This window comes from Vanessa atalanta, chromosome Z (assembly GCF_905147765.1).
Source record: "Vanessa atalanta chromosome Z, ilVanAtal1.2, whole genome shotgun sequence".
Taxonomy (NCBI): domain Eukaryota; kingdom Metazoa; phylum Arthropoda; class Insecta; order Lepidoptera; family Nymphalidae; genus Vanessa; species Vanessa atalanta.
In genome coordinates, this window is record NC_061902.1 from 4,075,323 (window position 1) to 4,138,457 (window position 63,135).

General features: G+C 30.8%; 4 protein-coding genes across 4 annotated transcripts in view; 1 reads left to right on the forward strand and 3 right to left on the reverse strand.

Moving 5' to 3' along the window:
* Positions 1–6,559: 6,559 nt before the first annotated feature.
* LOC125076155 (retinaldehyde-binding protein 1) lies at positions 6,560–38,944 on the reverse strand. The gene is made up of 7 exons (XM_047688142.1): positions 38,854–38,944; positions 15,902–16,129; positions 14,692–14,851; positions 14,171–14,232; positions 13,629–13,822; positions 9,836–9,952; positions 6,560–7,768 (listed from the first exon to the last, which is right to left on the reverse strand). Exons 2-7 carry the CDS (start codon positions 16,113–16,115, stop codon positions 7,508–7,510), a joined length of 1,008 nt encoding a protein of 335 aa, XP_047544098.1. The 5' UTR covers positions 16,116–16,129; positions 38,854–38,944; the 3' UTR covers positions 6,560–7,507.
* LOC125076227 lies at positions 24,988–25,800 on the reverse strand. Its single transcript, XM_047688290.1, has one exon. It carries the CDS (start codon positions 25,798–25,800, stop codon positions 24,988–24,990), a length of 813 nt encoding a protein of 270 aa, XP_047544246.1.
* A 13,229-nt stretch (positions 38,945–52,173) lies between the features above and the next one.
* Positions 52,174–53,905, reverse strand: LOC125075892 (transmembrane protein 208). The gene is made up of 4 exons (XM_047687733.1): positions 53,643–53,905; positions 53,194–53,352; positions 52,887–53,023; positions 52,174–52,797 (listed from the first exon to the last, which is right to left on the reverse strand). The coding sequence occupies exons 1-4, from the start codon at positions 53,649–53,651 to the stop codon at positions 52,575–52,577; spliced, it is 528 nt and encodes a 175-aa protein (XP_047543689.1). The 5' UTR covers positions 53,652–53,905; the 3' UTR covers positions 52,174–52,574.
* A 1,219-nt stretch (positions 53,906–55,124) lies between these two features.
* Positions 55,125–63,135, forward strand: part of LOC125075828 (palmitoyltransferase ZDHHC3) — an 11,299-nt gene continuing 3,288 nt past the window's right edge. Inside the window, exons 1-5 of the mRNA XM_047687616.1 lie at positions 55,125–55,332; positions 56,692–56,847; positions 61,925–62,116; positions 62,452–62,673; positions 62,823–63,035. Coding sequence (XP_047543572.1) covers positions 56,707–56,847; positions 61,925–62,116; positions 62,452–62,673; positions 62,823–63,035 — 768 coding nt within the window. The 5' untranslated portion in view covers positions 55,125–55,332; positions 56,692–56,706. The remainder of the gene's footprint in view (positions 55,333–56,691; positions 56,848–61,924; positions 62,117–62,451; positions 62,674–62,822; positions 63,036–63,135) is intronic.

Sequence of the window (63,135 nt, forward strand, 5' to 3'; positions counted from 1 at the left end):
AAGTGTGTCTTAGTTTGCCCTCCGTGACGGAGCACCTCGCACGTCGGATCCGCCCTAAACGTGACAAGTACTTGACATGCTTGAAGCTGTCGGGGACTGCGAGCGTGCGCGCACTAGATTCGGTTCAAAAAATTTGGGTGCGCGGCGCTCCGTCACTCAGCACGCACAGTTTGTGTACCACGGAACTAACAAAACTTTATCTGTAACGAAACTATGATTTACCAATAACTGATGGTTATTAACAGATTCCAAATGTAAACCCCACAGTTGATGTAGTTATTATTGTTATAATTTGAGGTAACTATAACCGAGGGTTAATTCACTTGTCAATTTAAAATATAATAATATTGTGGTGAATAAAACTGTTTTACTTATCACATCTTCAATATCCCATTTCTTAGTGTATCCTTGGATGGTAAGGCGCCAGTGTTTTGGTTGTTCGCGGTCGTTTGAACTAATAAATTATCAATAACGAATTATAATAAAAAGAACCGGAAGAAAAACAACGTCTCTCTGAAATACTTCCGACTTATCGTTCGTTTAGAAATGTCTAATTTTTATATAATTAATGGTAATGGTATGTTCATGATAATTTTGTATTTATCATAATTTATTTTGTTTTAGTCTAAACCATTTTGAAAAAACTTACCTTTCGAACCATTTTTCTCTTATTTTAGGGATGTTCAGTTTCGATGAAAATTCATTTTTATGGTCATCACAACACGATTCTATGCCTAGGATTGGTTCCAGGATATGGAGAAAGGAACTCCTCAACGTTTAACAGCATAGACACGAAATACATACATTCAGACGCGATACAAACGCGAGTTTGATCGCGTTCGAAAGTCATATGCAGTGTTGTCTCAATCGAAGCCATTGCCTTGCCTTCGAGCACGTTAGCAATTATAAACACAAACTAAGCACATTTTAGTGAAATTGTAAACACAACAAAACATTTGACTAATCGCTAAGTACCGATGTCCAGGCACTATTTATTACTGGACCTGCGCCTGAAGTCTTTCCGGAAGTGTCGGAGTTGTCGTCCCATCGGTTTGTAAGAGTGACGGAATAGAGAGAGCGCCTGTGAGTATGTTTGCGCACTTACTTGTGCACAAAATATTATTATTAAAGACATTATTATTATTGTTACAATAGGTACCGATAGCCAGTAAATAAATAAATTTATAAATATTGGACAACATCACATACATTACTCTGATCCCAATGTAAGTATCTAAAGCATTTGTGTTATGGAAAATCAGAAGTAACGACGGTACCACAAACACCCAGACCCAGGACAACATAGAAAACTAATGAATTTTTTTTACATCTACTCGGCCGAGAATCGAACCCGCGACCTCGGAGTGACGTACCCATGAAAACCAGTGTACATACTACTCGACCACGGATGTCGTAAATGTTTAGTAAAAGTTTCTATTAAAGGTAATAAGATTTTTCAATGGTGAAATTATTCAATGTCTATTTATCATATAAAATTCCTTTAACAATGGTAATCTCTTGTCATACAGAGTATATTATTATAGCTACTAAAATTACACAAAAAATATGTAAAGCGTGTTATCGAACAAGGATATCTATCGATTAATTATGAAATCGCTTCAATAATTCAACCCGATAGTATTTGAGCTATCACCATAACAAGTTTCATTAATTTGATTTACAGTCACAGCCTTGATTTGAGTTCTGGATAAAAATTATTCATGAATCTCTGTCTATTTATTGCGTTACAAGAAATGACAAGTAATATTAATATTTTTTTAATAAAATAAACTTAATTTATTTTTTAAATTCTACTCTTAATCGCTTAACCCACACTAAGACATCATGTGATCACTAGCGTCACTCACTACCACTAATGACAATAATATTCGTGAGTGAATAAATATAGTTGACTTTTTGTTTCTTTTATATTTATGTTATAATTATTGTATAGTTTTTAGTCTAAGTGTTGACAACGAATTCCGATGTACGGATAAATCCAATGGGGTTTTTGTTACATCGTCGTCAATAAAAAAAAATAGATCTATTCCGACTTAAAAGTTTTGTCCATAACAGATGCAAACCAGTACTAATACTAATTTTATAATAAGCATCAGGTTTCTGTAAGAACACTGCGTATTTGAATATGCGTATTGAAGTGATATATTATATTTAGCGTACAGGTTTGAAATAGATTAAAAAAAAAAAAAGAATTTAAAATACTTAAAACAATTTACTCGTAAATCAATAATAGTTCTAACTTCGAATTTATCTTAATTCTTAACATAAATAAATTACCAAATCATACATATTGAAGTATCAAACTACTTACTCAGTTAAGCTTACAAGTCCAAAATAAAACACAACGAACACTTAACAAATTATAAGTCACGCCAATGTCGACCTTGCTGACCGCGCCCAAAAAGAAAAATAATAGCGGTTTAATTCAGTTTCGCGCGCTTTTGATTTTTTCTTATTTGGTCTAGCCAGTTGTATGGATAAATAAATCTCCTAAATTTATAGTTAATTAATTAAAAGGATAGTATATTAAGAATACATTTACTTGATGGTTGGGCATTGTGCAAGCCCATGTAGGTAAAGTTAAGCTCGCCAAACAGTAATATTTTGTATGTGTTCCGGTTTGAAGGATGAGTAAACCAGTGTAACTACAGGCACTAGGGACATAACAACTTAGTTCCTAAGAATGGTTAAAACATCTCACGGCGCCTGTGTTTATGGACCGTGGCTACCACTTATCAGGTGGTCCATTTGCCATTGCACAATTTGCAAAAACAGGAAATTAAGAAACTGGAAAGATAAGATCAAACTAATAAAACAGCTAAATCAAATGGTCACTTGTAACACAAATATTTGATTGCACGTTTACGTAAAGTACACATATCAAGATCGCCTACATAATAATATCAACACGTCATATTAAGCTCACGCAATATATTTGAGAAAAAAAATTACAAAATAGGGAAAGCGGTGAATGGTAAGTCGACGTTGTCAAGAGAGTAATTAATTTAGACGTGTTTTACGTCTTAGCCGAGTAAGAACATTACAAACACTACGTGGAAATAATAAGAACTGATAAATGTTTAACAATTTCATAGCTGTGGTCCGCCATATAGCTTATATTGTTTTGAGGCTTTTTATGAATATTCAGTGATATTTATTAAAATAAAAATGTATATAAACATATTTTTAATTCTTTAACATGGCAATCTGTGTTAATACAATAAGCCATTGAGATGAAGTATCTCGATCTGTGTCTTGTTACCAGAAGAAATTCCTTTGAATCCCTTTCATGTAGTGTCACCAAATATCATGGTCATATCAAGTGTAGAGACACGATGCCGTTTCAATCTGGAATCTGTACTACTTCCTGTGACTTTAATTTGAATACCAGTTCTATAGATGTCATGTTTTGAAATCTTTCACGAATCTCTATGTTGCTATTGCTACCAGAACCTAACAGCTGGATTCCGTAAGTTTAAATTGGTTTAAGAATGATCTTGTAAATAGCTATCACGTGACAGGCTTTATTTGTGACCTATCAGCCAGTATATTGATCTGACTTTACATCCACTGTTTACGCTTGGTCCAGATATGCTTTCTCCAGGTGAGTTTTCGATCCAGATGCATACCCAAATATCTGGCATCATCAGCTTGAGGAATTCCTTCATAGTTAAGTCTTATTCCGGGCAAGGGAATTCTCAGGGTGAAGGTCACATGGACAGATTTTCCTTGGTTAACCTTAATACGCCATTTATGTAGCCACCCTTCCATTTCATGGATGTAGATTGTATGTTTGTATTGCCCCCGCATAGGGGGCAGTTATAGTATCAGCGTACGTTAAGGTCTTAGGTAAAAAGAAAGTATAGGATGGGCCCTAGTAAAATTCCTTGTGATAATACTGGTGGAGAGAATTTCGTTTAAAGAAGTAACTTCATTATTAAATTTAACTTCAAAACATCTAATGTGTAGGTACAATCGTAAAATCAGGAAGAAGGAGCGAGGCAGCAGATTTTTAAGTCTGAAGAGAAGTCCTTCATGTCAAACTCTGTATGCGTAATACGGTGTATCTGTTAAATAGTTCCATGTTCTCCTCGGAAACCAAAATGATGAAAAGGAATAACTTTGGAACTTATTCCAATATCGATTGTTCGAATGTGAGTGAATTTTACTTAAAACATGCAAGTTTAAACATGTAATTTAATATCCATGTACATTAACTGCGGCGCTACCTCGGTCACCAGAAAAAATATTGCTGTTCATAATTATATTTCGATACTAATAAGTTCGAATAATAAAGACACGTATCGCATGTCTAATGAACTGAGTTTAATTTCTCGCTTTCCAAATAAATACTACAGACGACTTTCGATGTTCAACACCTAGGTCTAACAATTTCTCGGCCAGGAGTATACTGGCTGGAGTATATATGGTCCAGTTCAGTATGAGTTATTGTGTGTAGTGTATAGTCATTTTTTGTTAACGTATTAACATAAAAAAAACCTTAGAATATAAAAAATGTTTCACACTCATGTTGCAAATACCGTCTTCAATTAAAACACGATTGATTGCCATGATTGCGTGTAACCGAGGATTAATAATTTCAACTTGTTAAATTAAGCACTGTTCGACATTTTTTTACTTTTAATTATAATTGATACTAATATATTTCTAAGTCAAGTTAAAATACCAAATAGCAATTGTCATTTATTTTTTATATATAAATTAATATCATAAATGCGAAAGTTTGAAAGGATGGAGTATTAAATCATTTCAGAATGGCTGAACGGATCTGAATAAATGACTGGTATATATAATTGTCTGGAAAACAGGTTACATTTAGATCAAAGATCACCTTTTAATTAATATTTTATTTGCTTATGGGTAATATTAAGTGTATTTCGTTGGTGATTCATATATAAATAAATTAATTTGTTAATTATTTATTGTGTCCGACAAAATTCATCCAAATGTCTTGGTGGCATTGAAACTGGCTTTAAGCAAGTCCATCTGGATATGTAACTCCCACTCATCACGTATTTACTGCTAAATAGTAATGCTTAGCATTGTCGTGTTTTGCTTTAAAGGATGTGTTTCTTTGTCGTAGCTACATCCTACAGGCACAAAGGACATTAAATCTTAGCTTTTAAGGTTGGTGGTGCATTTACGTTATTAGAGGGTAAATATTGCTCACAATGCCAATGTCTCTGGGCGGAACTGACCCGCTCAGCATCAGGAGGGTTTTCCAATCTGCCTGCTATGAAAAAATATGTCGTGGAATTATCTCCTAAACTCTATTTAATATGTGAAATTATTGGTTTGGATATAATTAAAGTAAGCAGCTGCTACTTTTAAATTAAAATTGTCAAATTATTTCATTCACAAAGAGAGACGATTATAACAAACTCTTTTTACTTTTTAAATGTATATGAATATTTATCTAGAATTGCGTTTGAAAGTAGATTATTAGTTAATTGAGATATAGGTAGTATTTAAATATTCATGGACCTATCACAACTTTGAAGCGTTGAGCCGTGAAAAATTAACTCATACTATACGTAAAATTAAAACATAACAGTGCATTGTTGGCCTAATTGCTGCTGCTAATTCAGACCTGTTTATAAAACATATCTGGACTTCCTGATCTCCATTCTCCCCTGTGAAACTTAAGCTTACTATTATATTTTATTAATAATTTAATACTTATACCCATTGAATGTATACGAGACAATAATCCTTATTCGTTAATTAAATAATATAATAACATCAATCATTATACATAAAACAAAATCAGAACTATTTTGTGAACCATTAAACGTTTGGTTATATTTTCTTATTTTAGTCGAATATTTTTCTTAAACAATCTCATCAACGGAGCACTTATCCCCTTTGTTTTTAAGACTATTTGGTTCGTTCAAAAACAATATCGGCCAGGTGAAGTAATAATAATGAATTTGTGTTTCAAGTTAAAGTAGGTAATAAAAAAGTAGGTAATTTTATGTAATCATTTCGTGCAATTTCCTAGTGAACTGTGACCAGCTATAAGTCAAGTATTGCACGTTACTTCACATAATATAATTTGATTTCAAGTGTTATTTTCAAAGGTTGTTGTTTAGTTCAGTAAGCGTAAATTTTTTCATTTTAATAAAGTTGTTTTGTTTGGCTAATGGATGGCCGAATTGGTCAAGTATGTAAAATATGTGACTTTGCAAACAAAATTGGTGGTACAGATCCCGGCACCACTGAGTTTGTTTATTTAATTTGTTTTCATAATACAGGTCTAAAATACATTGTGGAAACTTCCGCCAAAAAATAACAAGTGGAATAAATTCCAAGCCTTTTGTCACGAAATGAGTGAATTTACTCGTACTGTACTTAGTTCGCCTTAACATAATACATTTTTAATGAATTATATAATAAAGGTGATGAAATAACAGAAACGATTTATTTTAAAATTTAATTAATAACATGAAAATACAATAAGATATTTGTAGCGTCTAACACCATCTAAACAATTATGATGCTTTTATCAATGAAACAAGTCGTTACTGTTTTTTTCATTAATTAAAATGACATTTAATATTTAATCATTTGTTTTATAGTAATTTAATCATTAAATTATATATAAAAGTTTTATCACATACCCAAAGATTATTTGAACGCTGAATGTTCAAAACACAAACGACTACATAGCCACGATATCTATAAAGTCATTTGGATATCAATATTAAAACTAACTACATTTTTGAAACAATGAAATTTTCTCAAATACAATCTTAAGATAATTAATAGAAATTTTAAATGTATTTACCTACTATGAATTCGATACATCAAAACGAAAATTTCAAAATAGATATATTCTAATGTATTACAAAGACGTGGCGTTTTCCTAACCAGAGAGACATTTCACTTAAATTATATTCGTATTTGTAAACGTTATTTCACAGTTCAATTAAAAATCGAGTTATCTCGTTCTGTCACAATTGATTTCACAGTAGAAAGAAGAACATACATCATTATAATAAATCACTAAAGACGAATATTATTTTTTTATTTTGGAATGAGAGCAACAAATTATTATCTAGTTTTATTACGCTGCCTATATTGTGTTTTTTAATTAAATTACAGCTGATTATTTCGCTAATTTATTATATTTAAATATTATTTTTAAGGTGGAGTGATTAGATGAACAATCTTTTTACAATAAATGATAATCACTGTTCGAAGTTTATAAGTGAGGCCGTTATTGTACAAATTGCAAATTTAATAATCGTTACATTTTCTGCCTTTAGCTAATTATACCATTACTTATTCTCAAACTCATAGTCGATGACTGATAAGAAAGAATACTCTTATCACTCGTAGCTACCACCAATGACACCACATGACTATTATTACGATATTAATATTTAGATCCTGTATTTTCTTAACCTATTTACAATACGTAAATGCTTAGAAGGTCTACTTTAATCTAAATCATACATCACAGTTAATCTATTTCTAATTTTCTAAAGCTGCCTTCGACGGACACGCTGCCGCCTTTTATAATCTTCGATGGGTTTCGTGAAGATATTATTCCAGATGCGTTTATTATTTCCATCTCGTCTAGAGCGAGTAGCGTCTGTCTTTTCTCCATCATCAGATCTCTCGTGTATTTGACCATATCCTGTAAGGGTATGTGACCACCATAATTCGTTGGTAAGCAGGATACATCTACTTCATTTTGAAGATTCTTGATATTTGTGTGGATCTAAAAACAATTAGGAATATTATTACGTGCATTATTATAGTGGCAGTCAAAATTCTACCTATTTTTTGTTCATCTTGGCACAGCATCCGTTGGTTCACTATTCAAGTATTTATAAAATAATACGACAGTTCGCCGTTCAGCTAATATCATATATATTTAATTTATTAATCATACATCTGACATATTATGAGTTCATCTTTTTAGTAGGTATCATGATTAAAATTGTAACATTCGGTTAGTGTAACAATAATAACAGTGGAAATGAAATTATCACCCAGAACTCAATATTTAAATGAAAATTTAAATAAACTCAAATATATATGAATGATATGAATGTATGTTACGTACATTTTACTTTGTCATATTTCCAATTTTTTTATCGATACGAAAGCAATAGCAAACAGAAAAACAAAGAAAAGGGTTTTATCTAATAATGGATAAACGAAAGAAAATCTGGCTATTTTAAATTAAACCATCTCAATTACTTTTAACACAAAATTAAATTGAAGTCACCACACAGTGTAACCTTCGGTATTTCTAAAATCATGAAATATAACTGTTTTATTAAATGGCGTAAAACAGCAACGTAATCGATAATTTTAATCATTGATATAATTCGGTTTGAAGGGTTAGTGGGCCCGTGTTATAAGTTATCCCGCAAGATTGACGATGTAAAATATAATAAAAGTTAAATATAAATATTTAAAAAAATATTGGACAACATCACATACATTACTCTGATCGCAATGTAAGTAGCTAAAGCACTTGTGTTATGGAAAATCAGATGTTGCGACGGTACCACAAACACCCAGACCCAAGACAACATAGAAAACTAATGAACTTTTTCTACATCGACTTGACCGTGAATCGAACCCGGGACCTCGAAATTGCGTACCCATGAAAACCGGTGTACACTTTACTCGACCACGGAGGTCGAACGTCAATATTTATGGTCGGTGGGGTCCACGTATCATCAGTTTACCTACATATTGAAAAAATACAATTTCATAATATCTGAAAGCTACTTCCTGAAGTCGACCTGACTCATCGTATCCGCATTGATAATAAAACGCGGTTATTATCATAAACATCGGACTATCATTACCGGCATACATTTGATTACCCTTTAATAGTGTGAAAACCAGGAAATGACAAATGGCAGCCGTTTTATGCAGCCAGGATACCCTTTAAGTGGAACTAATGAGAACGAACAAGTTTGACTTTAAAATAAAATAAAAATATGGTGTAAATTTTATGCCTTTAAATGTTCTATTTATTCTTATTAGGCTAAAGACTCGAATAAATTTATAAGATCAGGAATGAACGAGACTATGTATTTGATACAATAATATTTGTTGAAATGTAATACTAGAATACTTGTTATATTCTTGCAAGAGATTATTACAAATAAATAATCAGTCTAGTAGGAAAATAAGTTTCTTGTTGATTCTTCTATTTTTATATATTTTTGTATTATCATTGTACTATGTTTTTGTTTAGATTAATTTTGTTATAAACATAATATAATTAATTTTAATTAATTACGTACCAATTTATGAGCTTATTGTTTAGAAATATTCACGGAGAATTGGATGAAAAAAACGATTTTAATTTAGTGAAATAAAATGTGTACAATGAAACAAAAAAATAAGTGACCGAAGAAAAACAATTAAAAAATAAATTATAAATAAAAAGTAATTTAAAAAATGAAACCTTATTTCACAATTAATAAAAATAAACTGACATTGAAAATTAATCTTAATTCAACGTCCTTACATTGTGTGTCGAATAAGGATTTACTTATTTTTATTATTAAGATCGACATTACAAACCGATGGATACACCTACCTTGGTGAAGAATTGAAGAAATTATATAAAACGAATCAAATATTAAGACTACTTAAATTAAAGTATTGTAATTTTTCAATAACATCTTAAGGTCATTTATCGTAGTCGAGGTCAATGAATGCTTTAATTCCTTGTAAACAAAATGAAACGCTTATATTATCGTGTTTTCTATCCGTCTATCACAGACATATTATTTTTTAATAATTTTAATTGTCTTACGTGTAATCTTTCGTTCATTTTGGTGGAGACTTTGCTTTTCGCAAAGTCGATTATGTACTTGAGGGCGACCGGAATGTTGATGAGCTGGAACTCTTTATGACGCATTGGAATTGATTGCTGAAACAACATAATATGATATATATAAGATATATATTTTTAAATTTTATAAATAGTTTATTAACTTAGTCTCTTAGCTTTTTTATCTTAATTTAATAATATATATTATAATTAACACGTTGTTAAGTTTTCACGTCTTAAATATTCCGTTTGGGTGGTATAATCATCATGAAATTTTGCATACCAGTTATCAGAGGTATTGAAAAGCAAATAGAGTACCTACCTGCGAGTGAGCGGCGAGCGGAAAGTAGTTCTAGATAATTCAATAAGATTGAATTATTTTGATATGAACATAATTACGATTTATATGATTATTAATTTTCATTAATATGTAGTTTTTTAAAATATATTTAAGCTAAAAAATAAAAAAAAACCAGTTAATATATACCAACACAATAATGTATTAAAATTCGCATAAATACTATAAATCGTTTCTTCACAGACATCTGCGTCAATGATGTTTTTTATTCCTTCCGTTCGTTGCGAATTCAAGAGTTTAATTCGAATAAATATAGTCTAATATCATTTTGTTTAATTTTTTTACATTAATTTTATGAAGATATAATTATTGTACGCTGGCAACATTACCTCTCCGAATCGCGAGGCTCATTCTTTGAGAAAAGTAAGCACCAGCTCTTGGTTCACTAGAAGTGTGGATCGGTTTATAAGAAAAGGCTACATTTTAATTAAAGTATTTAATTAATAAAAATAAATACTAGGAATCCCGTGACATTATACAACACCTAGGATTCAGTGATATTCTCGAAAACAACAATGCCTGCGTTCCATAGGATAATTTTGATCTTATTCTTGTCATATGCTACTGCTAACTATATCTTAGTTACAAGTAGCATATGTCATCAAAATAATAACTCTGTACGTTTTATACTATTAGCTTCAGTCAAAAATTTTGTTTAATAATTAAAGAGAACTTTGCACTGCACTTTAAGCCGCAAAGAATATGGATTACGATCTGGTTATATCTGCAATTCATATGTAATTTATAGCCAAACGCAGTTTTTCAGATTGATTGACGCTATACCTAATATTTATTAATAGCTTAAATATTATTTCGCAAACGAAATATTTAATATTAAAAGAATTATTCAAATCGGTTTCGTATCTTTGAAAATTAGCTGATTCAAACAATAGACAGTTAGTCGAATAGAACTAACTGCGATGCGCGGATAATATTTATATATTATCCGCGCGATATTTTCAAGTACTTAGTACGTTATTGTTCTGTACCTTATTTCCTGTCATTGGAATGTTCAACAAGAGGTTTTTTTTAACTTTCATTTTCAAAAATATCAAGGCCTTTTCTGGTTCTATAACTCGTTAAAGAACACTTTTACGAGTGACCTTGTGATCAAACTTCGATATTCATGTTGCAATTTTTTGTATGATATTTTACATAAAATTCATATAACCGATATGATTATTCGTCTATTATATATGTTTTTGAAATATTTGATTGTACATCGTACCTACTTTTTGTTGTATTGATTACTGGCTATACGATTTACCAATAGTAAATTTTGATTACGGATGCTTATTTGTTTTTCGTCTATGGTTTGTCAATTTGTTTTTCGTCTATAGTTACTATCTGTTTCTTCTTCCGTTTAATTAAATAGTCTATAACCTTCCGCAGTAAGCGGACTATCTAACGCATACAGAATTAGTAATATCGGATTCGCAGTTCCTCAGTACAATTAACGTGTTTAAAATTTAATTATTGAAAATCGCAATTACAAAATATCACCGCAACTTATGTACATAATACGGCTTCTGTCAATGTCAAACTGAACGTCGGCTTCAGTTGTCAAAATCAATATAATGATATCGCTGTCTGTTCGAAAATTAAATGAAAAATTTTAGTATAATATATTAGGAATAATGCCGTACAGTATAAGTGTCACCGTTGACTACACAAATCATAAAAAAAAAAATGTTACATCAATAATAAGCTTACACCAATACAACAATTTGTCTCACCGTATCGATTATTATTATTTCTGGTTTTAATTAGAATTATTTATCACTCTATAATCTGCACAGTTCGTATATAAAATTTCATATAAGTGCAACCCAACACGGGCCACAGTAGTGCCGATATATGCTAATTTATCTAATAGCCAAGAATTATAAATTGTTCTTTAATTTTTTTGTTGTTACATTTTTTTTAAACAAAACGCTTTAGAGATTCAAATACCAAAAATTTTTTTTTTTAAATTATTAATTCTTTTAATGACCATGAAATGTTTCCATATTTTAGCCACGTCCGCCTATTATTTATAATTATCATTTTATCTAAATTTACCTGGTGAATACATATTTATGCGCAATATATGTAATTCTTATTCATTTTGTCAACATAATAATAATGTCTTTATTCTGTTTATTCCCGATTTTTAACTAACTAGATTTTCATAGAAGGAAAAAATGACGCGAATTGGCAAAAGTTGTACTATGATATAATAAATTAAAACAATTAAAAACCCGCCATTAATGTATATATATATATATATACTTTACTTGGATTACGCTTGTAAACACATCGTATGTATAATATATTTGTAACAGTTTTAAGAGTTAATTTATGTTTTCTTTTCTATACCTACATAAAATATTTGGGCAACGTATTTCCAAGAGAGCAGTAGTTTCTGAAATTATTACGTTTTCTATACTATTAATTGAATAGACTTATTGAGTTAAGTTAGAAGAAGCTAGATAGCTGTTATCAGTCTTAGTCGCTGATTCAAAAGAGAAAATGCTATCAAGAATCATAATTCTACTTGTTTATGGCATTGTACTTTCTTGAACTATAGTTGGTTAAATATAATTTTTAATGTTTATTGTAACCCTGAGACCAGCACTTATTAAATAATTAAATTCGATTGCATATTTATTTTATTTTATTCCATATTTATGATATTAATAAATCAATTACTAGTCTGAACAAAAATTATTTTAAAATTTTATATTTAAGCGTAAGCGCTGAATGAAAATGACGCCAAACTTTACATTAATATTATAACTAATAATTGTGTAAAATCTTATTACGTGTTTAAGGTTAATTATTGTAAAAAAAAAAACAATAAAAATGTTGACCACTGGCTCTGCCGCAGATCTTCTCTCAAAGAGTAAAACGAGGTGAAGGTTGTACACTTATAAGGGAAAAGATGACATCGATTCATCTCGTCTCTCATCTTCAGGTCGTTGTAAGAACGGGTTTTACGAAAGCGTAATATCAATAATTAAATACATGAACCTTATTCGACATTGTGTCGTAAGTGAGGTATTTTTTTATGGTTTATTGCCCTGCAATCAATCGCGTATATTTTTAACACTATATTATGTTCAAATAATTAGGCAATCACAGGCACAAGGGACATAACATCTTAGTTCCCAAGGTTGGTGGCGCATTGGTGATGTAAGGAATGGTTAATATTTCTTACAGCGCCTTTGTCTATGGGCGGTGACCACTTACCATCAGGTGGCCCATATGCTCGTCCGCCAACCAATGCCATAAAAAAAGAACAATATCAAAGATAAAAACAATGAACATTAAAATACGCTCGCTCGTGTATCGTAACCCTGACAACGTGTATGCAAAATTTCTTTATAATTTTATTTAGGGCGTAGATAATAAAATAGTAAATTTGAATATACTTACTTCACCCCACTTTATAAGACGCGCAAAGTCTATGGGATTCCAAGTGGTCACGTGAGCAGTCGTCGATCCGTTACCATCGCCCACGTGTGTGAAACCGAAAATCTGGTCCGTCGGGTCTTCCATCAAGGTTTCATAAACTACAATATGAGCGCGGCACATGTCCCAACAGCCGAATTTCGTCGCGTCGAATTTGCCTGCAGATAAAATTATCCTAACGTTCTAAATGTATATTAAAAATTAAAAAATATTATTAGAGAGATGTATAACAAGATCTTTTAATTTTAATCTTGAAAGACGGGTTCTTACTTAACACTAACAAAGGATGTAACGCTTCAGTTTCCGTGTGAAAGTCGTCAATAGTATTTATGTATGAATGAAAATGTGTAATGTCAAATGTTAAGTCGCGCGTTAAGAATGTGTCAAAGTCAATAACATCGCAGGTCGCAAATATAAAAGTCGCACGTGCTCTATCACAAACAAAGCAAATCGCACAGCACATTATGTAACTATTTATCGTCTAATGTCAATGTACTATATCTTACCCATGTTGTAAACGATGACCCGACGACCCTTGCTGTCTCGAAGCGGCGAAACAACTATGTACCTTGAAATTAAGTAATTATTTTGTAACGTCAAACAATTATGGCATCCACGTAAATTGCATTTATATAACTTGTTCGCAATGCTAAGAGTTCAAGGCTTCGCTTGGGAACTTTCAAATAACTGATGATACATATCTCCCACAGGCCTATATTCTAAACACAACCGTTATACCTTAAGTTGCTAGAAATAGAGTCGATATTTGATCGAAAAAGTTTTACATGTTCGTGAACAACGATATGCCGTTTATAATTAAAAAGTATAAATTGTGCAAGTATCTTGCATAATACTTGCCTTGTTTTGTAACCATGTTAGTAGGTTTATTTTTTTTGCAAATTGAGGCCAATATCGTGTTTGATTACTTGGTATTTTATTGGTACTATTGTTTTCTACTGTGTATTGTTCATGCTATTGTGCTTACTATGCTATTTTATTAATAAGCCGACTGAATTTAAATATTTACCCATTACTAAGAATCTCCTTTACTTTTGGATCTTCACAGTCCAATTTAGTGAAAATGTTAGGATAAAACTTTCTTAGGTTCAAGTATTTCAAGAGCGTCTGTTGAGCCATTGGCACGCTGTATTTCTTGTGACGAAGAAAACGTAGCAGGAATGATTCATCTGTAAAAAAATGTATAAGTGAGCCAACACACAAAGGACACGGCATGTTAACCCCCAAAGTTGATGGCGCATCGGTGATGTATAGAATGGTTAATATTTCTTACAGCGCCAATACCTAAAAACTGGTGATAACTTACCATAAGGAGGCAACATTTCAATCATTTGTACGTTCAATAAAAATAAAAAAAAACATAAAAAAGGAGATCAGAAATGTTATTAACCGTATAAATATGTATTCAGGGAATTTAATCCCGAAGCTTTCTTTTTGATAAACAAGGCCTCAAACAGGGTTTCCTTGACATATTATAAAGTCGTGTGGTCTTTAAAGTTTGTTGAACTGGTCTTATTACAAACAGTTTACTTTTCTTTGTCTTTTTTGTGGATGTAAAGTTATTGTAATTGTCATGTATTAAGTTTTATTTTTTTAAGTATAAAACCACGACCCGTTGCAACATTTGAAACCAGTTTGTTGATGGGAATGGTTTTCTTGCTTATATTTGTAAACTCTTTATTCGCGTGTTATTTATTTGTCGTATAAATTTGGACAAATCCGGAACACCTAGACAGATGACAGCTTTTAAACCGAATACCACCAATTAACACTAATATGCTACATCTAGCATTTTTACACTACTTCTTCTGTACGCAAAACAATTTCAATTTTTAAATCCTTTATATTACACGATATCATACGATCTTAGCCTCTGAAAAAGATTTCATCAGGCATTTTTCGATTGTTATACGGGTTGGTAGAGCTTTGTACGAACCCTCCGAACCACTTACTTAGTTATCAGTTTTGTTATATTCCGGCTTTCAAGATAAGTCAGCCAGTGTAAGTACAGGCACAAGGAACTTCATAGTTCTCAAGGTGGGTGCATTGGCGAAGTAAAGAATGTTTAATATTTCTTATTGCGACAGTTTACATGTACGGTTATAATCATAAAATATGTAGTCCGTTCAGTCCACCTACCTATATATAAAAAAATATCTTCCCATACGTGCGTCCTTCATTACTATTAAGGACGCACGAACTAAGTAGGTAATACTTGCCTTGTCTAACATTTTTAATGTCATTATTCTTTTGTATCCAATCGCGCATAATTCGTATAGCTTGTTCCTTAGTTGCTGGAGTTTCTCTGAGTTCTCTTGCCGCTACTGCTGCTATGTTTCTAATGGACCGGCCCACGCGCTCATCTTTCTCACAGATATCGTTGTTGGCGGTCCACGTAGTGCTTACGGTGAGCAGGACGTGCGCGGTCGTCATTTTTTATTTTTTACCTGAGAACGAAATGGTTTGAGTTAATTGTAGTCTGGATTATTTTGGGAATTTGTAAAATTTACAGCCTTCTAACATGAAGAACTTTTCATATGTTTTTATTGACACGATTTTGTATATTGAAATATTATTTTATGAGACAAATTGTGTGTGGTTAGGAATGGCAATAAGTATTATCATATGCGTAGTTTATTTCATATTCGAAGTCAAGGTCTCTGTTGTAGCCTAGATCAGAGTATAGGTTTACAGCCAAGGCTCACATAACGGATAATTACAAGGCAATACTGCTTTAACATTGATCGATTAAATGTTAGACCTTCCATTCACTATTTGTGAGGATACTTTACGTTAAAATGCTTAAATGTTAGGGTTCTCATTTGTCAAGGAATAACAAGAAAAATGCTAGAAAAAGTATTTCTGTGTTACTGAATGTCACATGAATCTTCCCGCCAAATCAGAGAACGATAACATCAAATTATTCTTATCAATCAAAGAAGGAATAACGATAAACAAACTGTTGATTTACGAAATCCATACGATTTGCTTATAGCTATATAGCTATTCATTTCTTGATTAATATACACAAAATTCACTTAGCCACTTATGTCTACTTTAATTTTATTTACAAAGTTCAGACATTTCGTTGACATTCAAAATGCAATTTTTTTCGCAAATCTATAATTAATATTATCTATGCTTATAAAATAACATATCATATCCATGTCATGGTCCATGAAAATTGAGTAGGATCATTTTATTGAGTAGACACTAAGGAAGGAATTTTAGAAATTCTACTCCTTATGGTATGGAGGGGAAATAGAGGTTGAAAGTTTGTACGGAACTCTGTCATTTATTAAGTTAGAAGCATAATGATATTTTGGGATACTAATTAAAAATGAGTAGATACGTATTTAAGCGTTTATGGATATTCTACCCCTAAGGGGTGTAATAGAGTGATTTGACAAATCTTTTATCCGTCCGTCCGTCATTTTTGAAGTTAGAAGCATGAAAATTTATTTTTGGGCGACTGATTAAAAATAAGTATTTACTTATTAAAGCGTTTCTGGATATTCTACCATAAGGGGGGAAATACACACCAATGTGGTCTTAAATAAACGTAATATTTTAAGTAAATATGTACATATATTCAACATCCACGTGAACTAAGTCGCGGGGAACAGCTAGTCATATTATATTATTCATGAAATTGACCAATGATATCGCGTCAATGCATATCAACTTTGTTCAATTTCGTGTAATCTTGTTGTTGTTAGAACAGGCACTCATTACTGACATTCCTTCCCTGATCCCCGAATTTTGCCTTGTCATTCTCGTTGATACACAATACACATACATCGTCAGAAAAAAAATCTTATATAAAGTAATTAAATCTATTGTAATAAATGTTTTTATATGAAGTTTTATTTTATTTTTTTATTTTTAAATAATAAAATATGTTTATAAAGTTATTTATTTAAACATACATTCTGATAATAATATTTGTTTAAATTAAATTAAAACATTTAACTAAGTATATATAGTAATTAAACTAAAAACAATGATCAATAAATAAATAAAACGATGACATATAAACGAGTAAAAGGCGAAAGAATAAAATAAATTTAAAAAGTATTGCCATGAATTATTAATAATTTAATTTTCGAAACAACTTATTTATAAGAGTTTACAACAAAGATGAATTACAATTCGGTTATAAGGTAAAAGCCTCTAAACGTCTCACTGCTAAGTTAAGTCTAAGTATCCTTTGAAGAGAAGGTTTTTAGGTTATTCCATCACGCTGCTCAAAAACAGGTCCGTGGATACACATGTGGCAAATTTTAATTGAAATTATACAAATTCAGATTTCCTCGATGTTAACCTGATCGATAGTAATATCGAATACAAGATGAATTTGAAACACAAATTAAGTACATAAAAGTTGTGTTTGAACTCGCAGTCATCGATTTTAAGATGCACGCGTTCCTACCACTGGACAATGGACTGGACTCGGCTCGGATACTTCGGCTACATTAATTTTAATTGCAATTACAAGTTTAATTATAATTATAATAATGGTAATTACATTGTTGTTCACGGGAACTTAAATTGTTTGTTGTCGGTAAGAGATTGTCATCACATTTAAGAAAGCCTGGTCATTAATGTCCGAAAATGTTTTAAATTTTGTATTACTTGTATTACTTTAGCACCTAATCATATTATTCGTTTGTTTTTATTTCACAATGGATTCAAAATATGATATTTCTTTAAATTTATTGCTAAGCTTATTATTATTTATATATATACTTATATTAATTATTATTACATTGTTTGATTTGAGAATGTGTTTTGTAATATTTAGCTTTTCTTTGCTTCAGAACTTCAGTTAGTATTATACCATTACTGTTGCTGTCTGTCACCATAGAAGACGAATTGTTTATTTCTGACATTCATGTGGGTGATATTGTAAAACTGTATCGTGTACAAAAACAAAGGATGAGTTTCGTCTAAAACTATAAAAGTTTTTTGAGTAAACTTTTTAGCATAAGTTTAGAAGTCCAGGAGCGGTCCGAGACGACAGATCATCCCCAATAAATCGTAAACATCAAATTGAAAAACCTTCTGAAAATTATCAATTTACGATAATTTAATATATGAATAAGGATGGATAAGGAACTTTTCGTAAAAATCATCGAAATTATATTTGTTCTATTTTTATAGTCGCCAACAACCTTCACACATGTTTCAAATTTAATCAACTGGCCATCACGAAGAGGAGACTTCCTTTTGACCTCCCCTATATCTAATAAATATGGCTCCCAAAATCTTGCGACTGGTCCTGAGTAATTTAAAGTAATTATCCAAAAAAATTTAATTGTCATATACAGAAATCTTTTAATATTGTTCTAAACGCATTCCTACTAAAACTATTCTTGTGACATTAGAAGGTTTTGTAAATGAGAACGAAAATCTGCCGGAGCCGGTTGTAACGAGGCTGACATACGAAATATGACCTGATTTAGTTTGCGATATTAATTCAAGTGTTACGTATAACATTCGTGGCAATAATAACGCTCCCTTCAATTAAATATACGAATATTTAAGTCGTGGAGAATTTTTTATTTAAGTAATATCTTGTTGATGAAACATATACATACCGATTTAAGAAACACGTCAGTCAATCGTTTTTTTTTATGATTTCGATAATGAATATCGATATTTTAAATCGAGAACGAAAAAAAGATTCAATATGATTAATGACAATAAGTTAAAAGTTATTTGAATTTATAATAGCAATCATTTTATACCGACATTAACGATTAATCTCGTCTTCTCTATAATACGTGGCAAATGAAATATTCAAACAATTAGTTGTTTTATGTGGTAGTTTTAGGTCGTACATTTGAAATGATTAAACACAAAAATACATAAAAACGTATTTATCCCTCTTCGAGGGGGAAAAAACAGACGATTGACTAATGGCTTAGAGGTCACTGGAACTCGGTCTTGACTGTTAAGCCTGTGGCAAATATTCGTTAATATACCATAAGGGTGATTGAGGGGGCAGCCGCCTTTATAATAAGGCTGCAGCGTTAGCGTCCTAGCAAATACCAGAGCGCTAATTCTACACATAATCACATAATAATTTACATTAACGCAAACGAAACGTAATAATTGCTATTTTAATATTATACTAACACAACAATCCAGTTGTGGTCCGAACGGTCAAAGTTCGATCGATATTCGTGATCGTATCGTAACTGACGTAATTAATTTATTAAATCTAAGTAAACTTATCATACTGATCGAATCTGTTCATATGTTGGCGTGTTTGAGTAACATAAGTAACATTAAGATATTTATTTTACTATTGCAAAATCAAATTAAGTGAAGAAGTATAACAAATCGTTCATTAACTTCAATGAATGATTAGGTCCTTTACAAACACTCACTTCGCATTTTAATCGCATTGTTATATAAGTAGCTCCGATTTATTATTATTACACAATGCCATGAATTTGTAATTGAAGCAATGAATGTTTTTTTAATCTAATACATTCATTCATTCCATTGTCATTTCCCGCTCGTAATTCATGTTGTACTCCGTTATATAATTTTTTTCTTTGTTACCGAATTTCTAAATGTAATAATGCGTTAGGTAATATATGGTTAAGTCAGGAATAATTGACGTGCACCGTACCACGATACACTTAAAATGTCAAGGATGACTAAGATCGGGTACAGACGGTCAGATAAATGTAACATGAGAATCACTGTTATGTAACTTCCATTCTATGAGGACATGGCTGGCTGAATTAATTATGGTACCACAAATGTACTTACGTATTTTATATAATTTGCTGTATTTATTTTTATGTTGTCTGTGTGTATCATAGTTTTAAGCAGCAATAGCGCTTCATTCTGTAGTACTGACATTAGTAATAGAATTTTTAACGAGAAAATTACAGTGGGTTATGAAAAATGTAACAAATGTTATTTAAGCATTCTGTTTTTTTTTTTCAAATTAAATAATAGTAACAATATAATTATTATTATATTAAAAAATATACAATTTACATACATGTATTTACGTAATTAACACAATAACTTCCAACACTGTTACTGACAAATAGGTACTTGACAAAAAATACAATTCATTTACGGACCCGATCCGATATTTGAACCTGGAAACTCGGATCTGAAACCTTATACGCTAATGAACCAAAAATACAGTTAAGAAACACACCGACAATCGATAAACCCATTCTAAAAGTCAAAAGTCAATAATTTACATACACCTAAACAAATTGCCCGTAACAAAAAATCACATTAACGAAAGTTGCTAGATATTTAATTCGGTATAGATGAGGAAAAAATTGTATGTTTCGAAATTTCATTAAAATTGCAACGTGTAAAATAAAAATAAGTATTTAATGGGCTATAAATAAGTTGGCTATAACAAAAATATCATTTACAATAATTGCTTAATATTGTATAAAGAAAAAGTATTAACTCTTAAATACATAAAAATCAGAACACGCAATAGTATATCCTATAAATACATTAAATAAAATTTAAATAAATTTATGCAATTCTAATTATATGATACTGATGATACCTATACTCGCCTGTAATGAAAAAATAACTTGAAAACATAAGTTCTCATTCTCTTAGTACTTATTCTGTAAGCCGGCTTGTATGGAAAAATAATAATGTCTGAATACGAAAATGTTACACTCATAACATTGGTACAAGGAACAAAGACAAACTTGTTAGGTACTCTTATTACACGACTCAGTAACTTTTTTGAGATGTTTACGATGTTTCAACCAGCTTTAAAAAAATGAAACAGGTATAAATATAAAACAACTATACAAGTTGGTTAAAAAATAGATTATAAATCACATTGGGAATAAAACAATCACCTCTTGACTATTTTCTTTACTAAATTAAAAATATAATAAATTTAAGAAAACTGGTTTAGTTTTTTATGCAGATTATTTTCTTGCCTAGGAGCAGTTTTTATTTAGATATTTAAAGCTTAGTTTAGTGAACATAGACTGTACAGATTTTTTTTATTAATGCCGGATGTTAAGTCAGTAAATGGGTCACGTGATTGTAAGTGTCCATGGTACGTACAAAGTACATCATTCCGTAGTGCTGTGTCTCTTGTGTCTGTAATTAAAGTGGCTCATTCAACCTTTAAACAGTCAAGAGCAATTATTGATATTTTGCCGGAATAACTGATTAGTCGGTTGTGCCTACTCGTAAATAGTTTCTTGCCGGTTCTGCGCGGTAGAATCTACATTCCGAACAGGTGGTAGCTTTACTTTAAATAGTTTGGTAAATGACGATTCAAAGGTGCTTGCAAAGCCTACTTGAATAAAGTATATTTTGATTTTGATAGCAAAGGGCAGAAACTCCTCACTGAGCTAAGACTAGACCTTTCGGGGAGATCATCTGGAATACACTCATCACTTATTCACATTTGAAACCGCAAACTTCGCAAATCAAAAGTCACGTAATTTTCCATTGGGCATACATTATCCCGGTACAAACGGAAATTTAATTATTTGAATCAGTAATCATAATTCTTAACCGATTGGGCTGTTTTCGTAACAATATGAATTGCGACACGTTTATTGTGTCATTTATACGTCTTTAGTTATTACATCAAATGAATAATTGTGAATACTTATATATTACGATATACTATTTTTCTGATAGCGATTTTGTAACACAATTTTGGGGCTAGACGATAAATCATAAACGAAAATTCGAGGTCGCTTTCGAAGGCATTTTAACATCATGTTCGACCTTTACTTATATGATATTATATTATTGTATACCACACTTGTCATTCTTTACTGGCAAGGCAAACTACACGTGGCAAAATTTAATTTATAAATGTTTGAATCATTTTGGCAGTAACATTAAAATGACCAGAAAAAAATATGAATTGAAATCCTTAACAAACGCTACAATTGTATATAACAATTAAATTCATTGTATTCATTTAAGAGGACTACAAGAGCTAAGTGCCCTTGAGAATCGCACGCACACACTTACAAAATCGACAAAAACGGCAAGCCCGTGTACTAAGGGTTAAGCGAGGTAACGAGATTACGCCCAAATATTCTAATAGATGGCGCCAAACCGAGCGACGTAAGATCAATCATAAATCTCATAAAAAATAGATAGGACAACAGAATTATTTTTATTTCTTTCGATGTTAGTTAACAAATGATTATAAAGTAAAACTGATTCAATTAAACTTACAATATTTTTATTTATATTTTGTATACAATAAAATAGACAGTTAGTTTTAACCTTTTTTTTTCTATTATTTATATTATTATACCTCAATTAGTTCTTATACTAAATATTGAAACATACCAATTTTTAACATTTTATAAAAGTTTAATGATCTATTTATATAATAAAATCGTAAGTGTTCGAAATCTGTAGTGTAGTGACCGTGGGGTAACATATAGCGTAGTATTTGTTCGTTTTGTTTTTTGTTTTTTGGTTCATAAAGAAAAAATATATATTCAATTAAAAAAAAAAAATCTAAATATTTACTAGAAAAAAATGTTGTCAATTCGATTTGGTTGAATCATTGATGAATGAAAGGTTAATCATAATAGGTTTAATCATAAATCTCATAAAAATAGATAGGATATTAGAATTATTTGTATTGCTTTTGACTGTTATTCGAAAATGATTAAAAAATAAAACTGATTTAATTAAACTTAAAATATTTTTATTTATATTTAGTACTACAAAAAAAAAACATTTAGTGTTAATTTTTTTTTAATTTTTTTTATTTAATTTCACTTGTATGTATTAATGTTATTACATATGTCCTGGAATCTTGGAATAAATATTACACCCACTTTCAGCTGAAAGTTGGCACACATATTTAATCTCGATGACAATGCACGATTCATGAATTGCTGCTATATTCAATCCAATATGGCGGACGTTACAAAAAAATTTAAATTTATGAATTACGTACAAATGACACTTCTAAATATTCTAGTTCTCTGGTTCACAACAATTACATTTTTTTTGTTAAGACTTTACTTTTTTTTATTATTATTAAAATTAGTTCATACATAACTTTAATTCTTATTATAAACAATCGATAAAATTAAACTCTTACGCAATATAAATAGCTTCCGTGTTATTGTTTTCGACTTTCTTTATTCTGTAAAAAATAAATATATGTTAGTAATTACATTTTTATTAATTATAAAATTATGTATTTAAAAAATATGTATCTTAATATGTCATAGTAGTTATAATGAAAAAAAAATGCTTTGAGTTCATGGGGATCGAATGTAGTCACTTGATCCCCATGAAAGTCAATTGATGTTTTCCTTCCTTTGACCAAATACTCTATCGTAATTATTAAGAATGACTCGAAAAATCTGATTATATGCGAACTGATTGCACATTTTTCTAATAGATGTTTTCAATATTCATAATTTATAAAAAAAAAATATGTTTACTAATTAAATACTCTTACCTTTTAATATCGTTCATATGTATTTTCGGCGCTTGATTTATATAAACGTTTTTTAGTTTTCCTCACGCGATTCACTTTATTTCCCATATTTACACAATTAAAATTTATAACAAATAATATAATAAAAAAACAAATGCCTAATTACTACTACACTATTTTAACTTAATATATTTATTTACAAGAAAGAATAAAATTATTTTAAGAAAACATGAAACAATGAATTTACAATTAAAATTACAAAAAAATATCTCGTAACGTAATGAATGATGCGGCGAAAAGATCGACACGTCTGTATAGCATCAGGCCTCGGCCGGCATTGTCTGTACACGGCGTTTACGCACACATGCGTACGCATTTTGTTCGAAAATAAGAATATCGGATTTAAAAAAAATCTATTGATTTTACTAAAAAAGTGACACCCAGGTTAAATAGTATATTGCTTGTAGAATAATCTGACAAAAAACCAGAATTATGGAACGTATATAAGTATAGTTATTATTGATTAAAAGATCTTTTTAGAGGTAACTTTGTGATTTTTTTCTATCGTACCAAATTAATTACATCATGTTTTCAAAATAACAAATACTTAGCATGTATCCTGAAGATTATCATATATTTTTTTCATTTGGTTTACTGCATTGGATCATGTACTTTTTTGCATTATAAAACTTGCATTTAGCTCATGTAGTCCCCTTAATATAATAATAATAATAACTAATTCCGCCTGTTACAGGTTTTTCCCAAGGGCAGCTAAACGTGTTGTCTTGATCGACACTACATTACTGTGATTAAATTACTGGCAACATAAGAATCACAAGCTATCCGCTCAACCTAATCATCACAATCTTCTTCTCGGGTAATATGTTTATCGGTTTCTTTTAGAAAATCATCCCCTAGCTTCCCTTTTAGTTTCAACGTAACCTCTTCTGGGAGATATTTTGCTACACCACCCAAAATGCATATTGTATCTATTTTCCAATAATCTGGTGAACCAAAGGCGTCTTTATCGAGTGCTAATTTAGCGAAACCTTCGAAAACATCATAGTTACAATGTTTTAATTTCCCAATTAGCACAGCGGCTTCTTTATACGCCTTAGGATGAATTCTCTCTATTTCATCACCTTCGAAAACACACAAAATCTGTCTGAGGGCTGATAAATCGTAAAACGTGTAATCCTCTGGCTCTTTGTCTTCACGGACTCGGTCTGCTATTGCCGAAAGTTGTTCTTTACTCAAACCATAATCTAAACCGAAATTTGTGATGACGTCGAGATTACTCAACGTCAAATTTTGGTAATCTTTTGGTTTTATAGCTATTGTGATCCATCTTAATAACGATAATACTTCATTGGGAATATTCGATATATCTTTATAGAAATCAATAATTGAATTCCAAATGAATCCTGCTTGTGAATTATTTAGCTTCACTCTTCCTAAATGCGATAAACAATTGACGATTTCCTTTGAAGATAATTTCTCCAAATCTTTTAACGTTACATTAGTATTTTTTGAAACAACAACAACCTCTTTGCAAGTAAGACACGAAATATTTCCAGCGGACAAGAGAAAAATAATCACAGCATACATGACGAGTGTACGTAGACCTTCGCGTTTGCCGGTTTCCGACGGCTTTGTGAAACTCATAGCTGAGCGACTAATCAATGGTTTTCATTCAGATTTTTAGGAATTTCGAAACCTATGACGGGTTTTGTTTTGGTTTCATTTCATTGTGATGTCGCTCATCTACATTTGGCGCGAAATTTATGAAACCTTTTTTTAAATTTAACTTTTAGTACCAAGTAGTGTACTTAGTTCAGTTAGGATTGCAGTTTGTCGATAACAATTTACTTTAATATTGTTTGTAATAAACCATCACAATTTACAACTATAACATTGCATTTTAATTTAAAGTAATAATATAAATGGTATGGTATGGTATGGTATCTCATAAATGGTCAATGCAATGAACTCTGAGCATTGTACTTATTCTAAAATCTCGTTCTTGGTGAACGGTCCTTCTCCATTGGTGATACCATGCTGCGAGTTGTTGTCAGTTTGAATCTTAAGTAAGTTTTCAGAACGGAATCGAGACATTGCAATGTATAGTTGACCGTTTGAAAATATGGGGCTCGGCAAATAAAATCCGACTTTGTCCAAATTTAGTCCTTGGCTCTTGTTAATTGACATGACAAATGAAAACTCGGAAGTTGGAAAGGGAATGTTGTACTTGAAAATGTGAGATCGTTGCGGAGCAAAAAAACTCGTACGCCTTCAGCTGAGACAGAGATAACTTCAAGAATATGACAGTTATCTCTTCATTCCTATGAAATCAATCCCATTTCTATGAAACTACTGCCACAGACATGCCAAAGTATTTATTTTTATTTAACGCATTTTACACTGATTTAAAGTTATTAAATACTTTTTATTAAAACACAAAATAAAGACCAACGTATTTCGCAGTAGGTTTGCACGGTTTTCATTTGTTGTTTTTTTTATACAACCGTTCTCGAACCGGCCAGTAACTTGTTTCAACGCTTTAAAATTAATTATTTGTTAAATCGCAACAATTGATTAAATTGTAATCAAGAATCCTTTTTATTTTTTGCATATCTACGGCTCTTCAAAATGATACTATAAGCGATTTTTTAAGTTCATCTATCGTCCCATAATCATAACATTTAAAAAAAATAAATATTATTACGATTAAATACTTCTTAGAACATCATTTTTATTTATTTATGTGTAAGTTACTAATAAATTTTGTATTTAAATTGTTTTTGGTTTAAAGCCTCAAAGTAGAAGTAGTGTAAAATTGTCGTATGTATTTTTTAAATTTTTGTCTCTATATTCATATTAAGTAACAAAATAACGCATCTTTTGAATTATACCCCGTAGACAATTCTATTATACGAAAGCAAAAGTATTTCTTTAAATCTAGTAGATTTTTATTCCAGTAAATGCGATGCCATGACACATATCATGTCTGGTATCTGTTTATAATTAGTCTCGTGTTCGACGGCGAAGGAAAACGGATAAGAATCTGAATCTTTGCTTTTCCTAATTTTATAATATATAACGGAGCGTGGTCACTTTGGTTGTTGATTTGGATAATTAATGAATCGAGTAGTTGGCAATTATGTTTGATGGCTGATTTACTCTTAAGAGCGGGTCACCCCGAATGGAGTTGTAAGTGTCATGGCAACGCGAGCCGTTATGTTTTGACAAGCGACTCGAATACGATGGTTACTTGCAAATCCATTTGCTCTTAATCGAGATGAATTATTGTAATCTCTTGATATTTTTGTGGTGTACGATTATTGAATCAATTAATACAGTGATTAGACGATATTAAATACGTTTTATTTTGTGAATATCTCCATTTCACGGCCAAATAGTTTTCCATATGTCGGATCAATCCCCGAACCCAATTCTTCGGCATCCTGCTCCTCCGACATATATATATAACTATTATAAAACACGCTGCATCTTATATGAGTTTTGTTTAGATTGATTAAGTGGTTTTTATCAAGCAATTATTACAAAGACACATCTATTCTATTATAAATAAAGGCTATATTTATTTAGTATAACAAAGCATTTACTAATGGTACAAAAAACATCTTAATGAGTGAATCAAAAAATCACGTACCTAACGTGGGAAAATTTCTAGAAGTTTTAATTCTTAAAATGTAAAAAATAATTTTTTTATAGAGTTTTTTATTAATAAAGTACTTTGCATGGGAACTCATGAGATAGACACAATGAAAAATTTAATTAATTTCGATATCAATTACATACAGAATTTATAAAAAATAATAATAGACGATTTTAACTTATATAGGAACAAAGTTTAAATTACAACGCAATACTAAATTAACAATATCCTAATTCCTAGCTCGTTAAGTAGATTACAAGCAAGTGCAACATAATTACGAATGGTATTTATATTTAGGTTGGTTTTCAAATAATTAAAACGATATCCCTTTTGCGACTTACATTTTACCGGACGTTCACCTGTGTGTCGGACGGGCAGATGTTAGGTGTGTAATTTTCTGTATCCTTGACTGTATGTATTAATATTATATTAAATCAAAATATTCTCTACTCAAGTATACTCATAAAAGCACTTTTAATCGCCATTATACAATGTTGAATTACTTATATGTAGAGCTACCACCGATTTGGAAAGTACATTCCACCGGAAACATCCAGCAAGAAACTCAGTAATTACACCTTTCCACGTGATTTCCAATATTTATAATATTAGTTTCATTTAATATATGATTTTAGTATCCTTTATATATTTTATGATTATTTATTTTCGGAAAAAATACGACATAGTTTAACGGACTAACGTTTGATACCAAAATAAGTCTCACGTAAGCCAATCAAAACATAAAACTAAAACAAACCGGTACCGTACTTAAGTTCGGTTCAGTGACGCCATTGATAGGGTTGATACGACGTAGCAGGAATAAATGTTGGTATGTACTGACAATCGCGCGTCACTTTTCGATCTTATTGGTTTTATATTAGGCTATAAAATGGTGTTGCTGTCCGACATATAAACTTAGGCACCGTGTGGTCATTATGAAAGTTGCCGTGTATATTTTAACAAGTTGTATTGGATACTAGTTGGTTTACAATCAAAAATAAAAGAGACATTGCTACTCATGGCGGTCATTATCTAACGTTAATTAAAATAAAATTATGCAAGTAAAAATTCATCACAATAATACGATGACTAGTAAACAAGGCGATATGACGTCACACGGAACACGTTTTCGTTCGCAGTAAACGGCATTAAAACTTCATGCTTAAGTCGATATGAATCGAATGATATTTCAAGTACGCAATTTGTATCAAGCATTCGATGTAAAACGGCTTTTAACAGGGAAACTAAGTAGCGAGACTGGTGAATAGGTCATATAGAAGTTTAGGGAAAATAACGAGATAAAATTTCAATTAACTTGTTTATTATGAAATAGAAGTTTCCTAAGCTTTTATGAGTCTTTCTACGTCTGAATACTACGTGGTACGCACGTGCAGAAACAAAAATATACCAAGTCCACTTTAAATATTTGAACCAATCGAATATACAAACGGACATAATAGAAACAAACTCTTCTGTATACGTCATTTGTAAAATAATCATATTATTATATACTTTTAAACATCGACAAAAATGAATTAAGTGCCGTTATAAACACAGCTTTATAATACCTTATAATCCTGATAGATGGTTAATTTGACATTTGATATGCTGATTCTTTATAGTTTAAGTAATTATTTATTATAAAAAAATGACTTATCTAATTATGTTTGAAGTTTAAATTTATTTGTAATCAACAGCATTTAAAATTCTATTTTTACAGATATACCTAAAGATTACATAATTTTGGTAAAAGAAAAAATAATACAATAACAAGTAGAATTCATTTTATAGAATTACATGTATTTGAACGTTAATGTGTGTGTTTGTGTAAATTAGTGAGAAAGAGATAGAGATAATGTATTTATGACTGTTGTGTTAAATAAGATCGTTTAAGATTTCAAGAAAATTTTTATGTTACGTTTAATGTGTTTTTGTTGCGAAATTATTTTTTTTTATTGCGCTTTATTTAAGAAAATAAGTCCATATTAGCAAAGAGTTTGTTATTATATATAATTGCAAACTTCTCTATGAACGAATATCAAATACACAAAGTTGGAGTGCAATAACTTTAATCGGTAATAGATACTATAATCATGATAAGGTAATCAAACTATACAACTTTTTAGAGCAAAGAGGTTGTAACAACAGTTTTAAATTTACTTGAATAACAACAAACAACATAATTAAAAAAAAAAATTTAATAAAATTGTTATTAATTTTGTGTTTGTTTGTAAAAATTTATAACACGCAAGTTATAGGTTTTATTGGGTATGGTTTGATTTATATCAACATGGTTATAATAAGTTTACGTTTATACTATTCTATGATTAGGATTTTCCGCTAAGCTATCTGATAATTTCAAGATTAACAATTTGTCTCATAACCACAGTGTATGTTTAATAATCACATGTAACTTGTTATATCGATATAGAATTTAATAATTAACGCTCTTGGATGACGCAAAAGCGGTAAGGATATCATATTATATCTAAACATGTCCGCCCTTGTTATTGAAGCAATTCGAATGGAAACTACCACGCAGTTCATTTGACCGTAACATCGTATATAAATTATTTTTAAACATCATTTTTTAATAAATTTATAAAAAAAAATGTTGCCAGTAGTATTTATATTTTAAACGTAAGATATTCAAGTTTTCGAATGTGTTCTATTAATAATGGAAAAAATATATAATGTTTATTTATTTGTTCAATGTATAATTAAATGCAATAAATTTTCGATCAGTATTTAACAATTTCTTGATTTTTATTTATGCAGGACATTTATTAAAATGCTTATAATTTTATAATTATACGAAATAGAAAACATTTTCAATGAACTGCTAACCGTGAAACTCAAGTAATGCCCTCGCGCCAATTATTGCCAATCATTCATCCTCACAACGAAATACATAGAGCATTTACTTGGCAGTAAATTGATCGACAATCGTATAATACGCATACTATATAGCAAGTTATCAGCAAATCAAATCAAATCAAAATATACTTTATTAAAGTAGGCTTTTACAAGCACTTTTGAATCGTCCTTTAACAAACTATTTAAAGTAAAGCTACCACCGGTTCGGAATGTAGATTCTACCGAGATGAACCAGCAAGAAACTCAGTAGTTACTCATTTTCAACATCTTAAAATACAGTCATGTTAGTTAAATACAATTATATATGTATGAGCCGAGATGGCCCAGTGGTTAGAAGGCGTGCATCTTAACCGATGATTTCGGGTTCAAACCCAGGCAGGCACCACTGAAATTTCATGTGCTTAATTTGTGTTTATAATTCATCTCGTGCTCGGCGGTGAAGGAAAACATCGTGAGGAAACCTGCATGTGTCTAATTTCAACGAAATTCAGCCACATGTGTATTCCGCCAACCCGCATTGGAGCAGCGTGGTGGAATATGCTCCAAACCTTCTCCTCAAAGGGAGAGGAGCTTATGTTTATTATGTTATATATGTATGTTATGTCTCCTGCCTGGAAGTCAACAAGCATAAACTCCACGTTTATCGTCAATATATTTATAAAGCTTAAATACAATTATCAAAATCATTTTTATATGAAACCAGTCTCTTTTCACTATCGTTATTTACGAAGGATTGATTAACAGTTTTCGGGAAGACGAAAGCTAACTTGGACAAGACATACATATACTTTAAACTATTCCACTATATATTTTTGCTAAGGAACCGAGACATTCAATCAAGATACTTTGACGTCTATTGTTTATTGTTTTCGTTGAAAAAATGTGTATCTTCGTCACAACTTCTACCCACCTTTTATAAGACCCAGCAGTGTTTAATTAAATGTCTTTTGTCAGGTTATTAGGTTATACCTGACAAAAATACATTTAATTATCGATAGCTCAGAAAGTTTGATAGTAGCCCAGAATAAGGAAATTGGGAGTACATTGGAAAGTGGTTTTCGGTTGTATCGGATTTACAGTTCCAAGGAATTATTAGTATCTGTGTATTCACTGTACATACAATCGTACACAATATTCTCTATAGTTTGTTTTCAAATAGGCCATGGCCGAAGTCAGCCAGGAGAACATTATATCAAAATACATATGTGGTTTGTAATAAAATAGTGTTTAATGTTTATGTTTTTTATTATGTAATAGAAAAATCTAAAGAAAATTAATTTTCAAAGAATTTTCATGAGACGTATGTATAAAATAGACGTATCTAAAAATCAGATAATCATTGTACAGATAATTTTATATTGAATGAATCAAGTGATAATTAATATTATGATTATTTATCTAATATTCACAGTTCTCCAAAACGAGGATTTTATTTAACTTTTTTCATTATTTATTAACAGCTGATCGACTGATTTGGTTAACATATTTCAAAATAATATTCCTCAACTAAACAATTTCACGATCAGCGAATAAAATTACAGTTCGAATAATCTCAAAGAAACTGTTTAAATTTATAATTATAGTTTCTTCAATAGTGTCGGTTATTTCCTATTGATAATCGTGGAAATTATAAAACTTTAAGTAAATGTCGCTCTTTTGGGCTAAGGCTCATTATTATAGAGGCAGAGGATTTGACAGAATTTCATCTGACACATGCAGATATCCTGACCGACCGCAAAATGAATTATCAAAGGCTCAAATAATAATTCTGTTGTTCTTTTCATATTTGAACCCACAATCTTCGATTCATTTGTTCTATCTAATGGGCGACTTCGGCAACAATGTAAGTGACATTTAGATATCATCTGATTTTCGTCTTAGTTTTCAAATCGTTCGACACGTCAGTTTTGTTAACATAACGACCGCGTAGTAAGTCTTACAACAGATTTAATTAGAACACGCGTACTTCAGGATATTCGAGAACCCGTACCCTGTAATATCCTGCTAATATTATAATGTTTATAAGCAAGTTTCAATGCCTTGACTTAGTAATAGACACTGCCATGTTAAGCAACACATGAACGTCAATAGCTCACCGGCGGTGCAACGGTCGAACGCGTGTAGGTCGTAGGTTATATGAAAAATATCAGCTCTATTAAAATAAATATATCACTCTTGTTATTTCTTATTGGCTAGCTATTTAATTATATTTTTTGAATTTGGAATCGCTATCTTTCCGCTATTTCAAACGTATTTTTTTTTTTTACAATTGTAGGAAATTAACCGGCGATCGTAAAACTCGGCCTATATAGCCAGTTACCAGCTCAAATACAGTTTTCAAAATTTGTTCAATTTTCAATTAAGCATGAAACGTATACGTAAACAAGTTTCGGGAAGTCTACGAATCCCATAGAAAAAGAGCGGATGCATGACGTAGGGTTTAAGCTGACTTGGACTACTTATGTATATGAGAGTTGATGAGTTGTTCTTTCTTCCCGGTAAACATAAGGCTCAATAAATTGAATGTTCGTTGTATTATATGATAGTCTTTCAATGTAAACATATTGTGTAGACCCTTATTATACCGGACCGGGACGGGTAACTGATAATTATAATTTGTTATGATTAAAATATAATTACTACTACGTGAAAAAAACATCATTAATTATAAAAAGTATTTACGTTCAGGCTCTATAATTTAAAAAAAAAGTTAATAACGTATTTACTTATTTGTTATTGCGTTATATTTTTACTTCAATAATTCACTTGTTTTATTTTGAATTACTTATTAAGGAAAACCCAAAATTTAAATAATAAATAACCTATCAAAAATATAAAAAAAAGCGAATACTTAGACAGTAAGTTTTTTTTTTTCTTTATAAACTTATTTGTAGTATGCATGACTTTGATCGTGTTTGTTCATCGTTTATCGTTTAATATAATTAAACTTTACATTACTAACAATCACTCAACCTTTATGCGTGTAGATAACAACTGAAGTAGGTATTGAGCCTTCGAACTTAATTATATAATAGCAGAAATATCTTCTCCTCTTAGAATGATACTTAAAGTTACTCGTTGTTATCGAGTGGGGTATTTGTAGCTCATTGTGATATAAATTTTATAATATTTAGTATAGCTCAAAGTTAAATATAATTTGTTATAAAGGACACGTAAAGTGAAAAAAGGAAAAGAGAATTATTGGTTATTATTATTATTAATTATTCATTATTGGTTTCTTTTTCTCGCCGACCGCATAATATGTTGTCTTTTGACATCAGCTTTATCCATAAAGTTAAATTACAAAATCTAAAAATAATACATATTTAAATACTATCAAGGAAAATCGAATCGACTTATTGTTGTAAATATATTTTTGATTTGAAACAACATTATCTTGGGGGAAATACCGACTCATATGATCGTCAAGATGCTTGCCGTAGCCTGACGGCAAGCGTCATGACGATCTCTGACTCCCTTGTGTGTGCGTAGTGTATACTAGATAAGTTTTTGTGTGTTATAATAATAATAATAATAAATCACGCACGTAAACGTTACTGAAACGCTCACTACGTCAGTCGTAGCGTGTAAAAAAACCTATAGCCTAATAATCGTCCCCCGCAGATTCGCTTATTTTTAAGGATATATCTTTCCTTGGAGTTCAAGATTTGATTCAGTGGTTTGGCCGTGAAAGAGCAATTTATGATATTAATTAACCACAAGAAAAATAAGGAAAAAGAAACCATTTTACATCCAATTGACACAATATCATTCACAGTCCACAGTTTTTAAAATATCTATGATATCATAACAGATTCGCGAAAAGTAGTGTTCTAAACATCAACGAAACTAGTATCAGGACTTTGAAAGTTTTTTTTTAAAAAAGTGAATATAAGTATTTATTGCGAATGCTATTTTAATATAAATAAATATTTAATTATCAAAAAATGTTTGTAGAGTACAATATAGCAGAACTAGTAGCGAATCGCAGCGAATACGTGAATCTTACGATTGTTTGTATTTATTCCTTCTTCGGTTAAAACAGGCTGTAGACTATGTATCTAATGCTACAATTTTTATTATTAGGAATTGTAGATCCTAAGTTAGCGTGATCCAATAAAAAATTCCTCTTTATATTATTATTAGTATAGTTAGGTTTACTATTGACCGCAACAGACGTTTTGTTAAAATGTGGTCAATGACAGTACGAGGTAACATATCAATTGCGGTTTCAATCTAGACGTTATAGGCCTGATTGAGGGCTGTCTGCACGTATATATATACAGCTGACAAATGTCATTATAAATAGCGTATAGAATCGCTCATGGAAAATCAACTTTACAAAGATTTTCTCATACTAATCTAATCAATAATAATCACATTTGACACAATTACCAATATTTACAAAAATCAGTGATTAAACAATTCTAAATACAATTAACGTATTGACAAACCTGTTATCGTTTAATCATATGCTTTGATTTGTAATCGCCTTGTATACCACCTTGCATCTGGCCTCATGCCTATACAGTTCCGTATGTTTCCAAAAGTATCGAATATAGCAACGAATTCAATACATTTGCTTATTCAAAACATTCTTAAACTCCTACATTGAAACCGGTTCGTAGGTCTGACGGACATTAAAATGAGATGAAGTTTAAAAAAAATTAATGGATATGAACGAAAACATTAAATTATAATATAACTGCTAAACTGGCTCTGTTTGTAAATTTGTTACATTATAACGACTTAACTTAACTGCGGATTGTGGTTAAATTTAACACAGAAGTACCTTGGAGCTTGGATAATTAACTATATGAACATGTATGTCATGGAATTTTCGGAACAACTTCTCAGTTACTTGGTGGTAGATCTGTGCGAGCCAAATTGGATAGGAAGTTAGATGATACACATTCCATTACTAATTGTACCGCTGTAAAGTATTCCCTAGTATGTTGTGTTCCGGGTTGAAGCGTGAGTGACCCAGTCATATATAGATACAAGGGGGCATTATTTGGCTACGTAAGGGACGACAAATAATGAATGTTATGCTTTCAATATAGTAAATATTGAATAATAAAAAATATCAAGTCTTTTCAAAACTATTTATAGAGTAGATACACAAACAATACCAAATTATTAGTTTCGCGTTGTCTTAAATAGTTAACGATAAGTGACGTTACAATGTTCGATTGTAAGATAGCGTGAGCGTATATGAACGACGTTTCATTTTGAAAATTCTATTTCTCTAAACACGCAACGTGTAGTATTATCCAATCACGAAAACAAAACAATGTACAAGCGTATAAATAAATAATATTTACTACTGACGTGACATAATTTTATCAAAACTTTATACAAACCGAAAATTTATTGAAACGTGGGTCTCCAAGGTAACATAAACCTGCCCAGGCCAATGGTCAGGACCAGGCCAGGCAAATGGGCAAGGGTACGTATGTATTGTGAAAATCAGATCAATATTTTTTTTTGTCTGAATACGATTATATAAAAATCAATAATAAGTAATAAGTTTTAACACAAAATTAGTGAGCATTTTATATATAGTAATATAAATGATATGATATATACATAAATTTTACTTATTATACTCAAACAGTCACGCCGTTCTTTTAACACCTCGAGTGAATTAGGAAAGAAGCCTACGTCCGTCCCAGCTCTGTTCAGCTGCTTAAGCGTGAAGAGGTAACAGACAGAGTTACTTTCGCATTTATAATATTAGTATAGATAAAATAGTTGTTCTCACTACCCCGGGAACTCTATTAGCTTGGAGGCCCATGGTGGGCCAACCGGCGGGGCGTCACGGTAGCATGCGCTAGCGATCCCGTGATGCCCCCCGTAAAGACGGAGTGGGTACCGCTGTTTTTTTTAGTGGGTATTCCGGTGCCTTCAGCATAGGCGAGCTCCACATACCCCTCCACATCATGTGGGGGAAACGCGTCATGCGTTTTTCCAGCGAAAAAATATAATAAAAAAAGATAAAATAGTTAAATAAGACAAAAAGTATCTTCTACAACTTTGACGTAATAAAACTTTGATAACTAATATTTTCAGTTTGGCTGTATAACAATATAGATATCTAAGAGCTGTGGACATTATTTCGTTGCCTTAGTTTGAGGATACGCCTTAACTGATAATCAGTATACATTTTCCATAATATTTCGTACATTGAATATCGACGCACGTTTTAATGCTTTGTTTAAAGCTTCGACAATGTTACCAATAATAATATCAGAGAGCAGAGACAGGTAATTAAAATAGTGAACTAAATGTAAAATTATATTTCACGATAAAACATTTTTTATTTTGCTCAATATGTTTCGCAAGCCCTGGACCCTCGAGTTCCACTCACACTTGTACAATTGTTCGTTGTCTCTTTCTCACAAACACAAGCCTACACTATGACATTGAACATGTTATAAATTAACATAAAGTTACCGATGAAGTACCATCAACAGTTGTCTTGACTTTGTTAAAACGATAAAAATGCAAAGCTTCTTTTGAGGGCAATTATCGCCATTAAAAATTAATATTTAGGCATAAAAGACAAACTGTACCACTATTACGCAATGAGTTTTTCAAAACTGGGTTAATTTATAAGAGTAACTCATTTAGAGTGTTGAAATGGCATTTTAATTGAATATATTATGTTCTTAGTCAATTTCCCTTAAAATATACGCACAAATTCTTATCAAAGCAAATCTTTTTCGTCACATTGCTTTTAAATTAAATTTTTAACATTAGCAGCGATTCTGATAAAAACGTCTACAGAAACCTTTTAGTGTTACTTAAATCTGATTTTAACTAGTCAACTAATAAAGTTATCTTAATATTTGTGAATATATATTTTTTTTCTTTTTTTATTTATAAGTATATGACATTGTAGGCACATAAAAAATTACTTATTAGCACTTATATTCTCTAGGAATTTTTTTAAAACTATTTAAATAATTAATTAAAATTAGGAAATCTTTAAGTTTTACTGAAATTTATAACTATTTATCCTTCTTATGAGTTTTGTTATATATGTATATGCAAAGCTAAAATAAATACGAAAAACGCGTGTTAATAAAGAACACTTTTTATCAAAAAAAATATATGAAAATGTTTTTATGCTATCTTAAGCACTGGCTACTTGAATAAAAAATTTTTTTTTTTATTTATTTAGACTATTTTTAGAGGGTTATTATTCGCTATTGTTACGAGTATTACTTCCAATTTAATATAATTTCACTTATTTCTTACATTTACAGAATATATTTAGTAACAATTTCTGCCATAAAGGTCAGAGTATTTCTAAATAAATTAAAAATTAGTTCATATATGAAGACGTATATGTTAAACAAGCATTATGTCGTTTGTCAACGTTAGCTCAGTTTATGTGGAACAGTCATAACTTAACATAACCTCGTGTACCTGTATCCACAATTTTTGTGAACTTATGTAATATGAAATTCATTTTCGTAATAGAACTATTTCGGAATATTAAAATTTTCGCAGATTTTTTATCGTGCGATAATGGAAGAGTTAATTTGTTAAGAAGCTACAATTGACAGCTAATATATTTTCTATATGTTGTTTAATGATATTATTTTAATATATATTCGTTGTTTATTTTGATTTTTATTAAAATATTTTTTCACTTTTTATACATTCTTATATACATTTTGAATAAATTTTCCGAAAAAAAGAAATTAACAAATTTTTTTCGAATCAAAATATAGATAAATATTTCTAGTAACTAAGAAAGCAATGGATACGAAAACGCCTTTAGTGATTATAGGAAAATTCGTGGTAGCTATATAAATTTTAGAATATGCATCGTTAATGACATAAATTTGACCAATTAAAAATATTGCCAAAACATGGAACATGGAAGACAGGACATTTGCATAATAAAAAAAGCTTGTGTAATTTCTCGTTAGAAATCCTTTAATGCTAAATTATTATTGCATAAATAAAAGTTCTATGCTGTAAATTAACTATATATATATTTTATATAAATTTTGAGTTTGGTTAAATTGAAAAAAAAACCACACAAATACACCAAAATTAAAAAAAATCTTATGACGCCAGCAGAATTGATAAAATAAGATAAAAAAGAAATCTACTTGATATCTATTAATATAAAATAAAATACTTACAAATAAAAAAACCACGATATTATCCAGTGCCGAAAGCAAGTTCACTCAACGACGTACAAGCGAGCAATGGATTAACTGCGCCCGCGCACCGGTCTTCTATCTTTTGTTCGACTCACTGTGCAATATACCACGCATGAAGCAAGATCATAATCGTATTAATGATATATATGAAAACGTTTTCAAAAAATTTAATCGTCAAAAATACCTTGTAAACATATACGAAATTATTGTCATAATAGGTATAGTTATCTCCTATTATTTATGTAACCTCAAAGCACACGACGACCTTAAAGTTGGTAATAAGATAGTTCCAACACTTTCCTGTTTGTAAGTCAAATGAATAATGCATTTAATATGTAGTTTTTACTGTATGCCATATATTATATTATAAGCGGTAAGTAAACATAAACAAAACTTAGATTCATGGCATGATTTATAGGCTTGAAGGCCTTTGTACCGAAAATAAATGGAGACGCCGAATATGACTAGGCGAAAAAAGGAACAGGTTTTCAATTACATATTATAACAAATTAAATGTGAGAATTAAATGTTACGAAAAAGTACTTTGTAAATGAGAACGTGTTTATCGCTTTAATAGAATTTTGATTGGGCTTTCCTTTATTACTTCTCAAAAATTAAGATATATTTATGAACGATAAAATATAGTTCCTAAGTTAATTAATATTAAACTTAATTCATTAAAATTATTTATAAATATAAAATCAATTCAATCGTTTTACTTTTATATAATGATTTTATCTAAATATTCTCCGTCTATTGTCCTCGCATTTCATATTCAAAACAAGGACAACAACAAGTTCCTACTCATTTAAAGATTTGCTTAAGAATATTTATTATATTATTAGATCTTGTCTTATTAATTTGATAAAATTATATTTTATTCTCAGGAATAAATTTTTTTTTTTGAGTTATCAATTGTACCTACAAAAAATAAATGTTAATTTTCATAAATACAAATAATATCTATGATAAATAATGTCGAAACAAAATTTAATTTGATTATTGTAATTAAATACACTCCGTATTTTATTATTAATTTATTAAAAAAAGAGTACCTATACGGTTACACTGGCTGACTTATTAATCGGAACACAAGAATACTATTTATTTGAAGAAAATGTGTGTGTTTATTCTAAATTGCAATTAGTACTGTTTATAACAATTACAATTAAAATCATAATATGCCCGCCATATCTTCCATTCTATTTATTAGTATGAAAAATAACATATACTTGTCTATGACTATACATTTGAAACGTTTATTTATAAACATTATTTATTATATATTGATAAATTTATAACTATGTCAATTATAAGTATTTATTTCACATCATATTTATATTAACTATGAATTCGAATTGACTTCGCGTTTCTTTCGCTGCGACGTTTATAAATATAGTGGGTACATTTATATCTACATTTAAACTTAAACATCAGTTGGTAGATCCTAAATATTGTAATTGTTTTCTGGTTTCGCACGAAATATTTTCCGAATGATAAGGAATTTCCATATTATTTTAGTTTATAGTGTCAAACATAGGACGGACGTAGACTTATAAATATTATAATGAGTTGGCAACTACGCTGATGACGTATTTGATTGATATTATTGTTGGAATATACAAAAATTCAAGCCTCTATACATAATAGATTTCTCTTTCATTATATTATTCAATCTTTCACTCATTCACATTCGCTCACCACTCATTCAATCAACGAACAGCTTTACTTGATTATTTAATATTCATTATTAAAAACATTGTCAAACAGTGCAGACGTGTCTTATTATACCTACCCCATTTCCCTTCAGGTTATGGGCCCAGGTCATGTTTAAAGTTGTTTAAATAATTAAAATTAATAGTAAAAGTGTTACTCAAAATGGATTCGCGAAGTAAAAGAAATATACAACAATTTAACGGTGATCGCTATAGTACTTGGAAGTTTCGTATAAGGTCACTACTAGAAGAAATGCAGTTATTGCCTGTTATTGACGAAGAACCACCACCAATACCAGATAATGAGTGGATTAAGAAGAATATGCTAGCAAAAGGTACGATTGTAGATTACTTGGGTGACACATTTTTAAGCTTTGCAAGAGGTTCTTCTACTGCAAAATCCATAATGGCCGAACTAGACAAAGTATATGAGCGGAGGAGCTTAGCGACTCAATTAGCTTTACGTAAACAGTTACTTAATATGAAACTACAGCCAGATGTGACACTATTCGAACATTTTAACAATTTCGATAATATCATTACTGAATTAATATCGGCTGGTGCAAAATTGGATGAGATGGATAAAATATCACATTTACTTTTAACTCTACCCACATCATACGATGGTGTTATAACGGCACTGGAAACACTTGGAGAGGAACAATTGCATCTATCTTTTGTAAAAACTCGTCTTCTAGATCACGAAGTCAAACTAAAGAATACCACGACGACAGAACTCAAAGTTTTACATACATCAACGAATAAATTCAAATCGCAGAACAAAATTGGATTCGATAAAAGGAAATCATATAATTATTATAAAAAGAAGTCATACACCGGAAATTCATCATATAAAATTTCAAAATTATATTGTGATTATTGTGGACGACGAAATCATATGAAGAAGGATTGTCGATTTTTCAAAAAGTTACAACAAAATGGAGGTAGTAGCGGCAGTAAAACAGCAGCTGCGAGCGCTATGCAAATCAGAAACGATAACGAGGACAGTTTCGCATTTATGTTTTCAACGTGTAAGTTGTCAAATTCTTATAAATATCATATTAATAATATTGTTTTCATTTTAGATTCGGGTGCAACTGACCACGTTGTAAATAGTAAGGAATTATTTTCTTCCTACTCAGACTTCACAATACCGATTAAAATTGGTATAGCTAAGAACAATGAAAGCATTCAAGCGTTTGGTAAAGGTACAATAAATGTCACTACTAATTTAGGTTTTCAAGGGGCGATTAATAATGTATTATATGCGCCGGACGTGCCATGTAATTTAATATCTGTATATCGTATTCAACAAGGAGGTATGGTTGTTATATTTAAAAATAACAGTGTTTATATTAACAATAGTATCAAGTGTTTAGTATCGAGTGTTATCAGTAATAATTTATTTAAATTAGTTTTTCAAGTGCATACGCGATCTCAACATAATTTAAATTTGTCTCAAACTTCTACATCTTACGAACTATGGCATAAGCGTCTAGGTCACTTAAACAAAAATAAATTTAACATTCTAAAAAACTTAATTGATGATAGTTACCTAATTAATGATATTATGCCTAATGATACATTATGTGAGTCTTGCATACTTGGTAAACAGTCGCGGTTGCCCTTTGCAAAATCAAAAGATAAATCAGTCAGAAATAGGCCACTTTTTATAGTTCATTCCGATATTTGTGGTCCTATTACACCACCTACATTTGATGATAAAAATTATTTTATTACTTTTATTGACGATTTTACTCATTATACAGTAACGTATTTGATGCATTCTAAATCTGAAGCATATAAATGTATGAAAGACTACGTAACAAAATGTGAAAATTTATTTAATTCTAAAGTTGTTAATTTATATTGCGATAATGGCCGAGAGTACCTTTCAAACGAATTCAAAGAATTTTGTGTTGACAAAGGGATAATGTATCATTTAACGGTTCCTTACACCCCACAGCAAAATGGTGTATCAGAAAGAATGAATCGTACATTAACCGAAATGGCTCGAACATTGGTTACAAGTGCGAAATTAAATAAAATATTTTGGGGTGAAGCTGTTTTAACAGCTACTTATTTAATTAACATACTACCCACTAAAACTCTGATAAATAAAACACCATACGAAATGTGGCATGGTAAAAGGCCGAAAATAAATCATTTAAAAAAATGTTTGGATCTACTGCATACGTTCATAACAAAGCTAGAAAAACTAAATTTGATGAGAAATCTTTCAAGTCAATATTGATCGGTTACGATGCAAACGGTTATAGATTATTCAATATCGAAAATAATCAAGTTTTTATAGCTCGCGATGTTATTTTTGACGAGTTAAACTTTGAAAAATCACGCCCTACACGTAGCAGTAGTGACAACATTGAAACCCTTTCAAAATTTAGTAAGCCCGAAATTGATTCGGCAAAGCTAAAAATAGATCAACAACAAGATTCTTTTAATGACAATTCGTTGGACGGTTCATCGAATACCACTAATTTAAGACGTAGCGAAAGAATTCGAGAATTACCCCCAAAGAATTATAAGCAAATGCACGATCCTGATTTATTTTTATCTCTTTTTAATGATACGCAATCTTTACCTACATCATATAAGAATATTTTCGATAGGCACGATTCTGATAAGTGGTTGAACGCTATACAGGATGAAATTGAGTCGCTTCGAAGCAACCAAACGTGGACATTAGTTATTAGACCGAAAAATGTTAATATTATAAGTTGCAAGTGGGTATTTACAATTAAAAATAATGAATTTGGTGAACCTACACGTTATAAAGCTCGGTTGGTTGCTCGAGGTTTCACTCAAGAGTATTTACAAGACTATCACGAAACGTTCGCACCAGTGGCTCGGATAACTACTTTTAGATTTATATTAGCACTGGCAAATCAGTTTGATTTACATTTACACCACATGGACGTTAAAACCGCGTTTCTAAATGGTATATTGAAAGAAAATATTTATATGGAAGTACCGGAAGGTATTTTAGCAAGTAATAACCAGGTTTGTAAATTGAATAAAACATTATATGGCCTAAAGCAGTCGTCCAGGTGTTGGTATGCACGGTTCGATCTCATTCTCAAGGAAATGGGTTTTAAGAACTCTGAATTAGATCCTTGTCTGTACATATTAGATAAAAATTGTATAGATAAAAACGTGTATATAGTTCTGTACGTTGATGATTTAATTATTACTACTAAAAATAGTAATTTATTACAAGCGTTTAAAAACAGTTTAATGCAAAAATTTCAAATGACTGATTTGAAGGACTTAAAACTATTTCTTGGTATTAGAATTCAAAGAACAACTAATACAATTTCTTTAGATCAAACAACATATTTGCAAAATGTTCTAAATAAATTTTCTATGAAAGATTGTAATCCATCGAATTCACCTTTTCCTTCTAAAATCAATTTTGTAGCTTTAAATTCAGACACTCACTATGATGCACCTTGTAAAAATGTTATAGGATGCCTTATGTATGCAATGCTTTGCACAAGGCCAGATATTTGTGCTTGTATTAATATATTAAGTAGATATCAATCTAAAAATAACGAAGAGTTGTGGAAATATTTAAAACATCTCTTACGATACATTAAAGGTACAATTAATTTAAAATTGGTTTATAAAAAATCTGAATATAAAGAGATAATAAGTGGGTATGCAGATTCCGACTGGGGAGGTGACAAGAACGACAGAAAAAGTACAACTGGCTATTTGTTTAAGGCCTTTAATAATTGTACAATTTCGTGGACCACACGAAAACAAAATACTGTCGCCGTCTCTTCAACGGAAGCTGAATACATGGCTCTCTTTGAGGCTGTGAGAGAAGCAGTCTGGATAAGGTCATTGTTAAATAGTATTTCTATACAAATAACAGAGCCTATTGTAATATTTGAAGACAATAATAGTTGTATATGTATTGCCAATAACCCCACAAATCACAAAAAATCTAAGCACATAGATATAAAATATCATTTTATTAGGGAACAAATCGCTAATCAAATAATAAAGCTAGAACCTATTTCCACAGGAAATCAACTAGCTGACATGTTCACAAAAGCGATACCCTCCAAGAGATTTATAGAATTAAGAAAGAATTTAAATTTGTTTTGAAAAATAATTCATGTTTTGTGTTAATCAAGTAAATGAAGGAATGAGTTTATTTAATAAATAAAACTATGGTTTATGTAACTAAATAGTTAGTATTTTATTTGTAAAAATGAGTAATGAAAGAAATTATGTTATGGTATTGTTATATTATATTAACTTGTATTTTTGAGGGGGACTGTTGGAATATACAAAAATTCAAGCCTCTATACATAATAGATTTCTCTTTCATTATATTATTCAATCTTTCACTCATTCACATTCGCTCACCACTCATTCAATCAACGAACAGCTTTACTTGATTATTTAATATTCATTATTAAAAACATTGTCAAACAGTGCAGACGTGTCTTATTATACCTACCCCATTTCCCTTCAATTATAAATATTATTTTTCGCTAAAAATAAGCAACTAATAACCAAATATAGATTCTATCTTGTTGTTTTCCTAACGTTTAAAAAGGTTTTTTAAATAAATGGAAAACCGGTGGTGGTCAATCACTGGTACGGCAGCTCTGCCCAGTCATGAACCGAGCCGAGTTAACTAGAACCGAGTCCTAGTTATTCCAATTTTATCTAGAACTCTGTTCGTTGGTCATATTGGCGATGCGAGTCTGAGTTCCATAATGAGTCTCATTGATTTACGCAAATGAAGATCTTGTTTCACTTGCAGTGTCGTTTGTTTACCGGGTCTTTACATATGCTGCTTCATATAAATGTTCCGGCAGATTTTTTGATTGTACGATTTGATATAGTAACCGATGTTTGTCGCCATGCCGTTGTCGTACGTAAGTTGATTTAATCACTTTTCATCAAACTAAACTGTATGGCCAGAACGGAATGCTATTTGAGGTTAAAATATCAATTTATGAACTAGACATACAAATCATGAGCGATTCATTCAGCTATGCCATTAGCTCAATACACAGAAAAAAGGGTTGCAAGTTGTTAAGAAACTCCCATTAACGATTTCGAAATTCATGTAAATAAAATAAAATACATAGATTTCGATTAAGCAAACTGTCCACTTTCGAATGATATCATTATGCCGAAACAATATATTATAATATGATAAAATTCATGAAATGCAAAAAAAAAATACTGATATATTTTATATATTTTGTTCTTATCTATGGTATGTTAATGTGTTTCATATTTCTGAGGTATTGGCTAATTTGCGGTAGTATTCGGAGAATATTAATCGCCACAGCGATTACGAAGCGAACGCTGCCACAACCTTAACAGAGACCCAAAACTTTATATTTAAAAAAATTGTAGGTCTATGTCTACAGTAAAGCTAGCGTCTTTATAGATGACTGACGGTAATCATGTCTAATTCCATTTTTCTTATTTACAGTTTTATATATGTTTATGAAAATGGAAATAGATTAGTAATATAAATAAAAAATATTAAAGTATTCATTTTAAACGTTTTATTCAGATAAATTATAGACCCGGTAAACAAAAGACGCTGGAAGTGAAACAAGATCTTCATTTGCGAAATCAATGAGACTCATTATGGAACTTAGACTCGCATCGCCAATATGACCAACGAACAGAGTTCTAGATAAAATTGGAATAACTAGGACTCGGTTCTAGTTAGCTCGGCTCGGTTCATGACTGGGAAGAGCTGCCGTACCAGTGATTGACCACCGGTTTTCCATTTAATTTTACTTGGTGAGTCGAACCAGTAGTTTTAAAAATTTTACGGGTTATCTAAATAAATGCTTTTAAATGAGCAATGTGTGTTATCCAATGTTTCACGGTACGGACGAACATATCAGATGGCGAATCTATATATATCGATAATTAGTTAATAGAACGATATAAAATCCATATTACCCGTCTGGTACGGGTTAGGAAATCAGAACAGGTAACTAGTAGGTATAGTGTAACTGTCAACTCGTGACCGCATCAGATGGTCGTGACGACTTCATTGAAACTTCAGACGAAATATTAAAAAACCGGCCAAGTCAGACTCGCGCACGAAGGGTTCCGTACCATTGAATAGGTAAACAACAGTAGGTACACACATTTACTGATAAAGCAAAAATAGGCAAAAATGGGGTTTTTTTGTATAAAATATTAGACATACATCAATTGTGACAACTAAAAAATTCAACTGTCTAGCTACCGCGGTTCTTGAGATACAGCTTGATGACGGACATACGGATGGACACAGAGCGAAGTCTCAGTAATAGGGTCACGTTTTTACCCTTTGGATACGGAACCCTAAAAAGGTATGAACACGATTATCACCTAAGTATATTATGTAAAATTGATAATAATTACACACAACGAACATTTGCAAGATGTTAGGAATCTATCTTTATTAGTAAAAAGTAGTAACTTTGTCTATGTCCAAATCTTAATGTGTTTTGATTCGGTAATATTTTACAGTGCGCAAGACTATGTTTGAGTCGACTCTATGGTTGAGGACTCTGTATAAGGTATAGTATATATAACGTAATTGGTAACTAAACCAGAACGTTGATAATAATATTAATATATTAGATACCTATAAAATCTATACAACTCATTATAAGGTAGTTTTATAAATATTGTAAATGTATTTATTCTTAAACGATTCGAATTTACGTGTATGTAAATTTTTGACCGACTTTTTGTAAGTTCTTACACAAAAGGAAAAGAGATCTTCAAGGCCACAACACATACGGTGTTCATACGATCACATAATTAGCCATAATGAGACCGGTTTATCTACAATCATAACTGTACGAAATTTATTGAAATTTCTCAAGTAAATCCTCTACATTATGGTAAGAAAATCCCCTTAAGAATTGAACCCCAATCAGATCTCTCCCTTAGATCTATCTCCTCTATGTAAAGAAATAGTATATGTTTATATTTGCCTAACAAAATATATAATCCTTTCAACTACAAGTTTATATATGTATCAACTGGCAGTGGTCGGATACAGTATGATTTTTGTATCATAGTCATACAAAATGAGACTCAAAGATATTTTATATTTCGAGCAGTCGCTTCGATTAGTCATGACTCCCGGAAAATGAAAATTGACTGTCGTTTTTCTCACTGATTTTGGAATGTAAAAATTTAACTTGTAAATTTGCAGACTTAGAATCCGAATACTTGAAATCGCATCTTCGTTTGCTTATCTAATATTACTTATTACCATTGCTTTTTTTAGACTTAGGATATTTTATTCAATACATGGCGAAAACGTCGATAATTAAAAAAAAGAGGTATATCAGGTGATTTGACTTTGGAATATTAGGGGCCTGGGTGTCTGACTCATAAGTAACGTAAACATTTCTCAAAGCGCCAGACTTGTTATAATAGGGATAATATTGTTGGACTATATTGTACCTATCGCCTATTCTTATCGAAGAAAGAATAAATATAAATAATACGTTTAAGTATTCCACGCAATTTGCTAATAGTTCAGCTATTTAGTATCGTCTTAATATATATCTTTATTTAAATTACAATAACACTTAACTTTGTATATCCACTTTAATTTTTCTTCCAAAGTTAGAGGTAGAGCTTTGTGCAAGCCCGTGTGGGTAGGAACCACTCACACATCAAATATTCTACCGCAAAACAGCAGTACTCAGTTGTGTTGTATTCCGATTTAAATAGTGAGTGAGCTAGTGTAACTACAGGCACAATAGACATACATCTTAGTTACCACGGTTGGTGGCGCATAGGTGATGTAAGGAATGGTTAATATATCTTACAATGTGCATTGTCTATAACAGCCAACAGGTGGCCTATTTGCCCGTTCACCTACATACATAATAAAATAAAATTTTCCGATAACAGCTTTGTCGACGTTCAAAACACCATTTTTCGCTTATGTAGAATTAATATCACTACCTTTGTCCTAAACTATTCATCCCATTTATGACATTCTCCTTCCTAAAGTCCTTCGCCCTATAAATGTTGAATGTTTTTTGACGTTTGTGTTTAGTCCATTTTGTTCTTTTTTATGTAAATATATTAAATGTAATAAAATTAAGTTGTGAATAGTAATAGTTGAGTGTTATATTTTAGTTAGTTTAGAGCACTAACCATTATTTTTAATTTATCTTATTATTAACCCTTAATGTTTGTGTTGTTCTAGGTTAAGGATTAATAAGGAAATTGCTACTACTATGCTAGTCTTCAAAATTTAATTGAGTTTGATCGTCAATCGTACCGATCAATCTCTTTCGTGTCTTCTCCATCCTACGTGACATTGGCGAAATAATCTGTGCCCTGTCTGTCTGTGGCACAACTAAAAGCCATTAAACTAAGAATTAATATCACTGATTATTCAGGCTATCGACTAATGATATCGCGTCAATGAGATTCAGATGTTTTATTTTTTGCCCTCCCGTCGTGGAATAATAAGTATATAAGACAATACAATTTTTCGAAAAATTCCACGCTTTAAAATGTCATTATTTGTTTATGAAAAACATAAAACTTTTTGATTAATATTTTGTTTGTTTTAATGGAAATTAGCTGTGTAAGTAAACATAAATTTTACACAGAGAAGACGTGTAAAGGCAAAAGACTGCTAGTTAGGATTATGTTGTTTTTGTATTACTTACTTTAGTTTTGTTGTTGTAGATTGTAGTTGTAGATTGTTGATCAAAGGTAAAATATGATCAACCATTTATTTTACTCACTAGTACCAGGGACGGATTTCGCTATAGGCAAAATCTAATCTAAAACTTGTTTGGTGAGCTTTTTTAGTAGTTCTCCAACTCCAACTGATCAATCTGACCCCGACTAGTAATTACACATAAAAAAAATAACTCACTACAGCAACTACACGTGTTTTCTTCTTATGTCCAATGTATAATCCGTACGATCCGATGTAAATTAAATCCGTTGTATTTTGGACAGTTTCCTTAACTCTAGCTTAATAGATTGTCCCAAATTTTATAAATGCATTATATCATTAGTTAAATAACTGATATTTATATATTATTATATTGGTCTTATCATTACTTTTGATACAAAGTTTTACTCGCTAGCTTCCTTCCTTTTTTTTAATAGTTATCATTGCGACTGCCTCGTTGGTCCAGTGGCTAAATAGTACCGTGGCCCTGAGTTCAAATCCTAGGTTAAATTATCTCTAACAGCCCGGAGTCTGAAAATTAGAAGTGCGTTCACTCCCGTGTCTCGAAAAATGCGTAAAGCCATCAGTCCAGTGCCTGGCCTCTTTCCAGTCGTATCGGATTTGCAGTCACTTCAGATTATAAGAGAAAGGGAATAGAGAGTGCCCTTGCGTTTTGCGCACACACTTTTGCACAATAAAAGACTGGTCTCCCTTGAGATTGTCCGCCGTGGCCGAAATCGGTCATCGTCATCATCATCATGAGATATAAAATATGTTATAAATTGTATATACATATATTAGAACAAAAAACAAACCTAATAAAGTAAAAATTAAGTATTATAAAATAAAATAAGTAGGTACTATTAGGACAAATAAATATACTTTCTTGAAAATTATTTACTTTAAATAAAGACGTATGTACTTCACACCATCCTATCGCCCATTCTACTCCATGCATCAGGATTGCGTTTGACGTTAACTCGATTAACGTATAAGGTAGTGATTGAATAGTGAATACTCTTTAAACTCGCACTAAGCACACTGATCATGAATCACTGAGTCACGGATAACTGATGATGAAAATACTAATAATAAAGCTGTCGCTTGCTCAGGATATTAAAAACAAATCAAAAACGCGCGGAACATTATAGTGATACAACAAAAATAACTACAAGGTCTTGTTTCAATTGAATGATCCGCGCTCCATCTGTCCTTCAAATCAATTGATACAGCGCAGGGTGCAGGGCCGTCTATCGTCTATCTACCATATGGCTTTTTGGGCTTCAGCCCAAGGCCCCGTGAATCGAGGGACCCCAGCTAAGTCAAGTCAAAGTCAAAAATAGACGATAATGCGAAAGAATTAGCTAATTTTATTAAATTAAATAGATCGTATGGTTTGCATCCCCGCGAATCCTGCAATTAATCAAACCCATTCCATTAATTTAATTCAAGTCTTAAGTTCAAGTGTGTTTTAGGTGGGCCCCAAAGTAGTATTATCCCAGGGCCCCCTAAACTTACGGCCCGGCTCTGGCAGGGTGTGCATTAGGGAATACTCGAATTACGAGATCAACAGTCACTGACTGCAATATCGATTATGACTTATTGGTGCACTATGAGACTATGAGTGTTTGTGTGTATCTATCATATTTCAGTCCGGTACATTTTATTATACAGTGACGAGTTTAATAACACGGCTGCATCATGCCCCCCTTAATAAATCAATAAGAGGTGTGGGAGTGCGCGAATGCGCGGACACCTTGGTTGCAAACATTGATTTTATAGTTCACACCTATAAATAGAAGCGTCGTATAGAGACAACTGTTGATATGATGTTTTACCTGATTATTTCAAGCTCTATCGTTTTGGTTCTGAATTCAATGTACTAATTTATTTTATCAAATTAACTTGGTAACCAGAATATTATTGTAAAATATTTGTTCTTGTAATCACAACTTTAGATTTAAATATTTTTTCATTTATTAGATTATTAAATTGAATACGATATTCGAATTGCTATATTTGCTTGATTTGGTAACAAAGGAACATATTACTCTAATTAGATTTTTCCATATAATAATGATGAATGTATCAATCTTAATCTATTTTAAATAATCTAACAACAATAGTTACTTCAGATCGGTTAAAATATATCAAAATCCAAATAAAATCATCGAAATAACTGATAATGAAATCAGTATAAACAATAAATAGAATTATATTATTTTTTTATTAAGTTGTACTTTGGTTTGTATTAATTATATATGTAATGGATAAAGTATGGATATGTATTAAAAATTAAAATATAACTTGAGAGCAGAAAAAATCCTTTATTGATATTCAAATTGCATGAAACTGTCACATATTGCACATTATTGTAATTAAATGTACCTTTGAAATATTTCAAAGGTGAGACGTAGATTACTTTGCGCCTATTGCAGTACAGTAAATCTTAAACACTATTGGATTATTCATTAGACATTTATGACTGATTACCTATTTAAAACATACTGTTATACACATAGTTTCATAAATAAGTAATAAGAGTATTTCATTGTAATGATTACAATCTATTGTATCAATGACTGAGAGCTTGGATGATTGGATAGAACTGAGAACCGAGATGGCCCAGAGGTTAGAATGCGTGCATCTTAACCAATGATCTTCATACCCAGACAAGCACCACTGAATTTTTATGTGCTTAATTTGTGTTTATAATTCATCTCGTGCTTGGCGGTGAAGGAAAACATTGTGAGGAAACCTACATGTGTCATTTCAACAAAATATACCACATGTGTATCCTCCAACCTGCATTGGAGCAGTGTGGTGGAATATGCTCCAAACCTTCTCCTCAAAGGTAAAAGGAGCCTAGCAGTGGGAAATTTACAGGCTGTTAATGTAAAAATTGTATCAATTATACATTGGATTATATAAATATGTCTACATAAATGTTATTTTAAGTTGATTTAAGTATAATATAAATATTATAGTCTAACTTGGTAAAGTCAAATCCGTATGGACAGTTCATTTGACCACTTATTTTCAGTCTACTTATTAAAATTCACACTAAACCCGTTCAAACATTGCATAAAAATCACAGCTTTCATCTTAATAACCGAGGACAACCCTCACCCCTTCGCCCACTTCACCAAGTTTGACCATTTTGTACTTGTTGAAACACTGACATCGATAATGCTACAAACATTTAATGAATGTAAAGGAAATCTAGAATCATTTCATCATTGCAATTATGTTTCACACCACTTTTACTGTGGGAATCGCTTCATTTTGCGCTCCAATTTTTTGCGTTTTTTTTCATCTTGCTCTGTATCCTCAGGTGCCTTTTCAAAGAACCATGGCCCTAGGAAGTTCACCCACACTAGCCAGAAAATTCGTGCGGGCAACAACAGCAGCAATAGCCAAAAGTAATCGGAGAAGAGAGTCAGAAGGTGTGTGATCGCTGTCAGTATAACAATATCTTTAATATGCCTGAAAAAATAAGTATTCATTTTTATGTACAGAATTCATTACGTATAATATACTATTGGGAATAAATTATCTAGTTTTTTTATACTCACTCTCCAATTCCACCTTCCATATTCAAATCTAAGCCAGGATCTATCATTTGACCATTTTCTGCATATTGCGGGTAGCTGAGAAAATACATGACTTGATGACTGCCTATATATAGTATTGAGACAATCAAGTTGAGGAGCTGAAATAAAATATTTTACAAATTTTAATGTGATACTAAAATAACATTCATAAAATTATCGCAATCAGGTCACAGACTAAAAATATTGATTATTCAAAGTGGATGAACAAAATTTATAAAATTTTAGTTAAAAGGCCTTACATTAATACTAATGATTAGTAAATACTTACAATGGTTCCAGATGTTATGTCTTTGAAGTATAAAGCGAGTGTGGTGCTGTGGTAAATCAGTGAAGTAGCAAGTGATATGTTGCGGTAGAAGTTTACCGTAGCTTTGTTCTCGGTGAATATTTGTTTTGCTCCCCTCGTTGGGGCTTTGCCTTTTGGTGGCTGAAAGATAACAAAACAAAATATAAATAATTTCGCATTGGAATGCTCAAAAGCATAACTTAATCTAGACGAGTGCTTTTCCGAAAACATTTAGAAACAAGTTTGATCATACAAAATCTATGAAGCCAATATAGTAGTAACTTTGCATGTAATGTGGCTTAGCTTCTTTTAGACAGGATATGGAAAAAAAACATGTTTATCTACATATTGTTTGAAATATGTATTATTAAGAAAAACATAAACGCTTAGCATATTGTAAAGAAATAGAAATTTGACAAAAGAGGACTTACGGGTGCCATGATAGCTTCTAGTCTACACTGAAAACCACCCTACGATGTAGATTCAATGGGTAAAAGTGTTACTGAATAAACACTATGATATAAATATTGTTTATTACTTTAATATTATTGTTATATTTTATTTCTCACTAGATTTAACAAATAGGGATTATATTTTCTTTCACATCTGTTAGACTAATTAAAAAAAAAAAATTCTACGCGATCAATATTGAAAGGATTCAAATTGACAACTTGACAAGCAACTTTCCAGTATTACGTCACGACCACTAGTGAAAAATTGAAAAATCACTGATCTATGTGGCATGCGTTCGGAAATTCTTTAATAGCTTTGGTTCTACGTTTCAAAACAAAATACGAAAACAAATTGTGATATAGTAAATAGTAATATTAAATGAATATTACAATATTATATTTTACAAATTTATAAAAAATTATATGTGTATAACGGTCATTCGTTGTAAAAGTACTGTTTTTACTTAACGACAAGTTAAGTATAAAAACAATATTACGCGCACACTAAGTATATTTTCATTCGTAAGATAATACGCTACTTAATTAAATATTTAATGGCTATCCCTCACTAGGCGCATTCGTCTGAAATCAATCAATCTAAGATTTGATTTGAACATTACTATATAGTGCTGTTCACTAATTGGAGAGCTATAATCTGTCTTAAAAATGTTTAAGAAACGAAAGAAGCCGATTCAAAAAAAATTTTTTTTTATTTATAACATCTTATATAATTTCACATGTATTGTCACTGTTTATTAAAAATATGTATCTAATATATAAATAAATGTATCCTATTACAATTAATTAATACAATTTAATAACAAACGGAGCAAATCTGAATGTATTTATTTATTTATGTCAAGTGCATGATATATTATTCTCATTATATGAGAAAGATTTATATGAGTTAATGAAATAAAAAGTAAAAAGAAGTAATTTAATTTTAATAAATGATAAACAATCATTGAAATAAATTTCTTTATAATTTACTAGGTGGTAAGACTTAGTTTAAGTTGTTCTGTGGGTAAATACCACCCACTAGTTATAATATTTTACCGCCAAGCAGCAATATTTAGTACTACTGTGTCGTGTGTAGTATTATTTCCAAAGGCTTGCATTGGTAATGTAAGAAATGGTAAATTCCTTACGCTAATGTCTATTTAGAGTTGTGACTAATTACCATCAAGTGGCTCTTTGTCCACCAACTAACGCTATAAATATATATGTAGTAAGTATCTTTATGTTGATACGTCACTATTAAATTAAAGAAACTAGGTAAGAAGGTGTTTAGTTTATAATAATATTTATCTATTAAGGTTCTTAGATTTTTATCTATTACTTTTTGTTACGTTCTTTACATGTCTATTGTGTGCGGTTGCCATAATTTGGCGAGAATGTTCCAAGTGGGAAAAAGTAATATATTTCTGTCAGATGGCAATTCTCAATTTTACATTGCTGAGTGCCGACTTACCGAGTGAAAGATTTCGTTTCGTTTTATTGATTTTGAATGAATTAGTCTGAAATGCAAATCTAAGTAAATATAAAAACTCGAAATTAGCGATCGACATAAGTTTTGAATCCAGGCTACAAAAAATATGAATCTAAAAGACATTGTGTACAAACCTTGACCCTCAAATTTGATTGACTGTTCTTTAACGAAAAAAACACGGTACGTACGTAGATAATATTGAAAATAATATTTATTAAAAATTTATATTCAACCTTATTTATTGTTTCAAAGATGTAAATGTACAAAAACCTGGTATGCTTGTACTCAAAAATGTTTATGTTTTAAGATTCCTAACCCTATTCTAAACGTGTCAAATGTTATTCCTATTGGCGAAGCAAAGCGAAATTATGTCTTATTGAAATTAGGATAAGCAATGCAATGGGGCGAATGTCATATTATATACACAAATTACATTTCGACAAGTGTTTTAATACTATTGTATGTTTATCATTGTGTTTCATTTACTGCAAGTTAAGCATGTCAGGATAGATGGCTATAACTAATTTCTTTTTAATGTTAATAAGTTAAAATTATATATAATAAAAATGAAAGTATGATAATCTAACCTCACATACTGAATTAATTTCTAAATGGATTATAAAACTGCAAAGCATATCTACCATGAATATTTTTGAATAAATAATTAGAAACAATGACAATAGAATATATTTTTTTTATTACTTACAGTAAAACACTCTAAATAGTGGCTTGAAAATAATTTGTTCAGTGCTAATATCATTGTGATTAGCTTTGTTTATATTTCTAATTTTGTTTACAAAGTATTTTATTACTCACAAATAATTGGAGACTTGATAGTTTTTTTAATAAAATACAATTTTATTTTCAATTTTTCACAATATTGTCCAAATTTGATTTGATAGCATTTTTTTTTTGTTTGTGTGAAAATTATAAATCATTATAATATATGACGCTTGCCCAAAATCTATCTATGAAGTTTTCTTACAGAAGTTTTAATAAGTAATATATTGTGAAATATGTTTATAGGTCTAGATTGCATTTAATAAAAAAAAAAAAAATTGAAATCATGGATGGTTAATTTGTGGCTCTGTATAAATAAAATTGAAATTTCTTATTGTACATGTGAAATGATAATGCGTTTAAAACTAAATCATTTAAATGTTAATTATTACAAGGTGTGCATAATTTTCTCAGATCGGCTGCCATATAAAATTTCACTAAAACTTTGTTGGTTGATGTTGACACTCTTTTTGCTGACATTTAAATTGTATACCTCTGTTTCTAAATTACAATGCACTACAGAATTTATAATTTGTAAAAATCAATAAAACCTTCGGAAAAGCTTCAGTTGCAAGTTGGATTTGCTGCTGGCAACACGTCTAAAACATAATTCTATATAAAACCTTCTACAAAGTACATTAATTATCATTATTTTAATTATACCTTGAAATTTATATATGTCAATATACATACAAATTATATTAACTTGAGAACTATGTTATAAAAAATTTGTATATACTGATATTGATTTCTTTTCAGACTGAAGAGATCTAAATGATACGAGAATTTTACGACAGTTCAGATGAAGATGAAATGGAAAGTCAGTATCAGATAGATCCAGAATGTTTGGTTCTAACTCGGCCAGATCGCGATATGCATAACCGGTGCTGCGGTGGCAAAGCATGGTGTATAAAGGTATGTTTTATTTTATATCATCCCTTGACAATATAAATGTACTTATTTAAAAATCTATTATTTATTGGAGCAGCATGGTGGAATATGCTCCAAACCTTCTCCTCAAAGGGAGAGGAGGTCTTTAGCCAGCAGTGGGAAATTTACAGGCTGCTAATTTATTATAATAGAAAACTTAAGAGTGCTATAGATAGGCGCTTGTGTTACACTATGCTATATTTGTTTTAAATCTTTCTGTATGTCCATTATATTCATTCATAGCATTATACCTGATTTAATTAAAAAGAAAGAGTCATTAAGAAGTACATAATATATCATGACTATATAAAAAGATGGAAAAAGTATTTAATTGTATTTTTTTTTATTTATACTATAGTAGTATTAGCCTGACAGCTCAACTTTGTTTATTGCTTTTTTATATTTCTTTATTGTATTACTATCTGATGGTTTCGACTTTGTAATCTTTCTATAAAGTTATAAAACACAACCCATTTACCGCCTATATGGATTTAATAGATTAAAACGATATTTTGTTATGCATTTTTCTTCAGAAGTATTTCTTATAATAAGCATATTTTTTTCTATATTCTTAATTTCTATCGGATTCAATAGTAAGCCGTACGCGAGTTTCTTTGTTTTATTCAATATAGAAAGAAATCTTCAATTATGAAGTTTAAACAAAACGCAGAATCTTTAAAATTGCTTATTTTGTTATGAAATAATATAATTAATTAGGATATATAACAATTATATATGTTGGAAATTTCATATATCTGTAGATGTTATTGTCTGAATGTGTCATGTCAACAGATTGGCATTTATGCAAATCTTATCGTTCATAGATAAAAAATTTAGCTAGCCTTACAGTAGTCTCTTAACAAAAAACTGGTGCCAATTACCATCAGACAGTCAACTATAGCACCGCGCGTGCTCATTGGTCAAATCAAAGAGCGCGATCTTCGCCGGCTTTCCGTTACACATTTCCGTTCCGTTTTCATGACATCATTCTCATTGTTGGAAAGTGGGAGGGAAGATTTTACACATCAATAATTGAAAGCATTTAAAACAAACTTCAATTGTTTATAGGAACTATAATTTGTAATGGTGACAGAAAGACGGAAATTAATGGTTAAATAGAAAACCGTTATATGTCAGGCCTTAATTCAACATATTTTACCTTGGAAACTGAAATAACTGTCTGTGACATGGTTTATCATATTCTTAAAGAAATTTTGAATTTATGAATCGCCTTGCTCCTCCATTGCGGGTTGGTACTTGGTATAATATATAATATAAACGTAACGTAAGCCCGTTAATCTGCGATCTTCGATCAAGATTTATGCCTTCTGCCCGCTCGGTTACAACAATATCTTTAATCTACATTCATAATATTATTTACGTATAATGTGTATTTAAATACACATTGTTGATGTTATAGTTTACTGCAAATTCGTCTTGGATATATTCAGTTCCGTTCCATTTATTATTGTGTTTCGGTTTGAAGGTTGAGCCAGTATTATTCAAGTAGACTCTTATAACCACTTTCGAAAAGCCATATCACAGGATAAAATTGAATGTGAAGCCACCACCATACGGCATATAGATTCTACTCGCTTCCAAGGAGAAACAGCAAGAAACTCAGAACTTACTTTTTCAAATAAAATTCATGGTCAAATATATACATTTCAATTGATTAATTCTTAATGGTTTATTCATTCATAAAAATCAATATAAGAAAAGAAAACCAATACTCATATGATACATACGAACATAATCACGTGTTATAAGAATAAGATAAAAATAGTTTCTTAATCGGTCGTTTAAAGGTGACACGTCATGTGGTATTATTCCTTATAGACTGGTGATTTGTACCAAAGGTGACGCAAAGTCGACTCGAGGAATGAGTCGGATAAAATCAGGACCGATAAAGAGGAATGTTGAATAGCAAATGCCTAGTTGAAGGAAGTAATAGTAATAATAGGCAAAGACGAATAAAAAAGTAAGGAAATCGTTCTTAGGGTTTTGCGACGTTGAATCTACTTTCACATAGTCTACTGCAATACAGCAACACTCTGTATTGTTAAATAGTCGAGTGAATGACTCAGTGTAGCTTCAGCATACAGTATAACCATAGCACACCCCGCACTGCAACCAATGGTTAGCCAATAATAATGAACCAATTCAGTTAAATTTGGCGTTAAATTCTAAGTATAATGCTAATCCAAATTTACGTGACACTTTAATAGTGTGTCCAGCAAAGAACTATCATAAAGATACTTTAGTCTTTGGCACTAGTTGAGTTACGGTATTGTACAATATTTAAAATTACGTTAGGTCAAGCATTTGATAGATAATTATAACAGGATGAGCAGTCTTTTTAGTTATTGATTTCCACTAATCTCATAGTTCGTAGACAAGCAAGTTTTAGATCAGAATTGAAGGCACTAAAGGCTATAGTAATGATACTGACTTAAGCTTGTATATAAAACTGAAAGTCATATGATGGTACATAAATTTATAGTATTAAGGTTGTACTGACAAATTGCAGACGATCTTATTTAATGAAAAGAGAATACAAAACAAGGCTTGAAATGAGGCCCTGAAGTACGCCATAATTGAAATTAGAGTTTTTTGTACTTTTAGAGAAATTTATCAAACGATTTTTCGTCAGAAAACTTACCTACTTGAAATAACTTGGTAAAAGAAAATGTAGAAACGATGGAACATAATTCGAATTTCTAAATCAAACCTCAAATTTTTTGGCTAAATAAGTTTCATTCATTTATAACTTCAAGAGATATAAAATTAGCAAATATGTTTTATTTCTCGAAACATATGTGAAACAATATGTGCCTCACGACTGATTAGAAGTTAATTTTCTTAGAATTTTATGTGAATAGGGAGGTATTGTATAGATTAGAAAAACTTTATTTATAAGAATTGGACTAAAAGGATTAGTTGATCCTGCAAAATTAGTCGGAAAAGTCCGACCTGTGTAAATATGTTTATTAATTGTCATGGTAATCAGTTATACGTCATAGAAGATGCGGTACAGCCATCGACAACATAAATCAAACATAATGTAGACATCAATTATATTATTATTATTATCTAACAGATTTTCGGTTTCATCAATATAGTTCGCAATCTAGGATGAGATGTTAAAAATATTGTACGAAAACAATTTTGTTTGGATGAGTAGAAAATATCTTCAATGCTCGAAGAACGTAATGTCATCCAATACCTTCAATCAATTGTATTTAAACCTCAAGCATCAATTGGTCAGCATTGTTGGAAGAGGGAATAATGTCGAATATACTAAAACTTTGAAGAGTTCTATGAAGTTCTTCTATTCTGGTGTAAATTGTAATGTCAAGTTAGTAAGACAGTTCTACAGACATGTTCCATTTCGTAAATGCTTATATCTTAGCATATTGTCTTTCAATTTTATATCACTATTCAGGTGACAATTTTTTCTATTCCTATAGATTTGTATTACTAGTTTAATTTAACAGTTTCAAAAACGTGAAACATCGTTCCCATATTTAGGTTTTAATTGAAATATATAACCAAGGTAGGCCGCCGAAAGCCTAGTTTGTCTCAATGAGCTCGTTGTCTGGAATTAGTCAGTGTCACATTTCGGTATCCTGAAAAGAACGTAATGTGGGACCTGCGCTGCGCCTAAACTATTTCAGATCGTGTCTGATTTGCAATCGGATTATGAGAGTGACGGCATTTAGAGAACATTGTTATTTCTGCACGCACTTGCACTTGTTTAATACGTCCTCTGCATCCAGTTATTCTCTGCTAAGAATGGCTGACCGAAATCGGTCAGACGGACATTATCATTATGTACCTACTTTTTTTAGGCCTAATACTGAATACCATCCACGATGTTCCAATCCACATTAAGCTTCCAAACTAGCATATAGTTTTCGAGAATGATGTATGCCGTGACAAAACCCTTTGATATCCTCCAAATTATCGACAGCTCAAAGACTGATATTTGTCTTCGCTCAAGATGCAATTATATGTTTGGCCAGGTACAATAGCCGAATCCCGATAGAGAGGCTGCAGGGTTCAATTATCAAAATTGCCTTTTTGAAGAACTCTCAATCGGTGATACTTTTAATGATCGTGAAAAGATAGAAAGAAACTTACGTTTTTTAAATATACCCAATGAAAATAAATTAGTTCTAAGTTTGAGATAAGAGACTGTAGACCTGTGCAGTTTTTAAAATAACATACAAAACGGTATTTTGTCATGAAAATTTATAAAGTGCAAAAGTACTAACAATACCTGTCATTATTTCCGAACGAGTCCACCTACATTGTGAAGTTCCATTGTTTTAATTATTGGTTCTAGTCTTATAATTATTTTGAAAGTTTTACTAACTTCAGAAATTAAACGACGATATAATTAGTGTTAGTTTGAATAATTATCTTGATTGTAGTACTATTAGAAACTGTCTTTCAAAGACAAAGTTATTATTTTATATGACGAATTTAATATTAATAATAGATGAGGTACGTTTGAAATAATTTGCGAGTTTTTCGAACTCGAAATAGATTTCATATTCATGTTATCTTTACTGTACTGTAGTTTTTTTAATTGTCATTTGATACTAAAAAATTACAAATGGATTTATGTATTCTAAATAATAAAAAGTGATTTGTTAAAGTGATTCGTTCTAATTCTTGAATATCGATGTGATTTGTTATCGATTTAAACCTGGCATGGCATGGCTAATAGCATGCTACGCTTTTTGAATTTTACTTTTTTTTTTAAATATTTGCGTGCAGATGGACGATTTGTACGCAATTTAACTTTCATTATAATTAAATAGACTATTTGTTACAGTAACTTAAAATTAAATGTCTATATGTTTTTTTTGTTTTTTTTTTTTTTTAATTTAATTTATTAATTTTTACTTTCAAACTTGTAAAAAGTGAACTATTAATAAATGTAATTGAAAATCTTTCAATTTATATAAAACTTATTTTTTTTTAAAAAATATTTTCCGAGTTTTATAATTTATTATTTAGATTCACGGTATACAGTCGTATTACTTTTTTTCAGGATATATGCGGAATAATATGTGCAATACTGACATGGTTACTTATACTGTACGCGGAGTTCGTGGTGATGATGGTGATGCTGCTACCGGGCGTGTCGACGTATCCTCTATACAGCTACATCAATATAATCATCTTTCAGTGTTTCGCATTCCTTGCTTTCGCGTCACATTTAAGAACAATGTTCACTGACCCAGTAAGTCTTAACTTTCTTTATACTTGTACATACTACCTTACTAATATACTTCGTAGCTAATGAACAATAACTCGTAACTATATCTCTTTTGTTGACAAAACAATGAATATTGAACAAAAATGGTGTAAGTGTGTGGGGGGGGGGATTTGCCTATTAAGTATAATGTTGGCTACATTTTGCTCTTTATATATCATACTTTAAAACAATGTGGTAGTGTTATATTTTGTATGCCATTTTATATAGTTATTATTCATGAATATCATTGAGTATTGGCTAATTACATGATGTTTCTCTTGGTCTAAACTAGTCCTCTCGTCTTCTTTCTCTTTCCTCAGGGGGCGGTACCGAAGGGGAATGCAACTAAAGAGATGATAAAGCAAATGAGTTTCCGCGAAGGTCAAGTTATATTCAAGTGCACGAAATGCTGCAGTATCAAGCCGGAACGGGCTCACCACTGTTCGGTGTGCCAGCGTTGTATAAGAAAAATGGATCATCACTGCCCATGGGTCAATAATTGCGTTGGCGAGAATAATCAAAAATATTTTGTTCTCTTTACTGTAAGTTGTTGAAATTTTTGCACCGTTTTTTCATTTTTTTTTTAAATTCTCCATCGAAATTCACACTAAGAAATATTAATAAAACTTCGGAACTAAGATGCTATATCTATTGTGCCTGTAGTTACTCATTCGATAATGTTTGTCCACAGTTCTACATAGCGGCTATATCCATTCACTCGTTGACTCTATCCGTGTACCAGTTCGTGACTTGCATTAAACACGAATGGCGCGATTGCAGTACATATTCGCCGCCAGCTACTGTCGTTCTTCTCTTATTTCTGATCGCCGAAGCCTTACTCTTCGCTATATTCACTGCGGTCATGCTAGGAACGCAGCTTCATGCGATTTGGAACGATGAAACTGTAAGTACTGAACTTTGCATGTCTCTTATTAAACTTACGATGACATGGTTCTATTTCAATAATAATAATATTTCAAAAGTAAACGTTTTTTTGCATTTGA

What these genes read in the sequence shown, in the direction of transcription:
- LOC125076155 (XM_047688142.1), bottom strand. Translation starts at nt 16,115, where the DNA reads ATGACGACCGCGCACGTCCTGCTCACCGTAAGCACTACGTGGACCGCC. An exon ending in GGTCATCGTTTACAACATGG is followed by an intron (nt 13,823 to 14,170) that starts GTAAGATATAGT and finishes TTTTATCTGCAG; the next exon opens with GCAAATTCGACGCGACGAAA. An exon ending in GTCTTATAAAGTGGGGTGAA is followed by an intron (nt 9,953 to 13,628) that starts GTAAGTATATTC and finishes ATGTTGTTTCAG; the next exon opens with CAATCAATTCCAATGCGTCA.
- LOC125076227 (XM_047688290.1), bottom strand. Translation starts at nt 25,800, where the DNA reads ATGAGTTTCACAAAGCCGTCGGAAACCGGCAAACGCGAAGGTCTACGT.
- LOC125075892 (XM_047687733.1), bottom strand. An exon ending in ACATAACATCTGGAACCATT is followed by an intron (nt 53,024 to 53,193) that starts GTAAGTATTTAC and finishes ATTTTATTTCAG; the next exon opens with CTCCTCAACTTGATTGTCTC. An exon ending in ATGGAAGGTGGAATTGGAGA is followed by an intron (nt 52,798 to 52,886) that starts GTGAGTATAAAA and finishes TTATTTTTTCAG; the next exon opens with GCATATTAAAGATATTGTTA.